Below are 54945 nucleotides of genomic sequence, written 5' to 3'. Positions count from 1 at the left end.
GCACCTGCCTGTGGTCCCAACTACTTGGAAGGCTAAAGCGAGAGGATGGCTTGAGCCCAGAGTCTGATCCTGGAGTGAGCTATGACTGCACCACTGCACCTCAGCCTGTGCAACAGAGTGACACCTGATTTCTAATACATAAAATGTATTTATGCTATATTTAAAAACTTTCTCAGCCGGGCGCGGTGGCATAAGCCTGTAATCCCAGCACTTTGGGAGGCCGAGGCAGGTGGATCACTTGAGATCAAGACTTCAATACCAGCCTGGCCAACATGGCGAGACCCTGTCTCTACTAAAAATCAGCTGGGCACGGTGCGCATGCCTGTAATCCCAGCTACTCAGGAGGCTGAGGCACGAGAATCGCTTGAACTCAGGAGGCAGCAGTTGCAGTGAGCTGAGATCGCATCACTGCATTCCAGCCTGGGTGACAGAGCAAGACTCTGTCTCCAAAAAAAAATAATAAAAACTTTTTCCCAAAGAGCTCTGAAATGGAAAAAGAGTGCAGAATAGCTTCAATTCAATGATGGCAAAGTTAAAATTCCTAACATGGTCTAACTGGCACACTCTGAATGATACGAGAAAAACAATGACATCCTTGCTGTTTTTAAACTTGAGCAACTCGAGTTGTTGATATGAGAGACAAACAATTAACATCTAAATGCAAGCTGACTTTCTTCTCACAGCTAGCATATACCTCAAGTAAGCAAGTCCACTTCATCTTCTTTTTCAGGATAGCTTCTTTCAATGAATATGAAACAATATTCTCTACAATTTCATAACATATATATGCTAGGATGCATTTGTCTTAAATGCAGTTATGTTTTGACTATTTCTAAGTAAAAGTGCATTAAAAACATAATGAAGCCCGTATTTTTTGCACTGTCTCTTAATTTTATGGTGGACAAAGCACCAATTTCTGAAATTCAATAAAAGCAAACCTTCCTCTGTTGTTCAGATCTTAGCAATGGGTTTAGTAGTTTTAACTCCTCCCATTTTCAGCCTTCAGTAGCTAAACATATAAAGGAAAGGAAGGAGAGACCATGTAAGTAGCTAATCAGATAAATGAAAACTTGACTTGAAGTTAAGTTTTATTCTCCCTTTCTTTTCTTGAATTGAGTAACAACATCTCTACTTCGGATTATGTTCAATAACCAAGAAAACAAACAGCACTTAAGTTTAAAAAAACAAAAAAAAAGAAACCCAAATTCCATGAAATAATAGCTTGGTAATGGTATTAATATTCCAGAAAAAATATAAGAAGTTTGGTATTTAAAACAAAACAAATAACCAAACTGCTTTCCTCATCTACCAAAACCCCAACATTAAGTAAAACTTAAAACAGGCAATTTACCACCTCCATTGAAATGAATACATAGTCTCCAATTTATATATGTTGTATTCTAAAGTAAGGACAACTGAAAATCAAGATGTGCTCTCCACAAAAAGTGATACAAATGGCAGCTCAAGAGTTCCAGATGGTACAACACTACAAGGTGTTCTCAACAAAAAGTCTTTGTTAGACTTCAATAATACTATTTGGTACTTCTATCAGCAAATAGGAAGCATTCCAATACTTATTAGATCCTCTACCATCAGACACAGAAATTACCTAGAAAATAGAAATGTACTGCCAAATCTCAAACAAGAGGGCTACTGACTAAAACAAACAAAAGCACCCTTAAGACATCTCACATACAGAAAACATGGCCATCTTTGGGTTAAGATTGGCTGATTCTCCAGTAGTGCTGGGGTAGGTCTTCCTGATAGAGAGGTCCAGGCATGGCAGGGTCCCGTAAGCAGCTGGTGAGGAGGACCCACTGGTTTGCCTCCTACCAGTGAGGAGTGAGGCTTTGGGGAACGACTATACGCATCCATCACTCCTGATGTTCTTTTCATGGCTCCCCTTCTCAGCTATTGTCCATCTACCTCCAGATGGCAGCAAACGACTTATTTTAGCCCCTTCTTCTCATTTAGATATAAAGTGCAAATGTCTGATTCAGATACAAGACTGTATGGTCTTTGGTTAAATGTATAATCAAACAAAAAGTATAAATGATACCAGCTCCTTCATTTTTCTGGCAAGAGGAGAGTAACAGCTATCTGGAGAGGACTAGGGAAAGCTAAGGAATGGATTCACAAGAGAAGGGAAAGGGTAAAACGTAAAGCTGAGGCTCAAACTTTTGCTTAGTGCCAGCATTGTTGATCTGTAGCTGAGCAAGCTTACATAAATGCATGTATACACAGGCACGGAGCTCTCTAACATGGAATTGAAGTGAAACCCTGTCTCTACAAAAAAATTAGCCAGGCGTGGTGGTGGGTGCCTGTAATCCCAGCTACTCGGGAGGCTGAGGCAGAAGAATCGCTTGAACCTGGGAGGTGGAGGCTGCAGTGAACTGAAATGGCGCCACTGCACTCCAGTCTGAGCGACAGAGCAAGACTCTGTCTCAAAAAACAACAACAAAAACAAAAGCACTGGTACTTCATGTAACAAATTATGATTTGCGTATGTCTGTACTTTTACAACATAACTGGCACTTGTATAAAGGAGATTCTTTGTCAAGGACTGAATCAAGGAACTTAACACCCTGTTCTGGAAAAACAAGTATGCAATACTAGTAGGAGGAAGTAGAAAGCTTCTGTTTTCCTAGGCACAAGGCCTGTCTTCAAGAAACTTTCAAAACAAGTAGTTAGGCTTTGGCTGGTTTCTACACCATCTGCCAATGCCCAGGGCCTTCATGCAACCTTTAGCTACCTAGGGCTACCCAGTACCCTAAAGTGCCCTGCACCTTAAAACTCACCTGTTTTCTCCTTTTTCATTTCTGCCCCTATCAAAACTTCCTTTCTGCCAGGTGCAGTGGACTATCATCTGTAGTTCCAGCTGCTCAGGAAGGTGAGGTGGGAGGATCGCTTGAGCCCAGGAATTTGAGTCCAGCCTGGGCAACACAGCAAGACCTCATTGCTTTAAAAAAAAAAAAAAAAAAAAAAAGTAGGGCTCAGTGGCTCATGCCTGTAATCCCAGCTACATAGGAGGCTCAGAGGCTCAGGCGGGAGGATTACTTGAGCCCAGGAGTTCAGGGCTGCAGTTAGCTGTGATTGTGCCACTGCACTCCACCCTAGGTGACAGAACAAGACCCCATCTCTTAAAAAGCAACCAACCAAAAAACACAGGCTTCCTCTCAGAGAAGCGGGGTAGGCTCTACTTAGTAGCAGAGTCTCTTAAAACAAACAACAGTAGCGTAATGTATCAATAATCAGATAGCAGACATCCCTCTCAGAGATCTATATATTTACAGCCACAAAGCTTAAAATCTCAAATGTCAACTAGTAGGATTTCAGGCAAAATAAAAGAAGAGTAGAAAATAAAAATCAGAATGTAGATCCATGTTGGGAGAGGAGGTTAACTTTCCAGGTAATTCATATTGGGACTGTCTACACAGCTCCTGCGGGTCATTTCTGCTTTCTGTGGCTTTCTTTAGCTAAGGCCAGAAATTCAAAAAAATCCCAATGGTTATGGAGATCCCTCCTCACCCACCCATCCACCCAATGAGAAAGAAGAATTTGTGGAGGGCAGGGGATATCACAAGAGAAAATGGCACACCAGGGTGTAATGTCTCAAATAAAAGGCTTACTTTACACTTAATACTAGTATATTACTGTTCATAATAATATATCGTAAAATTATGTTATAAAAATATATAATGAGATCTTAAAAGAAACTCTGAATGGATTGACGCTTGATAATTCTCTTAAGTAGAACACAATGAAACAGTAGTGGCTGGCTAAGTTCCATCAATTTTTTTTCATTCTTTTTGACTTTTTCTCGTGGTCTTCTGTTATCCTTTCTGCAGGTCGCTTCTTCAACCCCTTCATTTTCCTGGTTTGTAGTTTGCTTAGGTCTTGCTTCTGCATATGAATCCTTCCATAAGTTGTACCAAAAGTATCATGGGAAATATTTTTCTTCTTCTTTGGCTACGATAAAAGAATATGTATATATTTAATGGCCTTCTACTATAATGAGCCAGTAAAAACCTAGTCTGTAACAACTATCTTAGTAGCAATTTCCATTAGTGCCTGCCCCTTCAGTGACAGAGTATATAGCCCTATACACTTTTCTTCTCAAACTTAAGTGTGCATACAAATCACTTGGGATCTTGTAAAATACAGATCCTAATTCAGTATGTCTAGGGTAGGGCCTAATATTCTGCACAATTCCCAGGTAAACTGTCAGACCACACTTTGAAAAACAAAACTATAAACTACACTAACCACTGTCACACATCAAGAAAATATCCTGTGTTTAGCTTAAGGAGTTGTGACTATCGTTTCAATTTCTATTGGCATTTTAGAGATTACATTTCTTCTTGTCTTTTAAAACTACTTAAAAAGTCAAAACACATTTTATGCACATATGGTTTACATACTCTGTACTCTAAATCCTCAGCCTTTACAGTGTACCAAACAACTCTCTTTCTTTTGCTGAAAACAGCAGTCTTGACTGTCAGAAGGCACTCAGCCAAACCTCATGTCTGGGTTTTGCAACTTTTTTTTTATTATCCCTTATTGTTGGCTTATTTGGTTCTCTCTCCTTTTCCTGGCTCTGTGAGTCCTAGTTTAATTTATTGTATTGATCTCTTTATGTATGTCCTTGTCTTTTTTTTTTTTTTTTTTTTATCTCGCTCTGTCACCCAGGCTGGAGTGCAGTGGCGCGATCTCGGCTCACTGCAAGCTCCGCCTCCCAGGTTCACGCCATTCTCCTGCCTCAGCCTCCCAAGTAGCTGGGACTACAGGCGCCCGCCACCATGCCCAGCTAATTTTTTGTATTTTTCATAGAAACGGAGTTTCACCGTATTAGCCAGGATGGTCTCGATCTCCTGACCTTGTGATCCGCCCACCTCGGCCTCCCAAAGTGCTGGGATTACAGGCGTGAGCCACTGCGCCTGTCCTGTCCTTGTCTCTTAATATAATATGCCACAAATTCTTTTTGGAAAGAAAAAGGATTAAAGTAGAAAAATACAAATAAATATTGGCACCAAGCTCTAAGTCATATACCTTGAGAGCTTTTGGCATTTTCATAGATAATTTATAAAGGTCATCCGATGCCAGGTGTGTCCTCCTCAGAACCAGATCCAATGAGGGTCCCATCTCTTCCAATTCAATCCGTGGTGTTCTGCAACCAGATTTCTTCAACAGCAACCTTTAGGAAACAGGTAAGAAGAAATGTTGCTTTGACTTTCATAAAAGTCCTCTCCACCAAATATTTTTTGTTCAGGGGATTTACAATTCCATTAAATGATATAAAATGTTTAGAAAGACTTACTTAAATACTTCATACTATTCAAGCCAAGTGTATCCTTTGGTTCACTTTTTCTTTTATAAATTTTTTTTTTTTGAGATTGAGTCTCGCTCTGTCACCCAGGCTGGAGTGCAGTGGCGCGATCTTGGCTTACTGCAAGCTCCGCCTCCCAGGTTCACGCCATTCTCCTGCCTCAGCCTCCTGAGTAGCTGGGACTACAGGCGCCCGCCACCACACCTGGCTAATTGTTTGTATTTTTAGAAGAGATGGGGTTTCACCGTGTTAGCTAGGATGGTCTCGCTCTCCTGACCTCATGATCCACCCGCCTCGGCCTCCCAAAGTGGTGGGATTACAGGCATGAGCCGCCACGCCAGGCTTTTTTTATAAGTCTGTTATCCCTTTTTGAGCTAAAGGGTCACACAAATATCAAATTAAAAATTTTTTTTTCCCTTTGAGGTCAAGGGCAGTTTGCTTATTTTTAAAAATCAGAAATAAAATTATACAATATTATTGAGAAACAGCAAGTGAGATACAAAATTATTCTCAGAAATGAAATAAAATCCTTTGATTTGACTTCTTCATCTTACTCATAGATTTATGTATGTACAAAAGTAATTTTAATTGGCTTTTTCTTGAAACAGTATGTTTATACGATTAACAAGTTCTTATCTAAGACTGCAGGAGTTAAACCAACCCATTCAGAATCAACTTTTCCTCATAGCACAGACATTTACTAACTTCCTTACATTGAAGTGAACTTTAAAATCTTAAAATAACAAAACCACAACTTTCTGAATACCCTATGTCTAAACAGCTCTGGATCTGGAAACACTGGTGGAGGGGAACTGGGGAATACAGGCAGGATAAAGTGATGGTGGAGCAGCCAGGCGCGGTGGCTCACGCCTGTAGTCCCAGCACTTTGGGAGGCTAAGGCAGGCAGATCACCTGAGGTCAGGAGCTCCAGACCAGCTGGCCAACATGGTGAAACCTCATCTCTACTAAAGACACAAAAAATTAGCTGGGCGTGGTGGCGCATGCCTGTAGTCCCAGCTACTCGGGAGGCTGAGGCAGGATAATCGCTTAAATTACCCGGGAGGCGGAGGTTGCAGTGAGCCAAGATCGCGCCACTGCACTCCAGTCGGGGTGACAGGGCGAGACTCCGTCTCAAAAACAAACAAGCAAAAAAAGAAATCAGGGACATGTATTTTAATTTTCAACTAACATTTTTTCTTCCACTTAAAAGTGCTAATTTTCAGCTAGTTAGAAAACTTGTCAATTCAAAACAGCTCATGGCATATCCGATAGATTCAAATCACCCAAGTACTACTATACACTGCCAAAAGCACCTTTTAATTAACTGAAGAACCTTTTAATTAACTAAAAATAATTTTTAAAATTGATGCATAATAGATGTACATAGTTTCAGGGTGCATATAATAATTTAATATTGTGCCTTTTTATTCACACAAGTGTCCTAATGAATTTTTTGAGTGGTACATAAAATTAAGATTTCCAAATAACTGTATAATTACCTATGTTGCTATTTCACTGAAGAATTAAGTACAATGTCATACTTTTCTGTATAGATGATCTGATCTTAATCATTTCAGTGAGTATGTTTACTGGAAGATCAAACTGATTTAAGGAAATATTCTCTAGCTTTTAGTTATCTGCAAACAGAACCCAGTTCTTTCTCTCTCAGATGAGCTCAAGCTGGTAGATATGCTAACTGGTAATTTCTACATATTTTTAAATATTATTTGCCTATTTCTTGAGGAAGAGTTACATTACTACCACTGTTCAAATTGTAATTTCCTCATTTTTCTCCCTCTTATACACTTCTCTGGCTGAAAGTCTGTTTTCATTAAGTAAACTCCTCTATTAGAATGTTGTGTTTGCTTTTTAAAGTATGCTAACACTTTGTTTTGCATATTTTCCCCCCATAAGGCCTAACCATTGTGCAAAGGCACATGTGGCATTACTAACAATTTTGTTTCATATTAATGGCTCTGACTCCATAGTGAATAAAATTTCCCAATGGATATAAATAGTTACTCACATATAAGGAATAATTACTATAGGAACAGTGGTCAATAACACTATGATTTATGCACCCAAAAGATCATGCTAAAAGTTATATTAATATAATTTCCTGTTTAGAGTTCCTTTCATCCAAAAAGCTCAAAACCATTTTATAAACTTCATTAAATCTTCACAAATAAAGTGTGTGAATATTAAATATTACCATTTTCAAATTGCATAAGGGCTAATTTGCAGTAAGAGAGAGGGAAAGGGTTCCACAGTATAGCTAGCCCAAAGAATGCCTGGGGGGCCAAGTTAAGTCAGACATACTTTCTGGTATATGCCCATCTATGAGTACCTCTTTACTCTTATAAAGCAGTACTGTCAATCTTAGGGGGACCTCAGAATTATCTAAATGGTATTGCTATAGTTTGCAGAGGAAGAAACAAAGACCCTGAGAAGTGGTGACCTGCCCATGTCACGTGGCTGAGCCCAGCTCAGAGCCAGGTCAATAGGCTCAGAGGTGATGCTGAATCCCTGGACCACCCCTTTCTCCCATCCTCAATGCTCCCCAAGTGTGGCACAGCCTCTGGAAGCTAAGCTGATCCACATGTTTAGTGATTCTTTCAAGTAGCAGCTCACTCTCAATCACACTATCTATTTTTTATTTCAAATTAATAGCTAACAAGTATTACAAGGCACATATGGAACATCTAGTGATCAAAATTACATACTAGGGTCTCTGATTTTAAAAATTCAAACTTTTTTTTCATTATGAAAGATGTCATGCTAGTGTAAAGGTGATTCTAGCAATCAGATTTTTGGTGGATCTATGTATTATAGTTACACTGCTAGTTTTTTGTTTTTGTTTTTATTTTTATTTTTTGAGACAGAGTCTTGCTCTGTCACCAGGCTGGAGTGCTGTGGCACAATCTAGGCTCGCTGCAATCCCCGACTCCGTGGTTCAAGCAATTCTCCTGCCTTGGCCCCCTGAATAGCTGGGATTACAGGCATGCGCCACCATGTCCAGCTAATTTTTTGTATTTTTAGTATAGATGATGTTTCACCGTGTTGGCCAGGATGGTCTCGATCTCCTGACCTCGTGATCTGCCCACCTCGGTCTCCCAAAGTGCTTCTGGGATTACAGGGATGAGCCACCGCGCCCTGCCTTACTGCTAGTTTATTCTTTTTTTTTTTTTTTTGAAATAGAGTCTCGCTGTCACCCAGGCTGGAGTGCAGTGGTGCGATCTTGGCTCACTGCAACCTCTGCCTCCCGGGTTCTCCTGCATCAGCCTCCTGAGTAGCTGGGATTACAGGTGCACACCATGTTGCCCGGCTAATTTTTATGTTTTTAGTAGAGACGGTGTTTCACCATGTTGTCCAGGCTGGTCTCAAACTCCTGACCTCAGGTAATCCACCCATCTTGGCCTCCCAAAGTGCTGGATTATAGGCATGAGCCACCACGCTGGGCCAGTTTATTCTTGTTCTAAAGTCTGACTTGATAATTATCTATTTTGTTTTATTTTCTCTGTATCTTTCTTTACAAATAAATCCTTTTCACTAAATACAAGTGAATACTTCTGTGAAACCATTCAACACAGAAGAGTTTTAGGCTACTGTTATTATTCATTTCTTACTCTCAACGATTTTGTATCGTTATATTTTTATCTCCCTTGTATCCCCTCTATGTTTAACACAGAGGGCATACATACCCACCTGAGGCAGGAGAATCGCTTGAATGCGGGAGGCAGAGGTTGCAGTGAGCTGAGATTATGCCACTGTACTCCAGCCTGGGCAACAGCAAGATCCTGTCTCAAAAAAAGAAGTGTTCCAGGTCGGGCATGGTGGCTCATGCCTGTAATCTCAGCACTTTGCGAGGCCAAGGCGGGTAGATCACGAGGTCAGGAGATCAAGACCATCCTGACTAACATGGTGAAACCCATCTCTACTAAAAATACAAAAATAAAATTAGCCGGGCGTGGTGGCGGGTGCCAGTAGTTCCAGCTACTTGGGAGGCTGAGGCAGGAGAATGGTGTGAACCCGGGAGGCAGAGGCTGCAGTGAGCTGAGATTGCGTCACTGCACTCCAGCCTGGGCAACATAGCGAGATTCCGTCTCAAAAAAAAAAAAAAAGAAAGAAAAGAAAGGTGTTCCAGATTTCTTTTTTCAGAGTTTGAAATACTTGCATATGTATAATGAGATATCTTGGGGATGAAACCCAAGTCTAAACACAAAATTCATTTATGTTTCATATACAGTTTATATACATAGCCTGAAGGTAATTTTATACAATTTTTATTTTATTTTATTATTTTATGTCTGAGATGGAGTTTCACTCTTGTTGCCCAGGCTGGAGTGCAATGGCATGATCTCGGCTCACTGCAACCTCTGTCTCCCGGGTTCAAGCAATTCTCCAGCCTCAGCCTCCCGAGTAGCTAGGATTACAGGCGCCTACCACCATGCCTGACTAATTTTTGTATTTTCAGTAGCGACGGTGTTATGCCACGTTGGCCAGGCTGGTCTGGAACTCCTGACCTCAGGTGATCCACCCGCCTCAGCCTCCCATGTGCTAGGATTACAGTTGTCCAGCCAACATAAGTTTTGTTTTGTTTTGTTTTTTTCAGACAGTCTCTGTCGCCTAGGCTGGAGTGCAGTGGCACGATCTCAGCTCATTGCAACCTCTGCCTCCCAAGCTGAAGCAATTCTTGTGCCACAGCCGCACGAGTAGCCGGGATTATAGGCGTGTGGCCCAGGCTCAAGTAATTCTCGTGCCACAGCCTCCCAAGTAGCTGGGATTACAGGCGTGCGCCACCATACTCAGCTAATTTTTGTATTTTTTAATAGAGACGGGGTTTCTCCATGTTGGCCAGGCTGGTCTTGAACTCCTCAAGTGATCCGCCCACTCTCTGCAACCTCTGCGTTCTGGGCTCAATTGTCCTGCCTCTGCCTCCTAAGTAGCATGGAGGCCAGTGCCACCATGTCCAGCTAATTTTTGTATTTTTAGTAGAGGCGGGTTTCGCTGTGTTGGCCAGGCTGGTCTTGAACTCCTGGCCTCGAGCAATCCACCCACCTTGGCCTCCCAAAGTTCTGGGATTACAGGCGTGAGCCACCATGTCCGTCCTGAGTACTTTTTTATATTAGTGATTTTTCATCTTTTATTTCTTGTTCTCTAAATAACAGTCATCTACTGCATAGTATAATACATACTTAGAAGCCCCCAAATCACATATGGAAACTCAAACAGGAGACTTAAGGGGCTTTCGATCTTAACCAGCTAAAAATTACTATAAAGTCTCTAATTACATCTTATGATCATTGGGTATTTTACTGCATTTTGCCTTATTATTTTATTTTTAGTGAGAGGAAAATAGAAAAACAGAAGCAGTGGTATTAATCATATGGAGAAAAAGAACTAAATGTCTCTGATTTAATACAGTTGAGCCCAAGATGGAAATTATTAGCTAAGAGGTGAATATTTAAGTTTCATTTGGACATTCATAGGACATAAAGCTGGTCAATCATGTATTTTCATTGTGAAGGAAAACAAAATAAAAACCATGTACAAAATGCTAGATACAAATGGTTGGACAAACAACACTACTGTACAGAAGACACTGTCAACACCAAGCTGTCAGCTCTCAGGCTGCAACACCAGCCACACCATAGCTCAAAATGTACAGCAAAGTCTAAACTCAATGTACAGAGAAAGGCAATTTGTGGGAGTCAGTGTATTTAGGAAACTGTGGGCTCTGTCAGCCAGTACCAACGCCTTAAAAAAGAGAAGTCACACACTTATCTCAAGAACCACAATTACAGCATGTCATTAACTCTTTAATAAACATAGAACCTGCTTAAGAGTTGTTTTTTTTTTTTTGGAGACAGGGCCCTCACTCTGCTGCTCAGGCTGGAGTGCAGTGGCACAATCATGGCTCACTGCAACTTCCACCTCCCAGGTTCAAGCGATTTTTGTGCCTCAGCCTTCTGAGCAGCTGGAACCACAGGCATGTGCCACCACGCTGGGCAAATTTTTCTGTTTTTTTTAGTAGAGATGGGGTTTCGTCATGGTGGCCAGGCTGGTCTTGAACTCCTGGCCTCAAGTGATCTGCCTGCCTCAGCCTCCCAAAGTGCTGGGATTACAGGTGTGAGCCACCGTGCTCGGCCTGCTTAAGATTTATATTTATATTGTGGTAGGGGTAGAAGGCCTAGGCTAGAGAGACAGAGTGAAATGAATCTAGCCACTGAATCTTCTTATTCCTTTTAGACTCAATTGTTAAGACTTAGGGTTTTGAGATTTGCTTTGGCTGGCCAAGGATTTGTGGCTTAGTGCTGTAAATCCAACCAAGAACAATAAAGAGATGCTGCATAAAGCTAGGAAGCGTTGGTGCACCTGGCTTAGCGACAGTGCAGCATCAGATGCTCTGGGGCACTGGAAAAGTAGGGTTTCAGAGGCAAAGGACTAAGGATCAGCACAGAGCTGCTGCACTGCTATCCTGCCAACTCTCCAAGAAACCTTTTGACCAGATACCAATTCTAAGTTTGGGCTCTATAAAACAGTCACACAATTTTAAACACTAACCCTGAGGATTAAGAAAATATGTGAAGAAATGCACTTACTTATAGCTTCGAAAGTAAATCTTCCCATTCAATGCAGTGAAGTGCAGAACATACTCTAATCCAGCCAGGCGGATATTTGATACTGTGGGGCCTCTGAAGAAATCTAAAAGCACATATTAAATTATTAACAAAACAAAACAAATACTTGCAAAATTCAGTTACAAAGAACTGCACTCTAAACAGTTTTGCTCCAATACTTATCTAAAAAAGCACAAAAAATGATTCCTGAAAAATGTCTGAAGGTCCCACCCCTTAAGCATTTAATCTCATGACTTTATTTTGGTATTTTGGTGTTCAGTTCACTGAGACATTTAATGTTTCAGTTTTGAAGTTCTTCCTCTGAGTCAGCTCAGCATCAAAAAATCATATCCATTAAAAATACTAACTTTTAAAAAATGTAAATCAAAGCATAAAATTTTAATCTACTGGTAGATGAAGATAGCAAATTTCTATAAAAATGGCTGTTCAAACTGACTATTAAAATCAAATTAGCCTTAATTTTTTTTTTCTATGAGGGAGGCCAACAAGAAAAAAATTCTAATAAGAAATCTTGATTATATGAACAAAGGATAAGAAACTTTATAAACCGTTAATGCCAGAAAAGAACCTTGCATATCAGTGATAGGCTTTTTTCTCACAAAGTGGTAATACCACCGGTGGCACATGAGAACATTTTAATGATACAAAGCCAGATATAATTTACTACATATTTATTTTATCCTGTACCATTCTCCACTTACAATAGGGACATAAAGTTTCCTTTTAAAAAGAGTAGTCAGCCAGGCACAGTGGCTCATGCCTGTAATCCCAGCATTTTGGGAGACTGAGGTGGGCAAATCGCTTAGGCTCAGGAGTTTGAGGCCAGGCTGGGCAACATGGTGAAACCTCATCTCCACTAAAAGTGTAAAAAATTAGCCAGGTTGTAGTCCCAGCTATTGGAGAGGCTAAGGTGGGAGGATTGCTGATCCCACCGCTGGACTCCAGTGAGAATGACAGAGCAAAACCCTGTCTCAAACAATAACTCAAAAAGAGGAGTCAATTAAAAGAAAATCTCCAGTGAACTGCACGCTAAGGATACTACACGGACTTGGCTATGAAAGAAGTTTGGAAAACAAGTGTGATATCTTAATTTTACAGCTGAGAAAATCGAACCTCAAGGAGGCTAAATGGAAATGCATGAATAACATTTGGCTAAGATAAAAGGTCTATATAAAAGTTTATCCAAGTTTGCTTAGGAAGAGCTGCCCAAGGCAGGTGATGTAGTAAGTAGGAAATTGTATTTTAGTCCCATTCTGTAGCCACCTAGCATTTTCCTTCCTGCTTCCCATTAGCCCATAAGATGCAGATTATCTCCATGTGCACAGATGTATACATCTTTTCCTTTCTTGTGCTTTTCCTTTCTTGTGCTTAACCAAAAGAAAATCACAGGCCAGGCGCAGTGGCTCATGCCTGTAATCCCAGCACTTTGGGAGGCTGAGGTGAGCAGATCATGAGGTCAGGAGATCGAGACCATCCTGGCTAACACAGTGAAAACCTGTCTCTACTAAAACTACAAAAAATTAGCCAGGTGTGGTGGCATGTGCCTGTAGTCCTAGCTACTTGGGAGGCTGAGGCAGGAGAATCATTTGAACCTGGGAGGCGGAGATTGCAGTGAGCCGAGACCACGCCTCTGTACTCCAGCCTGGGCGACAGTGTGAGACTCAGTCTCAAAAAAAAAAAACCCAAAAAACAAAAAACACAGCACTAATGTGTATAAAACAAACACAAGTGGGCAGGCACATTTATACACCACCCTTCTCTACTCCCCCAAACAAGAAAAAAAAAAAAAAAAAAAAAAAGAACATTTTTAATTTAAAAAAAGTACATATACTACATATATTTATACATATATTATGTAGAGATGGGGTCTCACTATGTTGCCCAGGCTGGTTTCGAACTCCTAGACTCAAGCACTCCTCCTGCCTTGGTCTCTCAAAGTGCTGGGATTACAGGCATGAGCCACCACGCCTGGCCTAGGACATTTTTACAAAACAAGTTTGTACTTTTCAAGATATTTTAATTTAAATATCATAATAAAGAGCTTTCCCATGATTTTGCCAAAGCCTGACTCTCCTTCAGTGGCCAAGTTAATAAAGCTCACTCATTGGTGTGGCATTACTGAAGTCAGAGTAGTTCTGGGGAACGAAATATGTATATTCCAGTCTGCTCTGAAACAACTTTCATAATGCAAAATTTTCAGGACATCTGTGCTTTGGGAGAAAACTTTAGGAACACAATAAGCACATGGAAAAGTACTCTTTATTAAGTCAAAATTTCTAAGACTATGAATATAAAAGGATTTTCAGTCTGTATCCAATAGTTTTAAGTAGTCATCCTTTTATTACAACTTTTTCTCTTAACTGCCAAACTGAAATTTCACTAAAGTTTGCAAATCATCAAGGTAACACAAACAAGTAATGAATGAAAATGGGAGGGCATAAATGGTAGTACTTAGTAACCGAAAAGCAAATACGTCTAACAGCATGATATTTTCTGGCCAGAACACAACAGAGTATTGTTTACATGTGAATACCATTGGCAAGAATCCATTCACTTAATAAATTGTACCAGAGCACCTATTATGCAAAATGATAAATGACATATAGTATCTTTCTATCAGGGGCCCTGCATTCTAGGTAGATATGAATACATACAAACAACTGCAATTTAAAGTGGCACATAAAAAGAAGAACAGTATAAACCATTCTGGAAGTTCTGAGGAGAGAAAGATCATTTCTAGTTGGGAAAGATCTCATGCAAGTGGTATATACACTGTTAGGATTTTGACCAAGAAGTATGATAAATAACTTTATGAACTTGATAACCTAACGTATAATAATACTGTATAAATAAAAGCATGATTGGGCACTGTGGCCATGCCTATAATCCCAGCACTTTGGGAGGCCAAGATGAGTGGATCACCTGAGGCCAGGAGCTCAAGACCAGCTTAGCGAACATGGCGAAACTCCATCTCTACAAAAAATACAAAAATTATCCAGGCATGGTGGTGAATGCCTGTAATCCCAGCTATTCAGGAGGCTGGGGCAGAAGAATCACTTGAACAGCTGATGCAGAGGTTGCAGTGAGCCGAGACTGCTCCATTGCACTCCAGCCTGGGCGACAGAGTGAGACTCCATCTCAAAAAATAAACAAATAAGAAATAAAAGCATGTACTTTGGAGAGACCCAAGTTCAAAACTTCAATATGCCACTTGGTAAATGCATGACCTTAGAAAAGCTACTCACCTGTCCAGGCCTCAGTTTTCTCAATTGTATAATGAAAATCAGAATTAAAAATTCCTCTACTCCAAATTTTTTAAAAAACCGTATATATAATATGCTACCATTTAAGAAGGGAAGAATAGGCCAGGCACGTTGGCTCACACCTCCAACCTTGGGAGGCTGAGGCTGGAGGGCTGCTTGAGCCTAGGACCCTGAGACCAGCCCAAGCAATGCAGCAAGACCTCATGTCTACAAGAAATAAAAAAAATTAGCTGGGCGTGGTGACATGTACCTGTGGTCCCAGCTACTGAGGGGAATGAGGTAGGAGGATTGCTTGAGACCAGAAAGTTGAGGCTACAGCAGTAAGCCATGATCGTGCCACTGCACTCCAGCCTGGGCAACGGAGTGAGACCCTGTCTCAAAAAAAAAAAAAAAAAAAAAAAAAAAAAAAGATGTAAACAAATTAAGAATGAACAAAATGGGTATCTTGCATGAAAAAAAGTTAACTTTTCTTTTTGGTCAATTAAGAGAAAAAAAAAAAAGGACCTTCCTAAATGAAAGCCCTTCATACATTTCTTGCTCTCTACTGATATTTCATTTGAACACACAACATAAACCAAAGAGCAGTTGTTTTACTTCATATTTATACTGAAAACTCAACTTCCCTTGGTGCCCTACAGTCTGAATCTATTCCTCTTCTACCTTTCTGCTTCTGTCCAGATTCCTTTTTGGTTTTCACTCCCTTCCCCTCATCACTGCATTATGTGATCATTCCTGCCATCTAGTGGAAGCACAAAATAATGAGAAGGTGGGGCTTATTAAAATACAAAAAACATTTAAACAAATGCAAACAAAAGCTCTCTCTGTTATAACAAATTGTAATTATCTGCCTCACTGACAATAAACAATTATATGGGAGACCTAGGGGAAAGAGAAAAAGGCAGAAAATCTAGGTCAATGGAGTACAAGTAATGGAAATCTTAGCTGAAAATCTGGCTGACATTTTGGCTGGAAAAATACCCTTGACCAGGCACAGTGGATCACACCTATAATCTCAGCACTTTGGGGAGGCCAGGGAAGGCAGATCACTTGAGGTCAGGAGTTCAAGACCAGCCTGGCCAACATGGTGAAACCCAGTCTTTACTAAAAATATAAAAAATTAGCCAGGTGTGGTGGCATGCACCTGTGGTCCCAGGTACTAAGGAGGCTAAGGAAGGAGAATTGCTTGACCCTGGGAGGTGGAGGTTGCAGTGAGCTGAATGAGATCATGCCAGGGCAACAGAGTGAGACTATGTCTCAAAAAAAAAAGAAAGAAAGAAAGAAAGAAAGAAAGAAAAATACCCTTGATAATTTGGGATATATAATATTGAGAGAAGGAAATATTGGCATTGTCTTTCATGTAGGAATTTAATTCATGGAAAATATGGATAAGAACCTATAAAGATTCTAAAGGGATCATGGGAATATGTTTACCACAGGCAAGATGGACAGTAGGGGAAGAAAAGCTCAGGCTTTGGAAGCGTTGGGTTTCAACTTGGCCTTACCTACTTAATAGCTCTCATTTAACTTCTCAGAGCCCCTGTTTGTTTTCCCATCTGTGAAATGGGAATGTCATCAAACTTAAGAACTTTTGTAAAGATTAAACAGATAATAGTGGTTCTTAGTTTCTTTTTTAAAAAGTAGCTATTACTAATACAGGAAATAAATTCTAAAAATTATAATCCCAAGAATGGGTGACGGGTTTTTTTCCCCTAAAAATTATAATCCTGACAATAAAGACCATAATAATCCCAAAAAGGGAAAACGAAAGCAATGTATTTGTCACAGTTTTTTTGGTGGGCTCAGATTTGTAAAGCATGTGCATACAACTTAATTTTATACCCCATCAATTTTTCAAAAGTGATCTAGGGCAAAGTATATAAAAATTTAAAACAAGGGTAACAAAAAGTGTAGCATAAGCTTGTAAGCATGGTACAAGAAAAGCTCAAATGGAATAAAGTAGACAATGCCACTGAGCATCAGATGGAGGCCTCGCGGCTGTCAACACTAAGGTGAAATAGGACCATAAAGGACTGCTGCTTTGAGAGTAACAGTGTACTGTGCAGGAAAAGCTGAATCTTTCAATCCCCATGAGGGAAAAGAAGCAAAAAATTCATAAGAAGATTTTCTTAAATTGGAGAGACCTAGGTGTGGTGGCTCATGCCTGTAATCTCACCACTTTGGAAAGCTGAGGCAGGTGGATTGCTTGAGCTCAGGAGTTTGAGACCGGCCTGGGCAATATAGGGAGACCCCCATCTCTACAAAAAATTAAAATAAAAATTAGCTGGGCATGGTGGTGTGAACCTGTAGTCCCAGCTGCTCAGGAGGTAAAGGGCTGCTTGAGCCTAAGAGGTCGAGGCTGCAGTAAGACATGATCACACCAGTACACTCCAGCCTGGGTGACAGAGCAAGATGCTGTCTTAAAAAAAAAAAAAAAAAAAAAATTTGAGAGACAGAGAGACAGACCCGAGACCCTTTAAATTAGTACCAATCTCTTGGAAAATTAAATTACTTTCCAGAGTTATAAAAGAGCTGGCAAATATAATTGCAGAATGCTAAGTATTAATAACCTTTTAAAAATCATGGAGGCTGGGTGTGGGGGCTCATACTTGTAATCCCAGCACTCTGAGGGGCTGAAGTGGGAGGATTGCTTAAGCCCTGAAGTTCAAGACCAGCCTGGGCAACACAGTGAGACCCCATCTTACAAAAAATTTTAAAAATTAGCCAGGCATAGTGGCATGTGCCTATGGTCCCAGCTACTTAGGAGGCTGAGGTGGGAGGATCACTTGAGCCCGGGAGGTTGAGGCTGCAGTGAGCCATGATTGAGCTACTGCACTCCGGCCTGGGCATCAGAGCATGACTTGCCTCATAAAGGAGAAAAAAATAGAAAAGGATGTAGTTCTTACATTCATTACACAAATCATTAAGAACTAGCATAGTTCGCTAGGTGTGGGTCATCTGTAGAACAACCTCACAAGGTTCTTGTTAGAATGAAGCAGTGTATATGAAGTGCCTACTATGTGCCTGGCACTTAGGATGATGATGGTAATAAAGTAAAAATGAGCCAGGGCCTGTTGCAGTGGCTCATGCCTGTAATCCCAGCATTTTGGGAGGCCAAGGAGGGTGGATCACCTGAAGTCGGGAGTTCAAGACCAGCCTGGCCAACATGGCAAAACCCTGTCTCTACTAAAAATAAAAAAAAAATTAGGCCTAGCGCGGTGGCTGACGCCTGCAATTCCAGCACTTTGGGAGGCTGAGGTGGGCGGATCACGAGGTCAGGAGAGCAAGACCATCCTGGCTAACACAGTGAAACCCCATCTCTACTAAAAATACAAAAATTAGCTGGGCGTGGTGGCGGGTGCCTGTAGTCCCAGCTACTCGGGAGGCTGAGGCAGGAGAACGGTGTGAACCCGGGAGGCGGAGCTTGCAGTGAGCCGAGATTGCGCCACTGCACTCTAGCTTGGGCAACAGAGCAAGACTCCGTCTCAAAAAAAAAAAAAAAAAAAAAAAATTAGCCAGCATGGTGGCGGGCACCTGTAATCCCAGCTACTTGGGAGGCTTAGGCAGGAGAATCGCTTGAACCTGGGAGGTGGAGGTTGCAGTGAGCCGAGATCACACCATTGTGCTCCAGCCTGGGCAACAGAGCAAGACTCCATCTTTAAAAAAAAAAAAAAAAAAAAAAAAAAAAGGAGCCAGGAAGGTCACTGAGGGCTTCCTGGAAAAGAAACTTGATGATCTGACACTTAAATGAATAGTAGAAACTGGATAAATAAGAGCAATATCAGAATAGACAATAGAAATGTGAATAATATATTGGCAATAAACCCTTTCTAATGGAAAAAAAGAAGGAAATAGGAGATCAAGAAGGCCAAGTTACGTTGGTTATATATTGTGAAAGGCCTTGTATATTCAACTCAGAAAAACTAATTAAGGTTTTTGAGTTGGAAGTCAGTGATACATACAATCTTGAAATTTTAATCCCTCAACTTTCTAAATTTAATTTTAAATGATGCTAGGAATGACAGGAGATGGGTGCAGGAATTTTATAAAACACTATACAAGTAATACCTAAGTTACTAACACATCCAGAAATAATCATCTACACAGTACAACAGCTGCTTTAACTCTCCCGAGATACTTAGGTGCTTTCCTGCTGCTGGTAAGGGGAAAAAAAAAAAGAAAGGTCCAAAAAAAGGAGGAAAAAGAAGTTGTGCTCACTTCGGCAGCGCATATACTAAAACTGGAACCATACAGAGAAGATTAGCATGGTCCCTGCGCAAGGATGGCATGCAAATTTGTGAAGCACTCCATTATTTTAAGTACATAATTTTTAAAATAAGAGAAGAAAGAAGTTGCAAACCTAAAGTAGCAAAGTGCCACCAGTGAGAGTCTGAGACTGCCTTCCTGAGCTACCCTGAAGATAATAAATACTAAAATACTTACCAATAAGAAGACTTTTTAGTCTTCTATAATCTTCTGTTACATCGAAATCATCACCAGCAAATATTAGCATGGGTTTTGTTCCCTCAGGACATTTACTGTTCTAAAAAAATAAAAATAAAAAAGCACTTATATAATTACCAAAGTCTAAACTGTTTATATATTGATTTTATTTTTTATTTTTATTTATTTTTTTTGAGATGGAGTCTCACTCTGTCATCCAGGCTGGAGTGCAGTGGCACAATCTCAGCTCACTGCAACCTCCATCTCCCGGGTTCAAGCGATTCTCCTGCCTCAGCCTCCTAAGTAGCTGGGACTACAGGTGCACACCACTATGCCTGGCTAGTTTTTTTGTATTTTTCTTACAGACTGGGTTTCATCATGCTGGTTAGGCTGGTCTCAAACTCCTGACCTCAAATGATTCGCCCACCTCGGCCTCCCAAAGTGCTGGGATTACAGGTGAGAGCCACTGTGCCTGGCCTATACTGATTTTAAAGTAGTCAATACTTTACACTAATTTATTTTCACATTTTATTAACTGTTCTAAAATGATGTCTGCGAATACTGATATTAGAGGTAAAAACAGAGGTGGGTTTTTGTTTTTTTTTTTAAAGAGACAGGGTCTCGCTGTGTTGCCTAGGCTGGACTCAAACTCTTGGGCTCAAGGCATCCTGCAAGTAGCTGGGACTACAGGTGCAGGCCTGGCTAAGATGACATTTTTAAGCTTCTAGACTTCTATACTAAAAAAAAAATTCTTTGTCCCATTCATTTACATTACCAAATAAAAGATGGCAAAAGAATGATGTAAAGGGCTTTTTTAACATTAATCTATGCAAAGAATAAAATTAAAAGTTACTCTTGCAAAAGGAAAACAAAACAAAACAAAACAAAACATAACAACACAACCAACCAAGCAACCAAAATAGAATTCTGATGGCCAGCATCCCTGAATCAAAATAAATTTAAGGCCAGGTGTGACGGCTCATGTCTATAATCCCAGCACTTTGGGAGGCCAAAGCAGGAAGACAGCTTGAGGCCAGGAGTGAGTTCAAGACCAGCCTGGGCAACACAGTGAGACCTCATCTCTACAAAAACCTTTTTTTTTTGAGACGGACTTTCACTCTTGCTGCCCAGGCTGGAGTGCAATGGCGCTACCTCAGCTCACCGCAACCTCCGCCTCTCAAGTAGCTGGGACTACAGGCATGTGCCACCACGCCTGGCTAATTTTGTATTTTTAGTAGAGACGGGGTTTCTCCATGTTGGTCAGGCTGGTCTCGAACTCCCGACCTCAGGTGATCTGCCCGCCTTGGCCCCCCAAAGTGGTGGGATTACAGGCATGATCCACCGCACCTGGCCAAAAAAAACTTTTAAAAATTAGCTGGGCATGCTGGTGAGTGCCCTGTGGTCCCAGCCACTCGGAACGTGAGGTAGGAGGATCGCTTGAGCCCAGAAGGTGGAGGCTGCAGTGAGCCATGATCGTGCCACCATACTCCAGCCTGGGTGACAGAGTGAGATGTTGTTTCATGAATAAATAAGTTTAATTATAATTTATTTGTACCACTGTGCCTTTCCCACTATACCCTATAAAAAGTATTTTAAAATGAAGGCTATGGGCTGGGCACAGTGGTTCACACCTATAATCCCAGCACTTTCAGAGGCAGAGACGGGCTGATCACTTGAGGTCAGGAGTTCGAGACCAGCCTGGCCAACATGGTGAAACCCTGTCTCTACTAAAAATAGAAAAAATTAGCTGGGCGTGGTGGTACACGCCTGTAGTCCCAGCTACTCCAGAGGCTAAGGCAGGAGAATCGCTTGAACCCAAGAGACAGACGTTGTAGTGAGCCGAGACTGCACCACTGCACTCTAGCTTGGGTGAGAGCGAGACGCCATCTCAATAAAAAAAAAAAATGAAAGCTATAGGCTAGGTGTGGTGGCTTACATTTGTAATCCCAGTACTTTAGGAGGCCAAGATGGGCAGATCGCTTGAGCCCAAGAGTTTGAGACCAGTCTGGGAGACACGGTCTCTACAAAAAAATACAAAACAGGATGGGCACGGTGACTCACTCTTGTAATCCCAGCACTTTGGGAGGCTGAGGCAGGCGCATCACTTGAGGTCAGCAGTTTGAGACCAGCCTGGCCAACATGGTGAAACTCTGTCTCTACTAAAAAACACAAAAATTAGCCAGGTGCAGTGAGTGGCGTGTGCCTGTAGTCCCAGCTAGTCGGGGCTGAGACAGGAAAATCGCTTGAACCCGGGAGGTGGAGGTTGCAGTGAGCTGAGATAGCGCCACAGCACTCCAGCCTGGGCGACAGAGACTCTGTCTCAAGAAAACAACAACAAACAAACCAAATACAAAACAATTAGCCAGGTGTGGTGGTGCACATCTGTGGTCCCAGCTACCTGGGAGGCTGAAGTGGAAGGATCACTTGAGCCCGGGGAAGTCCAGGCTGCCATGAGCCGTGCTCATGCCACTACACTCCAGCCTGGGATACAGAGTAAGACCCTAAAAAAAATAAATAAATAAAAATAAAATGAAGGCTAAATTAAACTACCAACTGGACATTCACATGAGAAGCAATATAATTTTACATAAGCTATAGAAAGTATAGGCCAATTCTCATCAGCAGTGTTGAAACTCTTACTATAAAAAGTATTTTCACCAGTTGTAGATTTTCCATACCAAATAGAATGTGATGTGATTAAAAAGAGGATTTAGAAGCCACCAAAGAGGAAAAAATGAAATAGTAAAAATTCTGTAACTGGATGAGTAATTTATGGAGGAAGGTGAATGACTGTTGGTCTGAGCTTCCTATAAATTATCTGTTCTGACCAAAAATCAAGGACTATCCAAAATCCAGCAACAAAAGAAAACAAAAAAAACAGTACAAAAACCAAACACCCTCTGCCCTAGGACCAGAGGTCACCTGTTGCTTTGCTGCTCACCATGACCACTCTTGTTGACATTCACTACTTCCAAACCCGGAACCTTAACGGTCTATACTTAGGAGATGGAGATGTGCCTAACATCTGTCTGTCTGATAGAGAAGCTGAAAGGACGTTCCAGATCTAACAAGTCTTTCATGCTTCAGCCACACCAATCAGACCCTAGGTCTATAGGGTCTATTTAGGTATACAGAAGGGAACAAAAAGCACAGCATCATCAACAACAACTTTTGGTTTTCAAACCGTCCTGACCACAACGCATAGTAATAAAAAAAAAAAAAAAAATTTGAAGTTGTCACCCAGTATACACATCATACAAAGACAAATAAAAGTTATATGAAACAATATTTGGCCAGGTGTGGTGGCTCACACCTGTAATCCCAGCACTTTGGGAGGCTGAGGTGGGTAGATCACTTGAGGTGAGGAGTTCAAGACCAACCTGGCCAACATGGTGAAACGCTGTCTCTACTAAAACTACAAAAATTAGCTGGGCGTGGTGGCTCAACCAGCTACTTAGGAGGCTGAGGCAAGAGAACTGCTTGAACTTTGGGGTAGAGGTTGCAGTAGAATTGCTTGAACCTTGGGGTGGAGGTTGCAGTAAGCCGAGATAGCACCACTACACTCCAGTCTGGGTGACAAAATAAGACCCTGTCTCCAAAAAAAAAAAAACCCAATACTTAATACATACAGCACTGATATTTTTTACTCTATTCCATTTTTTAAAAATACTAGTCATGGCTGGGCACAGTGGCTCACGCTTCTAATCCTAGCACTCTGGGAGGCCGAGGTGGGTGGATCACAAGGTCAGGAGTTTGAGACCAGCCTGGCCAACATAGTGAAACTCCGTCTCTACTAAAAATACAAAAAATTAGCCGGGTATGGTGGTGTGTGCCTGTAATCCCAGCTACTTGGGAGACTAAGGCAAGAGAATCGCGTGAACCCAGGAGGTGGAGGTTGCAGTGAGCCGAGATCACGCCACTGCACTCCAGCCTGGGCGACAGTGTGAGACTCCATCTCAAAAAAAAAAAAAAAAAAAAAAATGCTAGTCACATGCACATGATGAAGACCCTGAACTAGGTAGGAGTCTACAATAGATGAGCTGGCTGGGCATGGTGGCTCACATCTATAATCCCAGCACTTTGGGAGGCCAAGGTGGGTGGATCACCTGAGGTCAGGAGTTCGAGACCAGCCTGACTAACATGGTGAAACTCCGTCTCTACTAAAAATACAAAAATTAGCTGGGTGTGGTGGCGCACACCTGTAATCCCAGCTACTCAGGAGGCTGAGGCAGGAGAATCTCCTGAACCCGGGAGGCAGAGGTTGCAGTGAGCCGAGATCACGCCATTGCACTCCAGCCTGGGCAACAAGAACAAAACTCCGTCAGTGGGGGAGACATGAGGCCTCACTCTGTTACCCAGGCTAGATTGCAGTGGAGCAATCATAGCTCACAGCAACCTTAAACTCCTGGGCTCAAGCAATCCTCTCACCTCAGCCTCTCAAGTAGATGGGACTACAGGCACATGCCACCAAGCAAGGCTAATTTTAAAAAAAATTTTGTAGAGACGGGGTCTCACTGTGTTGTCCAGGCTAGTCTCACTTCATTGAATATAATCATCCTTTGACGTATGGCCATCTTGAGGAAACAGGCTCCTAGAATACTCATTCAATTTCCTGATAGAGTCTAATATTAAATATTCTCAATGAGCTTGTTTAAAGAGTTAAATATTCTCATTGTCTCTACTAAAAATACAAAAACATTAGCCGGGCGTGGTGGCAGGCACCTGTAATCCCAACCACTTGGGAGGCTGAGGCAGGAGAACTGCTTGAAACAGGTAGGTGGATGTTGCAGTGAGATGAAATCGTGCCACTGCACTCCAGTCCGGGTGACAGAGCAAGACTCTGTCTGGTGAGGGTGGAGGGGACGGACAAATTAACGGAGGAATGAGGGTTGGCAACAAAAGTAGGTAGGTGAGCTAAGAAATACCTAGCAAAACGTCTTAAAAACAAGGGAGAAGTAAAGGGAAAATAAGGGAAAGTGTACCAAAACATATTAAAAATATAAACCTGTAACCAAATAATGGGGTATTGGTGACACTGGTGTTAGAAAATTAAAAAAAAAAACATGGGGTAAAAAATGAAAGACTAGGGCTGGATACGGTGGATCACGCCTGTAATCCCAGCACTCTGGGAGGCTGAGGCGGGTGGATCACCTGAGGTCAGGGTTCAAGACTAGCCTGGCCAACATGGTGAAACCCCATCGCTACTAAAAATACAAAAATTAGCCAGGCGTAGTGGTGGGCGCCTGTAATCCCGGCTACTCGGGAGGCTGAGGCAGGAGAATTGCTTGAACCCGGGAGGCAGAGGTTGTAGTGAGCCGAGATCATGCCACTGTACTCCTGCCTAGGCGACAAGAGCAAAACTCCCTCTCAAAAAAAAAAAGACTGCCTAATAAGTCTGAGTACATGTAAGAATTGCCAATGTAAGCACATTCTCAATTAATAAAATTTATAGTTATATATACACTCCATGAGTGAAAATGTAGTGTTCAATTTAAATGGTTCTTGTTAAGAATGAGACCTAGGCTGGGTGCAGTGGTTCATGCCTGTAATTCCAGTGGTTGGGGAGGCCAAGGCGGGAGGATCGCTTGAACTCAGGAGTTTAGCCAGGGCAATATAGTGAGACCCCATTTCTTAAAAAAAAAAAAAAAATTTGGCTGGGCATGGTGGCACACACCTGCAGTCCTAACTACTCAGGAGACTGAGGCAGGATAGCCTGAGCCCAGGAATTCAAGGCTGCAGTGAGCAGTGATCCCACCAGTGTACTCCAACCTGGGCAACAGAGTGAGACCTTGTCTCTAAAAAACAAAAAAAGAAATGAGACCTGACAAACAATAATGGTTTTGTGGTCCAGTTTACTTTTTATTTTTATTTTTTTAGACAAAGTCTTGCTGTGTCGCCCAGGCTGGAGTGCAGTGGCATGATCTCAGCTCACTACAACCTCCACCTCCTGGGTTCAAGAGATTCTCATACTTCAGCCTCCCAGGTAGCTGGGATTACAGGCGTGCACCACCATGCCTGGCTAATTTTTGTATTTTTAGTAGAGATGGGGCTTCACCACGTTGGCCAGGCTGGTCTCAAACTCCTGAGCTCAGGTGATCTGCCTGCTTTGGCCTCCCAAACTACTGGGATTACAGGCGTGAGCCACCATGCCTAGCCAGTTTACTTTATACATATATGAGACAATGTCTCACTACGTTGCCCAGGCTTGTCTCAAATTCCTGGCCTCAAGCAATCCTCCCGCCAGGGCCTCCCAAAGTGATGGGCTTACAGGCGTGAGAGCCTGGACTGTGGTCCAGTTTAGAAGCTGCACAATGACTGAAGTATTTCATTGCTTTGGAAGTGAAATGGTAAGAGTAGAGGAGCTGGAACGTGCTCATCAGCCAGTGCTCCCTCCCACTAAGCTGGTGATAAGCTAGTAGCAGTGGTAAAGGTGAAATGGGGTTATGCTGGTCATCTCCAGAGATTCGTGCATGGTCCCAAAGAGACACTATAATAATATGACAGCTGGGTACCCCAGCACTTTGGGAGGCTGAGGAGGAGGATCTCCTGAGCTCAGGAGTTTGAGACCAGTCTGGGCAACACTGTGAGAGCTTGTCTTTACAAAAAAAAATTAGCCAGGTGAGGTGGCACACACCTATAGTCTCAGCTACCTGGGAGGCTGAGGTGGGAGGATTGCTTGAGCCCAGGAGGTCAAGGCTGCAGTGAACTGAGATCGCGCCACTGCACCCCAGCCTGGGTGACAGAGCAAGACCCTGTCTCCAAAGAAAAAAAAACAGAAAGAAAAATAATATGAGGGCTTCCACCATAATCAAGCATCACAGTTTATGTACTTTACAAAATACTTTACAAAATATTATCTTTACTGATAAGCATTTTCACATATATTATCTCATTTGATGTTGTTATACTTATTTTATATGTGATTGCAACTGAAGGTCAAGGAAGCCATTGACTTGTCAGGTCACAAATGTCATCTAAATAGCCAAGACAGGCCTCAAATCCAAGTGTTCTGCCTCTAAATCTAATTTCAGACCACTGTTCCACCTGTACCTGAGGAAACTGGGGTGACTGACTAAATAGGGATCTGGTAAGAACCTTTTTTTCCAAACTCACCGGATAAAGTTGCTTAGTACAGGAATTCTACCAAACCTGGAAAGCATGTCCTCTTCTTAAAGTCAGGCAGGGAAAAGAGTAATTATACATTTTTGCTACAATACTTCCAACTAGACCATGAGCCTCAAAAACCCATAAACTGAGAGCAGTTATATAACTTTCTATTACCAACAACAATATCACTTCTCTTAAAGCCCTAGAGTCCTAATCTCGGTTATACTGACCATATGTGTGATTCTAGTTCACCAATGAAACCCCTATGGGCCTTCAATCTCCGCATCTATACAAAAAAGAAAATTACTTAGGCCTTACCCAGATTGCTATGAGGTCTAGGTGAAATAATGTATTTGATAAGATAGATTAAGCCTGAAGCAGAGTTCTGAGGGAACAGAAGCCCAATTTGTACCCAGGAGCTGAGTTAGAACACTCTTCCTGCCTTTCTAAGAGTATTTTTACTACTATTTACTACTTTCTATTTCATAATATCATTAAAACAAAGATGCAACTCCCCAAGGGTGAACTGACCTGCCATTTGGTGGTTAGTAACCAACATACTATAGAATTAGCCAGAGCTTCCTGGGTTTAGAACAGGGCTCAATTTGAAAATTCTACAGGTTTTTCTAAGGTTCCATAAAATAGGTGCTGTGATAATTCAGAGGAAGAGGACAGTATTTAAACTATAGACCTACAGGTGCTTTGGCTCACACCACGGTCAGGAATTTGAGACCAGCTTGGGCAACATGGGAAACATGACAAAACCCTGTCTCTACAAAAAAAATACAAAACAATTAGCTGGGCGTGCTGGCATGCGCCTGTAGTCCCAGCTACTTGGGGGCTGAGGTAGGAGAATTGCTTGAGCCCAGGAGGTCAAGGCTGAAGTAAGCCATGTTCATGCCACTGCTCTCCAGCCTGGGTGACAGAGTGAGATCCTGTCTCAAAAAATAAAAATAAAATAAAATAATAAAAAATAAATTCAAACTATGAAAAAAGCAAAAAATAAAAATAAAAAATAAAAAATAAAACTATGGCCTAGACAAGAATTAGTAACCACAGTCTGAAGTCTAACAGCCACAAGGTCTACATATGTTGCTATTCACTACAAATATATTCCTTTTTAAAAGAAAGGTAAAATAAAATTGTATTTTTATCAAAATAAAAACACAAAGTTCTTGATCTACAAAACTCTATCAGTACTCTTCACCACACGATGTCACTACTGGCCAAGAGAAGCATTACAAAATACTTTTCATTTCTATGAGTATCTTACCTTAATGTCTTTTAGAGAAACAAAATTCTCAATACCTAATTCAATCATATCCAGCACATGGTAGTCATACATACGACCTGGAAGGAAAATGTATTTTTAAGCATGTTATTTTTCCCACAGAGCCACCTTACATATACCCACAAGAGCTGTGTATTCAAAATGTCCTAATATCTGCCTCTTTTTTCTCCCTATACCCCTGCAAACATATCCCACTTTCTTACATTTTCAACTCTACTTATTGATTGTTATGATATTAGTCATGGAAAGGATCTTAGATATTACTTAGCCCAACTCCTTTATTTTATAGAAGAATAAATGACAGCCCACACAAGGTAAAGGGCTTGCCTAAGCCAGTGAGCATGCCAGGCTCAATCTCAATACACTGAGGCAAAGGTTCTTTTTCAAATCTATTTATTCAATAGATATTAGAGAAGGGTTAATTTATGTGGGTCGATACATTTTTTTTTCTAATATTGATTTAGTACATATATATATTTCATATGAAAAAAATATCTACCACTTAGGATAATTTCTCCCTCCAATTCCAATGGATCCATGCTGTTTGGGAGCTCAGAGACACTCAATGCAAGTATAAAGTAATTGTGTTGCATCTACAACTAAGTAGGCAGGGATGCTGAGAGCCCGAAGAGACCACGCTTCCCGTTTAAACCAGAATTTGATTCCGACAGAGACAGAAGGCAATGGCATTCTAAGAAACATGAATTACCAGGGAATCTTTTCATATTCTTTCTTACTTGTGGCACTTCACTGTATTGGTAGGGTCACATTTATATGCCCCATTCTTTACTTGCAGACCGACATAATTTTTTTTCTTTTTTTTTGAGATGAAGTCTTGCTCTGTTACCCAGGCTGGAGTGCAATAGCATGATCTCGGCTCACTGCAACCTCTGCCTCCCTGGTTCAAACAATTCTCCTGTCTTAGCCTCCCGTGTAACTAGGATTACAGGTGTGTAATCTATTTCTTGGGAGCCTGCCTCTCCTTGGCACTGGCTGCAACCAATTATTATTTTAGAGGGACAGTTAAACAGCTGCCTGACTGTCACCTGATGGTCGCCTGACATTCCTGGTTGGGGTCGGGTGAGTGGGCAGCCTCTCCTGTCCTGTGCGTGTCTGCCTATCTACTGTAACAAGCTCTGTGACTCAGATTAACTGATGGTATTGAGGAATCAGGAGTAATCAATAAGCTGTAAACTAGTTTGGTGGGGTTTTTTGGTTTTGTTTTCACCTTGTGACATTGAATTAAAAATTTTTAGATCAAGTCGGGCACAGTGGCTCACGCCTGTAATTCCAGCCCTTTGGGAGGCCAAGGTGGCTGGATCAGCAGTAATCAGCAGCTAGTAATCAGCTGCTTCCCAATAAGATCTCAGGAGTTGGGTGGGTGGGCTCAAGCATGCACACTAGGAGGCAAAATGGCTGACTTCAACTGGTATATGAACTTGCTCTATGCTTCAAATGAGCATACGTACAACTCCAATAAACACACGGTGCATGTGGCCCCTCCCAAGTGCTGGCAGGCCACTGCACAGGCAGACAGCTCATCCCAAGGAAAAATCAAGGTAGGAGGACAGGCATGCTGGCTCACGCCTGTAATCCCAGCATTTCAGGAGGCCAAGGCGGGTGGATCACTTGAGGTCAGGAGTTCAAGACCAGCCTGGCCAACATGGTGAAACCCCGTCTCTACTAAAATTACAAAAATTAGCTGGCTGTGGTGGCAGGCACCTGTAGTCCCAGCTACTCGGGAGGCTGAGGCAGGAGAATTGCTTGAACTCGGGAGGCGGAGGTTGTAGTGAGCCGAGATTGGGCCATTGCACTCCAGTCTGGGTGATGGAGCAGACCAAGACTCCGTCTCAGGAAAAAAAAAAAAGAAGAAGAAAAGAAAAATCAAGGGAGAAGAGACACCAACCCCCCTGAAGCATACCAACACATATAAAGCCCCCAAGTCAAAGGTCAAACAGCACACTTGAATCTCTCAAGTTGCCTGCTTGGCGCTCCAAGGGTACTTCACTTCCTTTTACTTCCTTTTGTTCCTGCTCTGTAACTTTTTTTTCCTTGAGACAAGGTCTCACTCTGTCACCCGGGCTGGAGTACAGTGGCGCCATCTTGGCTCACTGCTACCTCCATGCCTCAGCCTCCTGAGTAGCTGGACTACAGGCACGCGCCACTACACCTGGCTAATTTTTGTATTTTTAGTAGAGATGGGGTTTCACCATGTCGGCCAGGCTGGTCTCGAACTCCTGGCCTCAAATGATCCACCCACCTCGCCACCCAAAGTGCTGGGATTACAGGCATGAACCACCATGCCAGGCCCCTGCTCTAAAACTTTTTAATAAACTTTCACTCCTGTTGAAATACTTCCCTCAGTCTCTTACTCTGCCTATGCCCCTTGGATGAATTATTTCCTCTGAAGAGGCAAGAACCAAGTTGCTGCAGACCCGTATGAATTTGCTGCTGCTAACAAATTGACTCTATCAGTGAAAACATTAAAAAGTAAATTATACTTACCTATTACTAGATTATTTGGCCGCTTCTTATTATGGGAGCCAAACATGAATAAAGAACAATCTGACTTCTTTGAAAAGAATTCCTATAAAACCCAATAAATCCCATTTAGTCAACACATAAGTTTAAGAACTTTAAGAATCTTACCTTTAAAAATCTTACCTTCAGGCCAGGCACAGTGGCTCACACCTGTAATCCCAGCACTTGGGAGGCCAAGACGAGTTGATTACTTGAGATCAGGAGTTTGAGACCAGCCTGGGCAACAAGGTAAGACCCTGCCTCTACTAAAAATACAAAAGACAGCCAGGTGTGAAGGCACACGCCTGTAATCCCAGCTACCCTAGTGGCGGAGGCATAAGAATCGCTTGAACCCAGCAGGCAGAGATTGCAGTGAGCTGAGAATGCAACACTGTACTCCAACCTGGGGAACAGAGTAAGACTCTGTCTAAAACAAAACAAAACAAAACAAAACAAAACAAAACACTATACCAGTTTTTTTTCCAGTGGAAGTTAATGAAGACGTAATGAACCAGAAAGAAAAATACAGAGGAAAAGTATTTCTAGCTTTTTACTTCAAGTTTTCTGTTTTGGGGTACTTAGGGAAAAGATGTACATTTCAAGACTAAGAATACGTGAAAACTATTCAGTTAATAAATAAAATGAAACCATTTATTTTTTTATGCTGTCATTTTGGAATAGCACACCAAGTGTTTCATTTGCTGAACAAATCCCTTTTACTCACAGGATACCACTACTATCACTGCATACACTCAAAACGCACATGAGGCCCAGTAAGGTGGCTCATGCCTGTAATCCCAGCACTTTGGGAGGCTGAGGCAGACGGATCACCTGAGGTCACCTGATGTCAGGAGTTTGAGACCAGCCCGGCCAACATGGTGAAACCCTGTCTCTACTAAAAATAAAAAAAAAATTAGCCAGGCGTGGTAGTGTATGCCTGTAATCCCAGCTACTCAGGAGGCTTAGGCAGGAGAATTCCTTGAACTTGGGAGGCGGAGGTTGCAGTGAGTCAAGATCACGCCATTGCACTCCAGCCTGGGCGACAAGAGCATTGCATACCAGCCTGGGCGACAAGAGCACTGCACTCTAGTTTGGGCAATAAGAGCGAGACTGTCTTAAATTAAAAAAAAAAAAAAAAAAAAAAGGTATCTGGCTGGGTGCAGTGGCTCATGTCTGTAATCCCAACACTTTGGAAGGCTGAGGTAGGTGGATGGCTTAAGATCAGGAGTTTGAAACCAGCCTGAGCAACATAGTGAAACCCTGTCTCTACGAAAAATACAAAAAATTAGCTGGGTATGGTGGTGAGCATCTATAGTCCCACCTACTTGGGAGGCTGAGGTGGGAGGAAGGATCGCTGGAGCCCAGGAGATCAAGGCTACATGCAGTAAGCCATGATGGCACCACTGCACTCCAGCCTGGGTGACAGAGTGACACCATCTTGGAAAAAAGAAAGAGAGATCTTATCCATTTGGTTCTCAGAAGTACAGACTTCCATTACAGATTTCAGAGTAGTAAAAAAATCTAGATGTGGGGTTCTAATCCTAGATAGCTCTTTTTACATTATGCCTATAGTCTCCACATCCCACATGCTTTGATTCAGTTTACTGAGATCACCACTTTTAGCACGAAAATTAGAATCAACATGTTTTAGTCCAGAAATCAATTGGAAAGCCTCTTAAATTAATATTTAAAAAAAAAAAAAACAGATGAAAGAGTCATAACCCTCCATTTTTCTTTACTCCTTACAAGACTCTCCGAGGTATGAGCCCCTAGTTTGGTTATCATTCATTCTAGTCTCTAAACAGAAGCATAAAGGGCAAACAACTACCCACCTGGCCTGTCCACAACCAGAGTGGGGGATGTAGAGTCAGAAAGTCCAATAATTCAGGCTCTGCCACTAAATATCTGGACAAATAATCTTTTCTGAGAATTAACTTTATCAATAGGGATAATATCACCTCCTGCAAAAACTTGCAAAGGCCACATGAGATGTCATACGTGAACACACCTTGTACAATGTTGTACAATGTCCCGAACAAAGTAGGTGTCCAAAAAATATTTTTTATGGCCAGGTGTGGTGCCTCTTGCCTGTCACCCCAGCACTTTGAGAGGCTGAGGTGGGTGGATCGCATGAGCTTAGAAGTTGGAGACCAGCCCAGGCAACGTCGCAAAATCCTGTCTCTAGTAAAAATATAAAAAAAATCCGGGTATGGTGGTATGCACCTGTGGTCCCAGCTACTCAGGAGACTGAGGTGGGAGGATCACTTGAACCCGGGAGATGGAGGTTGCAGTGAGCCGAGATGGCGCCATAGCACTCAAGCCTGGGTGACAGAGTGAGACCCTGTCTCAATTAAAATATATATATTTATTTTGTATGTCTAAATCAATGGAATTACTTTCTTAAAATTTTAAAAACATTCTCACGGTATGACTAACATCCCAAAGCTTTCCATAAAACACCCTTCATATATACTTGAGTGTTTTATATACATACCTACTCCTGTGTGTGTGTGTGTGTGTGTGTGTGTGTGTGTATATATATATATATATATATATATATATATATATACTCATCCCATTCTCCACAAAGTCTGCTTTTTATTTCTTAAAATTCTAGAACAGGGTAGTCAAATTACCTGCAAAAAGCCATATAATAAATATTTTAGGCTCATCCTTTTGTTTTGTTTTTAGCCCACTCTTTTTTCTGTGAGACAGGGTCTCACTCTGTTGCCCAGGCTAAAAGTGCTGTGGTGCAATCATGGCTCACTATAACCTCAAAGTGCTGCACTCAGCTGATCCTCCACCCTCGGTCTCCCAGACAGTTAGTATTTGGGCTCCTACCACCGTTTCCTGCCAGTGTTTAAATGTGTTTAAGAGATGGGATCTCAGTACGTTGCCTAGGCTGGTCTAGAAATCCCGGCCTCACGCAATCCTCCCGCTTCATCCTACCAAACAATGGGATTAGGGGTATGAACCACGGTGCCCAGCCTAACCAACTCTTTTTTTTTAAATTGAGACGGAGTTTCACTCTTGTTGCCCAGGCTGCAGTGCAATGCTGCAATCTCGGCTCACCGCAACCTCCGCCTCCCGGGTTCAAGCGATTCTCCTGCCTCGCCTCCCGAGTAGCTGGGATTACAGGCATGTGCCATCACGCCTGGCTAATTTTGTATTTTTAATAGAGACGGGGTTTACCCATGTTGGTCAGGCTGGTCTCGAACTCCTGACCTTAGGTGATCCACACGCCTTGGCCTCCCAAAGCGCTGGGATTATAGGCGTGAGCCACCACGCCCAGCCTAACCAACTCTTTAAAAATGTAAAAACCATTCTTAGCTCATGAGCCTCACACAAAAAGGGATTTGGTCTGCAAGCAGTATATTTTTGCCAACCCCTGTTCTAAAGCAGCAAAACTCATTTCTCCAAGATTGTAGTGAAAAAAATGTGTGGAAAGGGTCAGGAGGAGAAAATTGATCACTATTTCCAACACAACCACTCCTTCCATAGCCATTTTGAGCTCTGTAGGTCTGGGATTCAGAGAGCTAATAAATATATCCTATATCTGGAGGTGGGAGATCAAAGAGAGGGAATGTCACAACCTCAAGTGTAAGAAAAGCTGTTATATCAACACTAGACTAAAAAAGCTCAAGTGCTACAGCTTTCACTACGTAACACTGCCACAAAGTGGTCATGCAACTAAAAGCATTATGGTGTCACAAAAACAAAACCAGGCCTTGATTAAGTGCTATATGAAAGAGAGAATTCTGAGATAAATCTTATATTTTTACTTTCATGAGCTCTTCAACAAATGACTGTAAAAAACATGAGACAAATAAAAGTAAAAAAAAACTGAGTAAAATGCATTTTACCAATACTATCTTAATATAATCTTCACTGCAGTTAGTTACAATAAGATTATTTGATTTTAATCTAATTAATCATTGAGATTAATTTCTTTCTTTTAAATTCACTAACTAAAAGAAAAAACATTAAAAAGGTCAAGTGAGCTTAAGAAAAAAAACAACAAAAAATAATGGGTTTCTAGTTGGGTGTGATGGCTCATACCCATAATCCCAGCACTTTAGGAGGCCAAGGCGGGCAGATCATTTGAGCTCAGGAGTTTAAAACCAGATTGGGCAACATGGCAAAGCCCTATCGCTACAAAAATTAGCCAGGCATCGTGTCGTGCACCTGTAGTCCCTGCTTCTGACATGGGAGAATGGCTTGAGTCTGGGAGGTGGAGACTGCAGTGAGCAGAGATCATTCCAATGCACTCCAGCCTAGGCAACAGAGCCAGACCCTTTTTCAAAATAAACAATGGGTTCCTATCAAGAAAACATAATCATATTGTTTTTTTAATTTTTATTTAAATAGAGACAGGGTCTCGCTACATTTTCCAAGCTGGTCTCAAACTCCTAGGCTCAAGCGATCCTCCTGCCTTGGCCTCCCAAAGTGCTGGGATTACAGGTGTGAGCTACTGTGTCTGGCCCCTGATGATTTTCTTAAGGAAGAAACCAATATCATCACATACTGAAAGTCCATTCATCATTCTCCATTTACTATAAACAATCTTTGATTTCACTTACCAGTTTTTTCATTTAGTTTTGGTTGACTATACACTCAAATAAGAATCTGATTAACTCTAGGAAAGCAACTGACATCTGTTAGCAATAATTCAGGTAGTGTTCCCTGTTTTAAAAGTATCCAAGCTGGGTGTGATGGTGTACACCTGTAGTCCCACTACTTGGCAGACTGAGTCAGGAGGATTGCTTGAGCTCAGGAGTTTGAGACCAGCCTGGGCAACATAGCAAGACCCAATCTTCAAAAAAAAAAAAAAGTAAAAACATCTGAAGGAAGAGTTGTATTTTTAAAACTCAAACTTGCTTTATAAAAATAGATCTATAACAAACTGCCTTTTGAAAATTCATTATGTCCTTTAAATGCAACTCAAGTTTTAAATATTTTTTTTTTGAGCCAGAGTTTCACTCTTGTTGCCCAGGCTGGAGTGCAATGGCACGATCTCGGCTCATTGAAACCTCTGCCTCCCGGGTTCAAGTGATTATCCTGCCTCAGCTGCCTTAGTAGCTGGGATTACAGGCATGTGCCACCATGCCCAGCTAATTTTTTTTGTATTTTTAGTAGAGACGGGGTTTCTCCATGTTGGTCAGGCTGTTCTTGAACTCCCAATCTCAGGTGATCCACCCACCTTGGCCTCCCAAAGTGCTGGGATTACAGGCATGAGCCACCGCGCCCGGCCAAGTTTTAAAAATTTTATCAATATATTTGCAGGCAATGAATAACACATTTCCCAGCCATAATGAAATGAAAGATCCATAGATATTTTTTAAAGAATTTCCTCTCCATTTTACATCAAAATTCCCTCACACAGGATGACTTCTAATGTTTAAAAAATCACAAATTTGGAGTACAAATGAATTAGTAAGAATAATTACTACTTACATGCTTTCTTAAATCATAAAGATTATTGTACTTACCAGTGAAGTCTGATCCTCAAAAGGTCTTGTAATATTTTTCCTAAGAATATCAAAAAAGTGACCACAATTTTAATCATCTAAATAAGTATATACAATTAATACATTAAGGTAATTTTATATTCAGATGATAAAAAAATTGAAAGGATATTCATTCATTCAAATATTTATTCAGTGCCTGTTACATGCCAGGCTACCATTCTAGGAGTTAGTGATACTATACTACTACATCAAACAAGATGCTTGCTTTCATGGAGTTTATAGGCTCGTGGAAAATAAATAGTCCTCTGTATATATGGATTCTGCATCCTTCTGCATTCATGGATTGATTTGACCAACCACAGATTGACAGTATTCAATAGACAAAGAAAGTGTGTTAAAAAAAAGAAAAGGGAGGGGCGCCGAGCACAGTGGCTCACAACAGTGAAATATGATCATGCCACTGCACTCCAGCCTGGGTGACAGTGAGACCCCGTCTCTAAAAAAAAAAGTTAAGAAATAAAAAGAAAAAAGAAAAATAAAAAGCAGGATAAACCAGAAAATACAGCATTATAACTATTTTACATAGCATTTACATTTTATTAGATATTATAAGTAATCGAGAGATGTTTTAAAGTATATGCAACTTACTTTTATGGGAAGCATTTTAAAAAAAAAGTATATAGGAGGATGTGTGTGTGTTATATGCAAATACTAGGCCATTTTATGTAAGAGACGAGCATACCCAGATTTTAATAAGGGGAGGTTTCTGGAACCCATCGCCCACAGATACTGAGGGATGACTGTAGCTTATTCCAGGGCTGTGGTAAGGAAAAAGACAAGATGAACCCAGAGAATTTTGTGATGTTAGAAAGTAAGGAAGTGCTCAAAAACAGGAGGCATGTTGAAAGGCCATAGGAACCAACGTAAAAGAGTTCCCAGCTGGGAGCAGTGGCTCACGTCTGTAATCCCAGCACTTTGGGAGGCTGAAGCTGGTGGATCACCTGAGGTCAGGAGTTTGAGACCAGCCTCGCCAACATAGTGAAACCCTGTCTCTACTAAGAATACAAAAATTAACCGGCAACTGTAATCCCAGCTACTCAGGAAGCTGAGGTAGAAGAATCGCTTGAACCCAGGAGCCAGACAGAGGTTGTGGTGAGCTGAGGTCGCACCACTGCGCTCCAACCTGGGTGAAAGAGTGAGACTCCGTCTCATACTAAAAAACAAACAAACAAACAAACAAAAAGGGGGGGTTTCCAATTGCCAAACAGAACAATTTAAGCAACAAAATTAAGAACACTGGATTATAATCCAGAAGAATATATGAGGAAAGCACAACATTTTTGTAGGGTTCTTGACAAACATGCATAACCTCAATCAATTCATGAGAAAATTTAAACCCAAACTGAGGGATAATTTACAAAATAACTGACAAGTACTTGCCAAAAATGTCAAGGTCATCAAAGACAAGGAAAGACTAAGGAACTGTCACAAATTGGAGAAGACTAAGGAGGCATGAAAACTAAATGCAACATGGGATCCTGGAAGAGAAAAAGAGTATTAAAAGGAAAACTAGGGCCGGGCGCAGTGGCTCATGCCTGTAATCCCAGCACTTTGGGAGGCCGAGGTGGGCGGATCACCTGAGGTCGGGAGTTCAAGACCAGCCTGACCAACATGGAGAAATCCCGTCTCCACTAAAAATACAAAATTAGCCGGGCGTGGTGGTGCATGCCCGTAATCCCAGTTACTAGGGAGGTTGAGGCAAGAGAATTGCTTGAACCCAGGAGGCGGGGGTTGAGGTGACCTTAGATCACGCCACTGCAATCCAGCCTGGGCAACGAGAGTGAAACTCTGTCTTAAAAAAAAAAAAGAAAAGAAAGAAAAAAAAACTGGGCCAGACGCGGTGGCTCATGCCTGTAATCCCAGCACTTCGGGAGGCCGAGGCGCGCAGATCACCTAAAGTCAGAAGTTTGAGACCAGCCTGGCCAACATGGTGAAACCCTGTCTCTATTAAAAATACAAAAATGAGCTGGGCATGGAGGTGCATGCCTGTAATCCCAACTCGGGAGGCTGAGGCAGGAGAATCACTTGAACCAGGGAGTCAGAGGTTGCAGTGAGGCGAGATCATGCCACTGCACTCCAGCCTGGCAACAGAGCTAGACTCCGTCTCAAAAAAAAAAAAAAAAAAAACACACACACACACAGAAATTAGCCAGGTGTGGTGGCACGTGCCTATAATCCTAGCTACATAGGAGGCCAAGGCAGAAGAATTGCTTGAACCCAGAGTTGGAGGTTGTAGTGAGCAGAGATCATGCCACTGCACTCCAGCTGGGCGACAACAGGACTCCATCTCAAAAGAAGGAAAAAAGAAAAACTGGTGCTAATCAAATATGTCTGTCATTTGATTAATATGAGTGAATCGGTGTTAATTTATTAGTTTTGATCATTGCATTATGGTTATGCAAGATGTAACATCAGGGGAAGCCAGGTGAAGGGTATATGGGAATTCTGCATTATTCTTGCACTTTTCTGTAAATCTGTATTTCAAAATAAAATATATATGCTACAGTTACAACTATGCAAGGACATTCAATACAAATGAAAAAAACAGACCAAAAGAAAGAAATTACAATATTAATAACTGTAAGGAATTTTAATATCTTTAAAAAAGTTTTTGTTTTCCAAATCTTCCATAAAGTGGTTACTTTTATAATGAAACAAAATCATTTAAAATACAGTAAAAGAAATCATGACTTACTTTTTATATAGTACACCATATGGTTTTTTCAGTGCATACTGTAAAACAAAATTTATAGCTTTCAAAACAAAACACATTCTGAAAAGCAGAAATAAAAATAAAGCATCATAACAGTCACTCTCCAAGATTGCTGTGGGGCCTCAATCTTATTTTGAGGGCTTCTGTCTGGCTCCCTTTTCATCACTTACAGTAACTTGAAACGTAAGCTTAATATTCTTGGACTAGACTTTCCTATTTAAAAGTTTCTACGCCCTGTCAATAGTCTATCAAACTTAAACAATTTCCTTCATTTCTTTAAACTCGACTTAGTCCAGTCTCTCTCTAGGGAAACAATGCCAGGTGCAGTGGCTCACGCCTGTAATCCCAACACTTTGGGAGGACAAGGCAGATCACTCGAGCCCAGGAGTTCGAGAACAGCCTGGGAAACATGGCAAAACCCTGTCTCTACAAAAAACTGCAAAAATTAGCCGGCATAGTGGTGCATGCCTGCAGTCCCAGCTACTTGGGAGGCTGAGGCGGGAGGATCACCTGAACTCAGGAATTCAAGGCTGTGGTGGACTGTGATTGCACCACTGCACTCCAGCTCTGGTGACAGAGTGAGACCCTGTCTCAGAAAAAAAAAAAAAAAAAAAAGTAGTAGACAAAAACAGAAACAATAAATTCTATCACAAAAAGCTGATAGATTGAAATAATGTTGTGTGGAGATCAGAAAACTTAGAAACAGTCACAATGATGACAATTAGAATACTAGCCAGAGGTTAAACACAGCTCTTTAAAAAATGCCTATTATTCAATGTTCTTCATTTTTTTCCTAGTTCTACCTATCCTCAAATAATCATTCATTTTATTTTATTTATTTATTTTTGAGACAGGGTCTCACTCTGTTGCCCAGGCTGGAGTGCAATAGCATGATTAAAGCTTACTGCAGCCTGAAACTCCAGGGCTTAGGTGATCCTCCCATCTCAGCCTCCCAAGTACAGACACATGCACCACACCCAGCTAATTTTTGTATTTTGAGTGGAGATAGGGTTTCACCATGTTTTCCAGGCTGTATTTTATTATTTTTTTAAATTTAATTTATAGAGATGGGGTCTCACTTTGTTGTCCAGGCTATTGTCCTGGGCTTAAGTGATCCTCCCACCTCAGCCTCCCAAAGTGCTGGGATTACAGGTGTGAGCCACCGCACCTGGCCTATAATCATTTATTACTTGTATGGCCAGTACTGCTCTACCATAGAGAATAACAAAGATGTCATCAGGTACTACCTTGCATTAGAGAAATGGGTACATGAGGGAAACAATGAAAAATAAGGTATAATAATCATTCATCAACTATCAGAGTTGGTGAACAAAGAAAATGGAACAGTAAAATCTACCTTTTTAAGTACTAAAACTTTTGATGATTCTTGGCCAACTATTTCCCTGTTTCCATGTAATAAACATTGCCACCTCTTCTTGATGACTCAGAGTCATCATGATGAATTTTAATTATTATAGTAATCTGTAATATTGTGCTGCTTTTAAAGCTTACTTAAATATGCAGGGTCATTGTGCTGATGGATACTAGAAGGAGAGGGGCAGTGTCCCGTTAGCACAATGACATTCAGACAAACATTTCAAAAAAGGGATGGGCCTATATAAGGCATTCAGACATCTGAATTGACTATGCTTATCAGGCATAGAGTTTGCTCAAGTTTAAAATGTATTCAAAGCCAGGCGTGTGGCTCACTCCTGTAATCTCAGCACTTTGGGAGGCAGAGGTGGACAGATCACGTCAGGTCAGGAGTTTGTGACCAGCCTGGCCAACATGGTGAAACCCTGTCTCTACTAAAAGAACACAGAAATTAGCTGAGTGTGGTGGCTCCCAGCTACTCGGGAGGCTAGAGGCAGGAGAATCGCCTGAACCCGGGAGTCAGAGGTTGCAGTAAGCCAAGATGGCACCACTGCATTTCAGCCGGGGCAACAGTGTGAGACTCCACCTCAATAACAACAACAAAAATGTATTCAATTACTTAATTGATTTAATTCAAAGATCTATTGGCTGTACTCAAGGCCTAATTAGTCAAATAACCTACTAGATATTTCCATATACTATGCCTTTTTTTTTTTTTTTTTTTGAGATGGAGTCTTGCTCTGTTGCCCAGGCTGGAGTAAGTGCAATGGCATGGTCTCAGCTCACTCCAACCTCCGTCTCCCAGGTCCAAGCAGATTCTCCTGCCTCAGCCTCCCGAGTAGCTGGGATTACAGGTGCCCACCACCATGCCTGGCTAATTTTTGCATTTTTAGTAGAGACAGGATTTCACTGTGTTAGCCAGGCTGGTCTCGAACTCCTGACCCCGTGATCCGCCCACCTCAGCCTCCCAAAGTGCCGGGATTACAAGTGTGAGCCACCGCGCCTGGCCCATACTATGCCTTTCTTTCATTGATTACATATATATTGAGTACCTACTATGTCCACACACTGGGCTCTACACTAGGCTACAAAGGTAGAAAAAACAAAGCTTTTATTTTCATTACTTAAATTACATGTCCCAAACTGAACCTTTCACCTTTCCCTCCAAACCTGCTCCACTTGATACATTTTCTAATTGGCATTACTGCCCATCACTCAAGCCAAAAACCTGGGAAGTCATACTTTTCACTAGTTCCCAACTCTTCTGTCCTCAACATCTATTCTTTCTGGTCATTTCTCATTTTCATTGCCACCACTGGACTCCAGATGCTCTTCACCTAGCTGGCAGCAATGGCTCAGTTTCCTACATTTGCTCTCAACCTTCTCTAATCAAGCCAATTAAAAGGACTGATGGTATCTCTTGCTTACTATCTTTCAATGACTACACGGAGCTTTCAGATTAGAATTCAAACTTCATGTTACTATATGACCCACGCCTCCTCTTCTAGCCTCATCTAGCCCACTCTCCTTTGGCCATGCCCAATTATTTACAGTTCTCCAAATGCATCAATGCTCCTTCATACTCCCTTTTGCACAAACTTCTTTCTCAGCCTCAGAGGGTCTTCTCTTTCTCTCCCACTTCTTGCACCAACTTCTCCTTCAAAATGAAGCTGAAGTGTTATCTCTGGGGGAACCTACCCTGTGTGGGGGTCCCCCTATGTGATTTTTTTTTTTTTTGAAATGGAGTCTCTCTCTGTCACTCAGGCTGGAGTGCAGTGGCACAATCTCGGCTGACTGTGACCTCCACCTCCCAGGTTCAAGCGATTCTCCTGCCTCAGCCTCCTGAGCAGCTGGGACTACAGGCACCCGCCACCACACCCAGCTAATTTTTGTATTTTTAGTAGAGACGGGGTTTCACCATGTTGGCCAGGCTGGTCTCGAACTTCTGACTTCGTGATCCTCCTGCCTCAGCCTCCCCAAAGTGCTGGGATTACAGGCGTGAACCATCGTGCCTGGCCTCCCCTATGTGATTTTAACTGTTTCCCACCCTACCCTGTCCATGCCTCCAGCACAGCACAATGTGAGAACTTTTTACATGTCTATCTCTCTAAGCTCACTGAAAGAACTGTGTCTCACCTATTAATTCCCAGCAGAGGCACAGTAACTGGTATTGTTGAATGACTAAATATACAGCAATATGCAGTTACTTCTCTTTACAAATTAGATTTTTTCCTAAAATGTAAGTAAGCCAAATTCTAGTAATTGAAAACAGTTTAAATTTACTAAGGGAGACCTTCACTCTACCAGACCCACCTGTGCTCCTAAAAAACAATAATAAAATTTACTAAGAGAACTAGCTGCTTTAAGAAAAGGTGCCACGCAAGGTAAATAAACCCCCAACTTTAGCTCTTCTCTAAGACTAGTAGTTCTTATGGTATGGCAAGCTTATCTACGTATTTCTCCGGCAGCCCAACCTAACATGCTGAAAATTCTAAAATGACTTCAATACCTTTTAAAGATTAAGTATATATACTTACCACATCTTTAAGTACTTGTGTCACTGTTGCATTTGCATTTCCCCCTTTAATCAGCATGGCATTTTTAATATTTTCATTGAGTTTCGGTTCTCTCTTCTCAAGGAATCTCTTGGCTCTTTTCGTTTTGGGCTTTCTGTTCAGAAAAGCACAATTCATAACTATTTAAACATTTTCCTCACATTGCAAAGCCAGGACTTAACTAATATGAACATTCTTAAAAACATATTTGTCACTTAGGATTCCACTCTTAAAAAAAAATCTCACTTTCTTTTTTTTGTTTGTTTTTTGTTTTTTTGAGATGGAGTCTCACTCTGTCACCTAGGCTGGAGAGTGACAGCAAAATCTTGGCTCACTGCAACCTCCACCTCCTGGGTTCAAGCAATTCTCCTGCCTCAGTCTCCCAAGTAGCTAGGATTACAGGCACACACCACCAGGTCCTGGTAATTTTTGTATTTTTAGCAGAGACAGGGTTTCGCCATGTTGGTCAGGCTATTCTCGAACTACTGACCTCAGGTGATCCGCTCACCTCAGCTTCCCAAAGTGCTGGGATTACAGGTGCGAGCCACAAGACCCGGCCAAAATCTCATTTTTTTGGGAGATATTAGTAAAAGATATTTCCTTATTATTGTTAAATAAATGTTTTGATAGCTTTTAAAAAAAAGCTTTCATTTTTATATCCCCACCATTCTTTTATTACTGCTCTTCCAAATCTTTTTTTAAGTAAAAAATAAAAGGCTCAAGTAAATACTGTCACGTTTTTTTTCTTACTCTTTCTTACTTTTCTTTTTTCTTCAAACTTTAAGTAGTCAAACTGTATCCTGTACCCTAATACAAAGAATTGAGCACCAACTGCTGATCAACCTGTGGACATTTACTAAACATAAGACTAACGACTGCTTATCTTTCTTTTAGGTTTAAGACCACAATGCCTGCCAGGAAGTATACACTGTTGCACTCCAACATCATTGCTGAGAATGCCAACATTATTGCCAACAATGGGGAATAATAAGGCTGATGTTTGCTCACGCCTGTAATCCCAGCATTTTGGGAGGCCAAGGCTGGCAGATCACGAGGTCAGGAGATTGAGACCATCCTGGCTAACATGGTGAAACCCCGTCTCTACTAAAAAAAAAAAATACAAAAAATTAGCCGGGCGTGGTGATGGGCGCCTGTAGTCCCAGCTACTGGGGAGGCTGAGGCAGGAGAATGGTGTGAATCCAGGAGGCGGAGCTTGCAGTGAGCCGAGATCGCGCCACTGCACTCCAGCCTGGCAGCGTGGGCAACAGAGCGAGACTCCGTCTCAAAAAATAAAAAAAAGGCTGATGTTTACATGGAGTCACTCTATTAAGGCTTAATCTTCACCACAATCCTGAGAGTTACAATTCTTTTTTATTTATTTATTTATTTATTTATTTTTTGAGACAGAGTCTCGCTCTGTCGCCCAGGCTGGAGTGCAGTGGTGCGATCTCGGCTCACTGCAAACTCCGCCTCCCGGGTTCACGCCATTCTCCTGCCTCAGCCTCCCGAGTAGCTGGGACTACAGGCGCCCACCACCACACCCGGCTAATTTTTTGTATTTTTAGTACAGACGGGGTTTCACCATGTTGGCCAGGCTGGTCTTGATCTCCTGACCTCGTGATCCGCCCGCCTCGGCCTCCCAAAGTGCTGGGATTACAGGCGTGAGCCTCCGCGCGAGAGTTACAATTCTTATCTTCACTTTACAGATGAGGCAATTGAACAGACAGGTAATGTGCCCAAGATCACACAGCAAGTAAACAGGCCAATTTTTAAAATGAGCTAGGGCTGGGCGGTGGCTCACAGCCTGTAATAAAAACACTCTAGGAGGCCAAGTTGGATGGATCACTGAGCCCAGAAGTTCGAGACCAGCCTGGGCAACATTGCAAAACCCTGTCTCTACAAAAAATACAAAAATTAGCTGTGGTGGTGTGCGCCTATAGTCCCAGCTACTCGGCAGGCTGAGGTAGGAGGACTGCTTGATCCCAGGGAGGTCGAGGCTGCAGTGAGCTGTGATCGGGCTACTGCACTCCAGCCTGGGTGACAGAGTGATACCCTGTCTCAAAAAAAAAATTTTTTTTTAAAGCTAGATTTAAAAATTCATCTAGACAAATTACGCTGTAAAATATGAAGGGAAAATAAATTCATTATTCTGACTTTATGATGTGACAGTAGGAGTGGCATGTTTTTATACATTTCTGTTCAAAAGAGGGGCTTCACCTCTGCTTCCTCTACAATGAGCACCTTGCTTTTCAGACAGTTCTCTACCATCTACTGAAAGAATTCTTCCTCCCAAATAATTATGACCCTCCCTCGTCCAGTCCCATGGACACTTTGGGAAGAAAAAGAGACTATACATACACTTTAGTTTCCTATGTAGATTTTTAAAATACTCCTCCAAATATAATGTCACATATAAAGCTTCTAATCATTTACTGGTTGATAAAGATACAAATTATTCTGTCTTTTGTATCTCATTAAACAGCAACAAATGCAAATAGCAATTAACATGGTTTATTAGCTGCCTGCTCCCAATTAAGGTGTGAACGAGTCTCAATACCTAGTAAACTACTCTTTGTAGTCCAAACAGCTAGAGGCATAGCAGGTGTGCAAAATCTCTGAATGACTAAAACTATCGTTTTGGATACATGTTAACCTAGGTAAATAGCAAGAAAACCACAGCAAGTAACAGCAGGGCTGTTTAGCACAGTAAATATTCCTGAACAAATTTAAAACAGGTATCATTCAAGGATAACTCAGAGAAGTGTACAAAGTTGGAAGGAAAAGAAAAAACTAATGAACATTTCTACGTGCTGCAGCAAAGGCTCTACATACATTCTCGAAACTAACCCTCACAGCTCTATGAAGTATGACTATGGTGAGCGCTATTTTACAGAGTAAACTGAGATTTAGAGATATTTAATGACCCAAAGTCACAAAGCTTTAAGTGGACGCGCCAGACTGTCACTCAGATCTGTCGGATTCCGAGGGCTGTGCTCTTAACCCCACTCTACCATCTGTCTCATACTTCAGAAGTCAGATGTTTTTCAACAGGCTAGGATAAAAGCGGCCAACGCTTCAATCCCACATCCCATCCCACGGCTCCCACTTGAGAGCTTCCCCAGTGTCTCCTGGCAAGCAGCTCACGCTGAGGAAGACCCGGGCTGGTGATCGATCGGCCCGCACCCAGGCAAGAAGAGGGGTAACCAGGAAGAGTGAGAGGCCGAGACAGAACCACCCCCATCACGGGACCCTTTCACCCCAACGTTCCCCGGGGCTGAGACCCAGCGCACTTACACAACTCGATCCAGAGTGTCCATCCCTACCGCTACCTGCAACTCAACCAGGGGGGATGCACGTGCACCCGGCGATTACGTGCGCCGGAACAAGCGTAACCGGAAGCTGCGCGTAACGTCACTTCCGGGGACGGCCTCGCAGAGGGCGTCTAGAGGCGCTGGCGGCCATCTTGATTGGAATCGCGCCCTGTTCCCTTGGTTACAGATTTTTGCCCAGGCTCTTTCCCGGAATTACAGGTGCGAGGTAATACTTTTAAGTAACACTGGCCGGGCGTGGTGGCCTCACGCCTGTAATCCCAGGATTTTGGGAGGCCGAGGCGGGCGGATTACCTGATATCAGGAGTTCGAGACCAGCCTGGCCAACATGGCGAAACCCCGTCTCTACTAAAAATACAAAAATTAGCCGGGCGTGGTGGCGGGCGCCTCTAACCCCAGCTACTCGGGAGGCTGAGGCAGGGAGAACTGCTTGAACCCGGGAGGTGGAGGTTGCAGTGAGCCGAGATCGCGCCACTGCACTCCAGCCTGGGCGACAGAGCGAGACTCCGTCTCAAAAATAAAATAAAAATAAAATAAAATAACATAGATCCTCGCAGTTTGATGTGCACGCTAGTGTGTATACCTGGAGTCAGGTACTCAGAAACCAGATTTTATTCTTCAAGGAATCCCAGAATGCTAAAAAGGTTGGTTGATTGCACGGTAGGTACTCACATAGGCACTAAAAACATTAATGTGGAAGGGGCACTATTGACAACTGTGCGATCAGTGTGACAGAGTTTATGACTACCACAGTTGCCTAGTACATAAAAGATGCGCAGAAAATGTACTGCTGATCGTGATTTTTGCCGTTTTTAAGTTACCATATAATTCACGTACCATAAAATTTACCCCTTGATTTTTCGTGTATTCACAAAGATGTGCAAACATCACCACTAATTCCAGAATATTTAATCACCTCAAAAAGAACCCCCTCGACACACACACCCAGTAGCAGTCCACGCCCCACTTCCCCCTCCTGCCAGCTCTTGGCAACCAATAATCTACTTTATTTTCAATGGATTTGCCTATTCTGACCATATATAAATGGATTCGTGCAACGTATGGCCTTTTGTGTTTGACTTCTTTCAGTATCTGTTTTTGAGGTTCATACATGTTGTAGCGTGGATCAGTACTTCCATTTTGTTAGGACTGAATAATATTCCTTTGTATGGATATACCACATTTTGTTTATCCATTTATCAACCTAGGTACTTTTTTTTTTTAGACATAGTCTTGCTCTGTCGCCCGGGCTGAAGTGCAGTGGTGCGATCTTGGCTTACTGCGCCGTCCGCCTCCCGGGTTCAAGCAGTTCTGCCTCAGCCTCCCAAGTAGCTGGGATTACATGCACGCACCACAACACCTTGCTAATTTTTGTGTTTTTTAGTAGAGACAGGGTTTCACTTGTTGGCCAGGCTGGTCTTGAACTTCTGAGCTGAGGTAATCCACCCGCCTCGGCCTCTCAAAGTGCTAGGAATACAGGCGTGAGCTACTGTACCCGGCCAGCTTATGTACATTTGAGTGGTTCCCATTTTTTGGCTATTATGGATTACGCTGTTTTGTGTTTTTTTTTGTTTTGTTTTGCTTTGCTTTGTTTTGTTTCTGAGACAGAGTCTCGCTCTGTCACACAGGCTGGAGTGCGGTGGTGCAATCTCAGCTTACTGCAACCTCCGTCTCCTGGGTTCAAGCGATTCTAGTGCCTCAGCCTCTCGAGTAGCTGGGACCACAAGCGCGTGCCACCACGCCCAGCTGCTTTGAATATTAGTGTACAAATTTTTGTGTGGACATATATTTTCAATTCTCTAGGAGAAAAATTGCTGGGTCATGTGCTAACTCTTAAGTGTAACATTTTGAGACACTGGTAAACTTTTCCAAAGCACCTGCACCACTTAAATTCCCATGAGCAATGTAAGAGAGTTTGGTATTAGTTTCCTATTTCTGTTGTAACAAATTATCACACATTTATTATTTTATACTTCAGGAAGTCAGAAGTCTGAAATCAGTTTTGCAGGTCTAAAATGAAGGCCGGGAGCGGTGGCTCACACCTGTACCCAGCACTTTGGGAGGCCGAGGTGGGCGATTCACGAGGTCAGGAGATCAAGACCATCCTGGCTAACACGGTGAAACCCCGTCTCTACTAAAGATACAAAAAATTAGCCAGGCGTGGTGACACACCTCTAGTCCCAGCTGCTTGGGAAGCTGGGGCAGGAGAATCACTGGAACCCCGGAGGTGGAGGTTGCGGTAAGCCGAGATCGCACCACTGCACTCCAGCCTGGGCAACAGAGTAAGACTCCATCTCTTAAGTAAATTAAATAAATAAACAAATAAATAAATAAAATGAAGAAGTCAGTAAGACTACATTCCACCTGGAGGCTTCAGGGGAGAATCGGTTTCTTGGCTTTTTCCAGCTTCTATAGACTGCATACTTTGGCATTTCTCCATCTTCAAAGATCATCAATTGAACTCCTTCCGTTGTCACATCTTTTTCTCTGATGCTCTGACACTCCTAACTCCCTCTTAATAAAACCCTTGTGATTACATGGGCATCACCTGGATAATCCATGATACTCTCAAGATCCTTAATCGTATAGCAGATTCCTTCTGGGCATATAAAGTAACATATCACAGATACCTGGGGGTTCTCAACATCTTTGGGCTGGGAGTTGAAGGAAGCATTGTTCTATCTACCAAAGGTTCCAATTTCTCCCCTCCTCACCAAAACTTAGCATTGTCCGTCTGTTTTATTAAGCCATCCTAACGGATATGAGTGGTATCTCATTGTGATTTTCATTTCCCTGATGGCAAATGATGGTGAGCATGTTTTCATGTGCTGATTGATTACCCATTTTTTTTTTTTTTTTTTTTTTGAGACAGAGTTTTGCTCTTGCCCAGGCTGGAGTGCAATGGCGCGATCTTGGCTCACCGCAACCTCCACCTCCCAGGTTCAAGCGATTCTCCTGCCTCAGCCTTCCCAAGTAGCTGGGATTACAGGCATGCGCCACCAAGTCCAGCTAATTTTGTATTTTTAGTAGAGATGGGGTTTCTCCGTGTGGGTCAGGCTGGTCTCAAACTCCCGACCTCAGGTGATCCACCCACCTCGGCCTCCCAAAGTGCTGGGATTACAGGTGTGAGCCACTGCGCCCAGCCTGATTACCCATTTTTATATCTTTGGGAAAATGCCTATCCAAATCCTTTGCCCAGTTTTTAAATTGGGTTGTCCTTTTATTGTTGAGTTCTAATATTTTCTCATGTATTCTAGATATAAGTCCCTTACCTGATATATAATTTGCAAATATTTTATCCCATTTAGTAGGCGTTATCTTGTTAATGTCCTTTTCAGCACAGATCTTTTGAACTTTGTTGAAGCCCAGTTTACCTATTTTTTTTCCTTTTGTTGCCTGTGCTTTTGGTATCATATCTAAGAAGCCATTCCCTATTCCAACATCACAAAGATTTATCCTATGTCTTCTTTCAAACATTTTAAATTGTAGCTCTTATATTTAAGCCTTTGGTCCATTTTTATTTTGATATATGGTGTGAGATAGGGGTTCAACTTTATTCTTTTGTATATGGATATCCAGTTGTCCCAGCATCATTTGTTGAAAAGATTATTCTTTCTCCATTGAATTGTCTTAGTATCCTTGTGCAATATCAATCGACCATAATTGTAAGGGTTTATTTCTGGACCCACAATTCTATTTAATTGATCTGTCTGGTTTTCATTATGCTAGTTCCACACCTTTGATTACCATATAGCATTGTAATAAGTTTTGAAACTAAGAAATGTGACTTTTATGATTTTGCTCTTTTGCAAGATTGAATTTCCATATGAATTTTAGGGTCAATTTCTCGATTTCTGCAACAAAGGCAGCTTGGATTTTTCTTTTCTTTATTTTATTTATTTATTTATTTATTTTTTTGAGATAGGGTCTCCCTTTGTTGCCCAGACTGGAGTGCAGTGGTGTGAACACAGCTCACTGCAGCCTTGACCTGGGCTCAAGCAGTCCTCTCACCTCAGCCTCCCGAGTAGTTGAGATCACAGGCATGCACCACCATGTCTCGCTAATTTTTAAATTTTTTATAGGGATGGGGTCTCATGTTGCCCAGGCTAATCTCAAACTGCTAGGCTCAAGCAATCCCCTTGCCTCAGCCTCCCAAAGTGTTCAGATTATAGAAGTGAGCCACAGCACCCGGCCTGACCTCTTTTCCTAGTTTGTTGAATGCTTTTTATCATGCAAGTGTGTTGGATTTTGTGTGTGCTTTTTCTGCATCTATTGAGATGATCATGTGGTTTTGTCCTTTATTAACATTTTGTATTACATTGATTTTCATATGTCCAACCAACCTTATATTCCTGGAATCAATCCTATTTGGTCATGGTGTATGATCCTTTTTATATGTTACTGGGTTCAGTTTGTTGATATTTTGCTGAGGATTTTTGTGTCTGTATTCATCATATTGGCCTGTAGTTTTCTAGTGGAATCTTTGTTTGGCTTTGGTATTGCATTAATACTGGCCTAATAGTTTGAGATGGGATGTATTCCCTCCTCTTTAGTTTTTTGGAAAAGTTTGTGATATCTGCTGTTAAGTGGCAGGAATGGTGGTGATGTTAGTGAGATTTTGCAGTGGTTATTAAGGATTTTTTTTTTTTTTGAGATGGAGTCTTACTCTGTCACCCAGGCTGGAGTGCAGTGGTGCGATCTCAGCTCACTGCAACCTCCGCCTCCCAGATTCAAGCAATTCTCCTGCCTCAGCCTCCCTAATAGCTGAGACTACAGGCGCCTACCACAACACCTGGCTAATTTTTGTATTTTTAGTAGAGATGGGGTTTCATCATATTGGCCAGGCTGGTCTTGAACTCCTGACCTTGTGATCCACCTGCCTCGGCCTCCCAAAGTGCTGGGATAATAGGTGTGAGCCACTGCACCTGGCTAAGAATTTTTTTTTTCAGTAAAACTTTATTAACCCACTCATTATTATCAGAATACAAATAGGAGTACACTGCACAGTGAAGAATTTGCATAGCAAATAAATGACATGAACAAAATATTAAGAAGTGTCACACACTTAAATTGATTAATTCAAGTATTTATTTTCGTGAAAATAATTTGTGAATGGCATGGTCCCTATCATTCTCCCCTTAATAACTTTTCAGTAACATGTTGTACTGACATGTTCAGTAATTGTTGTAAGTTAATACAATTGTATTTCATTTATCCTTAAATTGTAGTTGTTTTGATATATACATGTAATTTGAACTGGCCTCTCATGAAAAAATTCCAAATTAGTATTTAACAGTACAAAGTTACTAGTCACCATTTAAAAAAATGTACGATACAGCTGAGTAAAAATATAGAAAATATTGTTATATTTTATAAATATAAATATAGGTCAAGTTATTCTTGACAAATTCTTTGGAAAGAAGCTAATGCAAACAACTACTAGAGCAGCACCACCTTTAAGAAAGTACATGGTCCTTAGCACTTTGGGAGGCCAAGGCAGGCAGATCTCCTGAGGTCAGGAGTCCAAGACCAGTCTGGTCAACATGGTGAAACCCGGCCTCCACCAAAAACACAAAAATCAGCCAGGCATGCTGGCAGGAGCCTATAATCCCAGCCACCCAGGAGGCTGCGGCAGGACCAGCTAAGAATCTTCAAATAGGGAGATTATCTTGGATTTTCCAGATGAGCACCAGTCTAATGACAACGGACTTTATAAGAGGGAGGCAGAAGTTTAAGAGTCAGAGAAGGAAATGTGATAATGGAAGCAGAGGTCAGAGTGAGAGACATAAGATGTAATGCAGCTGGCTTTGAATATGGAGGAAGGAGCTACAAACCAAGGAATTCAGGCAGCCTCTAGAACCTGGAAAAAGCAAAGAAAGAGATCTTGATTTTAGCCCCATAAGACTGGAACTTAACAATTGTTTTTTGTCTTTTTTTTTTTTTTTTTTTTTGAGATGGAGTCTCGCTCTGTTGCCTAGGCTGGAGTGTGCAATGGCATGATCTCAGCTCACTGCAACCTCTTCCTCCTGGGTTCAAGCAATCCTCCTACCTCAGCCTCCCGAGTAGCTAGGATTACAGGCATGGACCACCATGCCCGGCTAATTTTTTTTGTATTTTTGGTAGAGACGGGGTTTCACCATGTTGGCCAGGCCTGTCTCAAACTCCTGACCTCAAGTGATCAGCCTGCCTTGGCCTCCCAAAGTGCTGGGATTACAGGCGTTAGCCACCACGCCCAGCCTTGAACTAAGAATTTGACCTCCAGAACTGTAAGATAATAAATTGATGTTTTAAGCCACTAAGTCTGTGGTGATTTGTTACAGCAATAGTGGAAAATAATACAGTTCCCAAATGGGAGCATGAAATATGAGTACAAAATAAAATTTTTCAGACATGATAGTAAAAGAGATCTTATTTTGCATCTGAGAAAACTAGAACCTCTACTATTTTGACCTTCTTATTAATGATACACAAGTATGGCTGGGCTCCGTGGATCACACCTGTAATCCCAGCACTTTGGAAGGCTGAGGGAGGTGGATCTCCTAAGCTCAAGAGTTGAAAACCAGCCTGAGCAACATGGTGCAACCCTGTCTCCACCAAAAAATACAAAAAATTAGCTGGGCGTCATGGCATGTGCCTGTGGTCCCAGCTACTTGGGAGGCTGTGGTGGGAGGATCACTTGAGCCTGGGAGGCAGAGGTTGCAGTGAGTAGAGATCGTGCCACTGCACTCCAACCTTGGTGACAGTGTGAGACTCTGTTTCAAAAAAAAAAAAAAAGAAAAGATGCATGTGTATGGCTGCCTTGAACCCATATACCAACTATCGGTAACTACCAGCTACAAATTGACATTAACAAAGGTGTATATTTACTTTGTACTGTATTAATAAAGTAAAATGTACTTGTAGACAATTTTATAAACAGCATTTTCTCATTCCACAGGGAAATAATGGTCAAAGTCATAAATATAACAAATTCATCTCCAAAATCAATACAAACATTTCTGGAAGATAATTCCATGTAAACCTTAGACATGTTAGGAAAGTTGAATATTTTCACATAAGCTATTGGAACAAGAGGAAATAACAGATTCTAAAAAATTAAACTGCTGCTATACGAATAGAAAAGTATATATCGTCAGTAGTTTCACAGAGCTGGCTGTCTATCCATAAATTTATGATCAGCTGTGCAGTACATAATGAATAAATGAGTAGACTTGCAAACATTTTTTTTTGAGATGGAGTCTTGCTCTGTCGCCCAGGTTGGAGTGCAGTGGCGTGATCTCGGCTCACTGCGACCTCCGCCTCCTGGGTTCAAGTGATTCTCCTGCCCCAGCCTCCCGAGTAGCTGGGACTACAGGCGCATGCCACCATGCCCAGCTAATTTTTTTGTATTTTTAGTAGAGACAGGGTTTCACTGTGTTAGCCAGGATGGTCTCGATCTCCTGACCTCATGATCCGCCTGCCTTGACCTCCCAAAGTGCTGGGATTACAGGCGTGAGCCACCGTGCCCAGCCACAAACATTTTTTATAATGGGCTTAAGGAATAATTCTCCACGATGCACCTTAACAATACAATCTTTTTTTTTTTTTGAGACAGGTTTTGCTCTGTTGCCCAGGCTGGAATGTAGAGGCATGATCACAGCTCATTGCAGCCTTGACCTCCCTGGGCTCAAGTGATCCTCCTACCTCAGCCTCCCGAGTAGCTGCAACTACAGGTGTGCAACACCATGCCCAGCTAATTTTTATATTTTTTGTAGAGATGGGATTTTGCCATGTTGTCCAGGCCGGTCTCGAACTCCTTGGCTCAAGTAATCTGTCTACCTTGACTTTGGCCTCCCAAAGTGCTGGGATTACAGGCATGAGCCACCGCGCCCAGGCAATGATATGATCCTTTTAAATTGAAAAGTATTATTTGTCAACAAAAGCAATCTACTGCATTCAGTGTCAAAAGTAGTACTTAGTGGGAGGCTGAGGCAGGCAGATGGCTTGAGCCCGGGAGCTCAAGACCAGGCTGGGCAACTGGCCAAACCCCTTCTCTATTTTTTAAAAATAATATTACTTAATTTTTTTAAAAAGTAGTACTTAGTGTGATAGCTATACAGGGACTCTGGTTCTAACATTAGCTTTTAAGTAATCCTAGTGAGTTACTAAGGCAATTAAATGGCAAAGAAATTCATAAATGAAATTCTAGTCTCAAAAAATATTACATAGTTAAAAAATAAGACTTTATTTTACTAAATTCGAAACACTTATAAGTAGGTAAGGAGCTTAACATGTATAATGTTTTTGTCAGAATTTAAGATTTTATTTTCCTCTTCAATTTAAGGTAGAACTACACTATAGTGTAGATCAGTTTCTTTTGCAAGATTACAAATCTCAAGAATATTCTACTTCTTTATACTTTTAATAGAGATGAGGTCTTGCTATCTTGCCCAGGCTGGTCTTGAACTCCTAGTTTAGGCAGTCCTCCTGCTTTGGCCTCCCAAAGTCTGGGATTACAGGCATAAACCACCACGCCTGGCCTACTTTTTAATATTTTTCATGTTTTCTAAAATACATATGTATCAGGCTGGGTGCGATGGCTTACGCCTGTAATCCCAGCACTTTGGGAGGCCAAGGCAGGTGGATCACTTGAGGTCAGGAGTTGGAGACCAGCCTGGCCAACATGGATTCAAGCAAGGAGAATTGCTTGAATCCAGGAGGCAGAGGTTGCACTGAGCCGAGATTGCGCCATTGCACTTCAGCCTGGGTGACAGAGCGAAGACTCCATCTCAAAAAATAAAAATAAATAAATAAAATACATATGTATCAATTAATATTATGTTTGGCTATTACAGAGTGACCTAACGAAGAGAGTAGCT

At 41.8% G+C, this 54945-nt stretch overlaps 1 protein-coding gene and 1 non-coding gene across 2 annotated transcripts; one reads left to right on the top strand and one right to left on the bottom strand.

Annotated features, from left to right (window-relative positions):
* Window positions 1-1070: 1070 nt before the first annotated feature.
* Window positions 1071-46165, bottom strand: RPF2 (ribosome production factor 2 homolog). Its single transcript, XM_002817247.5, has 10 exons — window positions 46053-46165; window positions 42741-42873; window positions 38812-38849; window positions 36078-36117; window positions 30574-30655; window positions 28051-28127; window positions 19671-19770; window positions 11929-12031; window positions 5050-5194; window positions 1071-3969 (listed from the first exon to the last, which is right to left on the bottom strand). Exons 1-10 carry the CDS (start codon window positions 46073-46075, stop codon window positions 3790-3792), a joined length of 921 nt encoding a protein of 306 aa, XP_002817293.1. The 5' UTR covers window positions 46076-46165; the 3' UTR covers window positions 1071-3789.
* LOC112133950 (U6 spliceosomal RNA) lies at window positions 19438-19544 on the top strand. The gene has a single exon (XR_002915549.1). It is a non-coding gene; the product is annotated as a U6 spliceosomal RNA (small nuclear RNA).
* Window positions 46166-54945: the final 8780 nt, after the last annotated feature.

This window comes from Pongo abelii, chromosome 5 (genome assembly GCF_028885655.2).
Source record: "Pongo abelii isolate AG06213 chromosome 5, NHGRI_mPonAbe1-v2.0_pri, whole genome shotgun sequence".
Taxonomy (NCBI): Eukaryota; Metazoa; Chordata; class Mammalia; order Primates; family Hominidae; genus Pongo; species Pongo abelii.
Note: the sequence above shows the minus strand (reverse complement) of the source record. Positions and strands in the feature narration are given on the sequence as shown.

What these genes read in the sequence shown, in the direction of transcription:
- RPF2 (XM_002817247.5), bottom strand. Translation starts at nt 46,075, where the DNA reads ATGGACACTCTGGATCGAGTTGT. An exon ending in TATGGTGTACTATATAAAAA is followed by an intron (nt 36,118 to 38,811) that starts GTAAGTCATGAT and finishes TGATATTCTTAG; the next exon opens with GAAAAATATTACAAGACCTT. An exon ending in GCCAAATAATCTAGTAATAG is followed by an intron (nt 28,128 to 30,573) that starts GTAAGTATAATT and finishes TTTTCCTTCCAG; the next exon opens with GTCGTATGTATGACTACCAT.